The 60,948-nt window shown below is 39.9% G+C and overlaps 1 protein-coding gene across 6 annotated transcripts; it reads left to right on the top strand.

The window, feature by feature from the left end:
• The first annotated feature begins 6,882 nt into the window (after positions 1-6,882).
• Positions 6,883-57,145, top strand: b4galt7 (xylosylprotein beta 1,4-galactosyltransferase, polypeptide 7 (galactosyltransferase I)). 6 transcript variants are annotated; one of them, XM_069899275.1, is made up of 7 exons: positions 6,883-6,942; positions 8,008-8,146; positions 28,926-29,255; positions 35,853-36,078; positions 40,415-40,498; positions 52,289-52,393; positions 55,470-57,145. In XM_069899275.1, the coding sequence occupies exons 3-7, from the start codon at positions 28,945-28,947 to the stop codon at positions 55,623-55,625; spliced, it is 882 nt and encodes a 293-aa protein (XP_069755376.1). In that variant the 5' UTR covers positions 6,883-6,942; positions 8,008-8,146; positions 28,926-28,944; the 3' UTR covers positions 55,626-57,145. The 6 variants fall into 6 exon arrangements, 5 of the variants coding, with proteins under 5 accessions (XP_069755376.1, XP_069755378.1, XP_069755374.1 ...); XM_069899273.1 differs by lacking the exons at positions 6,883-6,942; positions 8,008-8,146 and adding exons at positions 8,887-9,464; positions 18,484-18,539; XM_069899277.1 differs by lacking the exon at positions 8,008-8,146 and having other exon boundaries at positions 6,907-6,942.
• Positions 57,146-60,948: the final 3,803 nt, after the last annotated feature.

Raw genomic sequence — 60,948 nt, forward strand, 5'->3', positions numbered from 1 at the left:
ATTTGTAATAAACATTTGTATAAACTGAACTACTCTCAGTGTGTGTGTCTATTTTCTTTCGGTAGCTCAAACACTGTGACCAATCTAAAACGAACAAAGTGAGAGGTACAAGTTTACCCAAGACAATCTCCCCACTCCTACACCAGAGGATCGAAAACTATCACCCACTGCTATACCAGGAGATCGAAAAAACTCGTCCACTGCTACACCAGGGTTCGAAAACTCTCACCCACTGTTACACCAGGGGATTGAACATTCTCACCCACTGCTACACCAGGGGATTGAACATTCTCACCCACTGCTACACCAGGGGATCAAACAAACTCACCCACTGCTACACCAGGGCATCGGACACCATCACCCACTGCTACACCAATGGATAGAACACTCTCACCCACTGTTACACCAGGGGATTGAACATTTTCACCCACTACTACACAAGGGGATCGAACAAACTTGCCCACTGCAACCCAAGGGCATCGGACACTCTCTCCAACTGTTACACCAGGCGATCACTGTAATACAAGGGGATCGAACTCTCTCGCCCACTTCTACATCAGAAGATCGAACACACTCGCCCATTGCTACACAAGTGTATCGAACACTCTCACCCACAGCTCCCCCAGGGGAACAAACACTCTCACCCAATGCTACATCAGGGGAACTAACACTTTCGCCCACTGTTACACCTGGGGATCGAACACTCTCACCCACTGATACAACAGGGGATCGAAAACTCTCACCCACTCATTCAACAGGAGATCGAGCACCAGGTGATCGAACAACCTCCCCCACTGCCACACGAGGGCATCGGACACCATCACCCATTCCTACATCAATGGATCAGACACTCTTACCCACTGTTACACGAGGGTATCGATCACTCGCGCCCACTGTTACACCAGGGGATCGAACAACCTCCCCCACTGCTACACCAGGGCATCGGACACCATCACCCACTCCTACACCAATGGATCGGACACTCTTACCCACTGTTACACGAGTGTATCAATCACTCTCGCCCACTGTTACACCAGTTCTTGCCCACTGCTACACCAGATGATCGAACACTCTCACCCACTGCAAAATCAGGGGATCCAACACTCTAGCCCTCTGCAACACCAGGGGATTGAACACTCTCACACACTGTTGCACAAGGGGAACGAACACTCTTGTCCACTGCTTATCCAGGGGATTGAAAACTCTCACCCACTGCTACATCAGGTGATTGAAATCTCTAGCCCACTGCTACATCAGGGGTAAAACACTCTCTCTCAGAATTAAATGATAGGAATGAATTCTCTCGCCCACTCTTACACAAGGGGATTGAACAATCTCAGCAACTGCTACACCAGCGAATCGAGCACTCTCACCTACTGCTGCACCAGGGGATCCAACATACTCGTTCACTGCAACAGCAGAACACTCTCGTCCACTGCTAATCTAGGGAATTGAACACTCTCACTCACTGCTACAGCAGAGGATTGAAAACTCTCACCCACTGATATACCAGGTGATCGAACACTCTCCCCCCTTTTATACAAGGGGTTCGAACACTCTCACACACAGCTCCTCCAGGGGAACAAACACTCTCACCCACTGCTACACCAGGACGAAAACTCTCGCCCATTGTTATACCAGGGGATTGAACACTCTTGCCCACTGCTACAACAGGGAATCAAAACCACTCGCCCACTGCTACACAATGGGATCAAACACTCTCGCCCACTGTTACATCAGGGGATTGAACAATCTCACCCACTGTTACACCAGGGGATCGAACACTCTCACCCACTGCTAGACAAGGGGATCAAACACTTTTTCCCACTGCTTCACCAGGGCATTGAACACACTCACCTACTGCTACACCAGGGGATTGTGCACTCTCACCCACTGCTACACCAGGGGATCAAACACAATTCTCACACTGCTACAGCAGGGGAAGGAACAATCTCACCCACTGCTGCACCATGCTATCGAACACTTTCACCCACTGTTACACGAGGGGCTCAAACACTCTCACACACTGGTACACCAAGGGTCAAACACTCTCACCTACTGCTATACCGCCATCAAGGATACTGATTACTCCATTGCATGACTGCAATTTGGAAAGTCGTATTCCTGGCTGTCTTCCTTCCAGCATATTGACAGACACTGAATGGATTGTACCTGTCCACTTTAAGGATTCCATTCTCTTCTTGAGTTTTTCTGTCATTTGAGATGTCCTCCTACTTCAATCAATCTACTTCTTACCATATTGTCTCAGTGTCCACTGCATTATTCCAATTGCTGCACATCTGCCCTGAACCCTTTCTTTCCCCAATCACAATAAAGACAGAATTCCTTTTGTCCTCATCTATCACCCCACCAGCCTCTGCACACCACAAATCATCTTCTTCCTTTTTCTTGGACTCCACCACCAGACACATATTCCCTTCTCGTCCCTGTTTCTGCATGGAAAGCTTTTCCATGACTCCTTTGTCCACTCTTCCCTCCCCACCAACCCATGTACACCAAGCCTTAGATGCTCTACTTGCACCTATTCCTCCTCTCTCACCACCATTCTGGGCCCCAAACAGCCCTTCCAGGTGAAGCGACATTTCACTTGTGAATGTGCAGGGGTCATTGAGTGCATCCAGTGCTCCATTTTGGTTTCCACTACATTGGAGAAACTGGGCGCAGACTGGTAGATCGCTTTGTTGAGTACCACGGCTCTGTCGTCCCAATTTAATTATCTACCTACAAAACGAGGCCCAACACCTTAGATGGCTGTGATGCTTCATTACCTGATGAGCTGAACACCTTCTGTGCCTACTTTGAGAATAATAAAACAATGCCGACTAGAATCCCTGATAAGGCTGAGGACCCTGTGATATCTGTTTCTGAGGACGATATCATAATACCATTCAAGAGGGTAAACCCTCACAAGGCATCAGGACCTGACAGTGAACCTGGCAGGGGACTGAAAATCTCCACCAACCAACTGGCCGGAGTGTTCACGGACATTTTTAACCTCTCATTGCTGCAGTCAGAAATTCCCACCTGCTTCAAAAGGGCATCAATCATCCAGGTGTCCAAGAAGAGTAGCATGAACTGCCTCAACGACTACTGCCCAGTAGCACTAACTTCTACTGTGATGAAATACTTTGAGAGGCTGGTCATGACCAGAACTAACACATAACTAAGAAAAAAAATGTGGACTCATTGCAATTCACATTCACTCCACAGCAGATGCAATATCACTGGCTCTCCACTCAGCTCTGGATCACCTCGAAAACAGCAATTCATTCATCGGCTGCTCTTCATCGTCTGCATCTCATCCTTCAATACCATTATTCCCTCAGTGCTGGTCAAGAAGGTACACACTCTAGGCCTCTGTACCCCCCTCTGCAACTGGATCCTTGACTTTCTCATCGGAAGACCACACTCAGTACGAATTGGAAACAACGTCTCCTCCTCACTGACCATCAACACAGGGTCACCCCAAGGATGCGTGCTTAGCCCACTACTGTACTCATTATACACCCATGACAGTTGCCAGGCACAATTTGAATGCTTTTTACAAATTTTCCGATGACACCACAGTTGTCGGCAGAATCACAAACGGCAATGAGGAAGCGTGCAAGAGATCAGCTCGTTGAATGGTGTCGTATCAACAACCTTGCGCTCAACATCAACAAAACCAAGGAGATGATTGTGAACTTCAGGCGGAAGTCAGGGAAACACAACCCAGTCCTCATCAAGGGCTCAGTCGTGGAGAAAATCAAGAAATTCAAATTCCTGGGTGTCAACATCTCCGAGGATCTATCCTGGAGCCTCCACTTTGATGCAATCACAAAGAAGATTTGCCAGCGACTGTACTTTGTGAGGCAGTCCAGTACGTCACTGAAGACTCTCGTAAACTTCTAAAGGTGTACGGTGGACAGCATATTGCTGGGCAATGTCCTTGTAAACCTTCTCTGCACCCTCTCCACCTTATCCTTTCTATAATTTGTAGACCAGAAGTGAGCACAGTACTCCAAAACAGGCCTCACCAATGCCTTAAACAGCCGCAGCATCACTTCTCAGCTCCTATACTCTATACTATGATTTATGAAGGCCAGCATACCATATGCCTTCTTAACCACCCTGTCTACATGGGAATCCACTTTCAGTGAATCTGTGCCATAACCCCCAGGTGCCTCTGCTCCTCTGCGTGCCTCAATGCCCTCCCCTTAACGACATATGTCCTATTCTGGTTATTTTTACCGAAATGCAACACCTCACACTTGTCTACATTGAATTCCATCTGCCATCTTTCAGCCCACTCTTCCAAACAAACCAAATCCATTTGTAATCCAAGAAAACCTTCTTCACAATCCACCATTCCCCCTATTTTTGTATCATCCGCATATTTGCTTACCCAGTTAACCACACCCTCCTCTAAATCATGAATATAAATGATAAACAACAAGGGACCCAGCACCAATCCCTGAGGCACCCCGCTTGTCACAGGCTTCCAATCTGTCAGACAGTTGTCCACCATGACTCTCTGCTGTCTATCTCCCAGCCACCTCTGAACCCATGTCACAATTTCTCTACTAGTTCCTAGTACCTGAACCTTCCTTATTAACCTTCCATGCAGAACCTTATCAAAAGCCTTACTAAAATCCAAATATATCACATCCACCGCTCTACCTTCGTCTGCCTTTTTTGTCACTTCTTCAAAAAACAACAAAGTTCATCAAACATGACTTTCCTTTTACAAACCCATGCCGGTTGCCCCTAATCAGTCCCTGCCTATCCAGGTATACGTATATACTATCTCGAAGAATACCCTCCATAACCTTCCCCACCATTGAAATCAAACTTACTGACCAATAATTACTTGGCCTACACCTAATGCCTTTTTTAAACAATGGAATTCCAATCCCGTGGTACCACCCCTTCGTCCAGTGATCTTTTAAAAATCACTGTCAGTGCCCCTGCTATTTGTTCCCTGACCTCCCTTAAAGTCTTGGGAAAAATTCCATCAGGACTAGGAGACTTATCCACCTTTATTGACCCTAGAAGCTCCAAAGCCCTCGCTTCACTAATCCCTATCCTCTCCATATCTAACACCTTTGCCTCTCTTATTTCGTATAGCCCAAAGTCCCTTTCCCTTCTGAATACGGACGAGAAAAAAATGTTCAATATTTCTCCCATCTCATACGGTTCCTCACATAGACAACTGGTCCCATCATCCTTAATCCTCCATGTACTGTTCACATATCTGTAAAAACCCTTAGGATTCACCTTTGCCTTATTAGCTATGGACATCTCATACCTTCCTTTTGCCTTTCTAATTTCCCTCTTAAGGTTCTTTGTGCAATCTAAGTAATGACCATATATCTCCTCAATCCCTTGATTTTTTTATATTTAGTATAGGCCTCCCTCTTGTCCCGAACCAACTTCTTAATTTCACCAGAAAACCACGGCTCCCTAGAACCTTTAGTCTTCCCTTTCAGCCTGACTGGAACATAAAGATCCTGTACTCTCAAAATCTCACCCCTAAATGCCCTCCAAATTTCCTCTACATCCTTTCCGGCAAAAGGATCAGCCCACACAACTGTCTGCAAATCCCTTCTCATTTCTCCAAATCTGCCCTTCCCCCATTCGAAGACCTTCAACCTTGGACCCGACCTATCCCTTTCCATCATTAAGCTAAAGCTTATGAACCCGCGATCACTGAATCCGAAGTTCTCTCCGACACTCACCTCCGTCACCTCCCCCATTTCATTCCCAAACAACAGATCTAACACTGCTCCCCCTCTAGTGGGCATCTCAACATATTGCTGCAAAAAGCAATCCTGAACACAATGCATAAATACTAAGCCATCCTGCCCTTTTACTGACTGCATTTCCCAATTTATGTTTGGAAAATTGAAATCCCCAACCAACACCACCCTGTTTCTAGTTCCCTTTCCCCATTTTGAGGCCTAGAATATACACCCATAATAATGGATTATTGTTTATCAAGGCAACAGATGAAAGTGCAGGCTGGAGCCACTGCTGTCTGAATTTGCTGTTGTAAGAGGGGTCATGTGGTTTCGTAGGCAGAGAGAGTCAAACAGGCTTTCTCTCAGTCTCAGAGAGAGAGAGAGAGAGAGAGAGAGAGAGATCACTTGACAGTGTCAGCCAGCAGAAATTGCTGGGAATGAAACAGGACAAGAAGGCAAGCTTTTGGAAGGCAGCCAGGTCGAAGCCCTTGTGGTTCATGCAAGAGGAGAGGACTGGCTGTCTAATGTTTTACTTGAAATAAGAGAAGCAAAAAGGTACTCTGTGCTGACCTGAAAGAAAGAGATTATCATATGGAGAACCCTGAAGGGGCAGGTTTCGTCAGCAAGACACTGGAGTGGCTGATGGAAGTACATCAGTTGTAGATGTCCTGAAACAACACATCTCTCTGAAAACCGACAAAAATCTTCCTGAGTGGTAACCATTTACCTTTCGAGCACCAAAGCCTGGTGAACTTTATACATGTTAAATTCTGTGCACAGTATAAGAATTGTCTGCAACCAATGAACTTGGAGCAATGAGAAACGAGTACCAAAAAACTTTTATGAACTTACACACACATTATATAGACATACACTTAGAATTAGAAGGGTTAAGTTCATTGTTACAGAGTTCTGTGTTGTGTATTGTGTGGTTTTATGTTAAAAAGTGAGTTTGCCTTAGAGAGCCAAGGTGAAGGTGGACTGCTGAGAGAGTGGGAGACGGACTCAGCATGTGCAGAAAATGATCTAAAAATTTCTGGACATGGATGATAAACCACCACTGGGTGGTGCTGTGGAGTGGAAGGAGGCCCAGAGCATGAGTCATAGTCTGGAAGACAGTTTAGAATGTTGGGATTTCAAAAAGGATGTACATTCCGAAGGCAGCCAGAAGGATCCAGACCAAGCCATTGTTCCTCTCTCTGTAAGCAACACAAGAAAACTTCAAATTTTGTGCCCTCTCTCTCAAAGATCTTTTGACTTCAGTTTACCAAACAAACTGAATTTTGTTTATGATCTTTGCTTTGGTTGAGATCAAAATTTTGCGAGTCTTGTGTGTTTTGTGTCTAAGTTTTTCTGTGGGCTGGTTGGAAGTATAACATAGACTTTAATTAAATATGTTATATTTAGATTGGGGAATTTATTAGTTTTACACTGTTATAGAAATTTGCATAGTAACCAGTGGGCATTGTTATTGTTCATCTTTACCCCTGTGTGATATGCCTTCTTTGTGGTTGCTGGTTTGATCTTGTAACAAATGATATACAAGAAAAGTTTGATTCTGTTTTCATGTTTAAAGATAATTTAAAAACAACTTTTGTTTCAGTAACCATTTGTCATGGTGAATATCTACTGCTACCAGGTTTATGGATCCTCTGGTAACACACCCATTTCAATTCCCTGTTCCATTCCTTTGCTGACATGTCTATCCATATTCTATGTTCTGCCAGACTGAGACCACTCACAAATTGGAAGAACATCTTCATCATGTTTCATCTGGGCACCTTCCAACTGGATGGCATTAACATCAACTTCTCTGGTTTCCATTCGCACACGCCTCTAGCCACATTTCCCCATGTCTTCTCTCAATTTGCTTCCCTCTCTCCTTTCCTCTTTCCTGATCTTTCAAATATCTTTCGTGTAGGTCTGTGCCCCTCCCCCTCCTATTCTTCCCTATTTTGCCCAGCCTTTGACACAGATGCTGCTTTTTTTTTGCTTATCCCTTGCTGAAGAACTCAGGCCTGAAAAATTGGTGTCATATGTGATAAGAGTATATAGAGGTGTTTGGGAGATAAATTGGGAAAGGTTTGTTAGAGCAGGTCACACACAAACACTTTAAAACACAGAATTTTTGCTGGAGCTTTTTCCAAGAGGGCTCAGACTCATGATGGACTGTTATTTGAAAAAGGCAACAAATGTAACAATAGGCCATAGCAGCTTTGACTGGAAAACAGAACTTACTGTCTGGAACGTCATGTGATCTTTGCAGGCAGCGAGGACAAAAAAAAGACTCTGCTCTCAGAGTTGGAGGGAGCGTGAGAGAGAGAGAGACACACACAGACACATCGGTGGGACAAGCTGGCAAGCTTTGGAAGACAGCCTGGTCAAAGGGAAGGACTGGTTGTCTGGTGAGTCCCTTGGAATAGGTGAAACAGAAAGGAACTCTGTCATGACCTGAAAAAACAACAAGAACCCTTCTGAGTGGTAACCATTTACCTGTTAAGCATCAAAGCCTGGTGAACTTTATTAATGTTAACTTGTGTGCACAGTACAAGAATTGCCTGCAACCAGTGAGATTGGACTGTTATCCAAAGAACTTTGCTGAACGAACACACACATTATACACACGCGTGCTTAGAATTAGAAGGGGGTTAAGTGAGTCAATAGAGATAAGTTAAAGTTTGATTCTATTTTCATGTTTAAAGATAATTAAGAACAACTTTTGTTTAAGTAACCCTTTGTCGTGGTGCATATCTGTTGTTGCTGGGTTTTGGGGTCCTCTGGACTCGTAACAGTTATCTTTACCTCCTCTGGACTCTGGGAGACCTGCTGAGTTCCTGCAGCGCGCCTGTGTCCAATCGTGTCACAGACCAGCCATGAAAACTGTGGCGAAAGGGGACTGGACAGGCCCGGGGAGCTTGGTTGCCACTTCACTCCTCGCTCTTATTAAACATGCTGGCCTGCTCCATGTCAACCATCTGGTCCCTACATAGAGAAACACATCGTCCCTCACATGCACGTTCTGCTTTGTCGGTGTTTCTCGGAGCTTTGCACCATTCTTGCCTACGAACGCAGATTCTCGTCAGTGCTGGAGGGAGACGACACCTGACACTGAACGTATTGGAGCCTGCAGCGCCCTGGCGGAACCTTCGTGTCGCCCCGGAACGTGTATCCCCCGGATGTTAAAGAAGGTGGCACCAATGGCCAGCGCGTAAGGACGTTGCCATCGTGGCCCTGCCCCGGTCTTCCCTGCTCCAGCCCGCCCCGTCCTCGGACCTCCTGCTCCCGCCGCCGACTGGCTTGGGATCGCCAGCCTCAGTCGCTGGTTGGCGGCCGCTGACGCCGGGCCTGGAGGTGCCGGCCGGCGGGCCCGGTGCCGGGGCTCCCACCGAAGGGAGGCGGAGGCTCCGGGTCTGAGCTGCCATCCAGCGCAGCTTGGAGCCGGCTCCTGGGTGGTGGTGTGTGGTTCTCCGAGTAGGTCCGCGGCCGCATCGCCGCTGACAATGCCCTATGGGCCATCGGGTCCGGAATCCTATCGGTTGAAGCTAGCGTGTCACATTTGACAAGGTGGCTGAGATGTCCCAGTGAGGGTCGTCTTCGGTCGGGCACGGCTTGGCTCCAGGTCTTTTGCCAAGGGACCATGACACAGCCGGAGTCACAGTGAAAGAAGATGATGTACTCATCCAGACGAAAACCCGTGCTCTACTTCACCAAGGAAGATAGCAGGTAAACGAATGATGCTCAATGGAAGAAGTTGCAAAAACTTACTATTTGTTTCTCAATAGTGTGGGGTATCTACCGAAATGGCGTTATCCCCTTAGGTGCGCAAGCTGCCCACTCATCCAGCTCTGCCTTGACTGTCGAAACCGCTCGCTTGACAGCTAATTTCTTGTCTCCGAGATTTGTTGTACCAGTTGACCTCTTGTCACGGTGTGTGAGAGACACTTCACCATTTTGGATGTATAAGCTCTTTACTAATAAAAAATCATCTGTTAACAAGTGAAGTAAATATAAAATTAACACTTGCTTAAATTAAATAGCATGTCAATCTGATTCAAATCCATATTTATATAAAGGAAATAAGAGATGTACTAAATCTGCACAGCACTCTTAGCTAATTTCACTAATTTTTGTTGTCTGGTAATTGTGTGTAGTTCTATAGAATGTTTTGATTGTAAACAAAACATGTTTTTGCCGTCTGCGTGCATTGGTACACTCTATATCAAATTCTTTATTAATTATCAAATTTCACTTGGCATGCATAGCTTTCCTAGTTTGGAAAGCTGCTTGTGTTATAAAATTTTGGCTTATTGGATCCTTTAGAAGAAAAACTATTTTAGGTACTCCACTTTAGGTACAATCACCATCCATTCCCCCCCCCCCCCCCCCCCAGAATTCACAAGATCACGATATAGGAGCAGAAGTAGGCCCAATGGCCTATCAAGTCTGCCCTGCCATTCCAATCATGAACTGATCCATCCTCCCACTCAACCCCACCCTCCCAGCCTTCTCCCTGTAACCCTTGATGCCCTGGCTAATCAAATACCTGTCAATCTCTACTTTGCTTCCACAGCTGCCTGTGGCAACAAGTTCCACAAACTCACATTTTTCCATGTCTATTTTAAATTGACATCCTTTTTATCTTGAATTAACAGGTACAAGTTACACTGTTCAAAATGATTTTCCCTGAACGTTCACACTTTCTGATGCATATATTTCCAAAGCATATTATCTGAAAGTTAAATGTATGGCATTTCAGTAAGAAGTGAAATTCCTCCTTCATTTTATTTTTAAATGACTTGAAAGGTCATTTTGATCCAAATGGATTCTTGTCTGTTTTTTTAAAAATAAAAATTAAAGTGAGCTCAGACTTGATTGTTAGATATTTCAGATATTAAGGGAATGGGGATATGGTGGAGTGCACGAAAGTGTAACTGGAGCAGGCACAGGTGGTGGTGGATTGCGTGACTCTTGCTTTGATTTTTGCATCCCTATTTATGGTGTTTTTTTTAAACCATTTGAAATAAAAATGAAAAACTTAGAAGATTAATTTGTTCTTTTCAATTTTGGGACCGATGAATGAAACCAGTCAATTCTCTCAGGCCATTTTTTTCTGCTGTGGTCTCCTATTCTGTATGGACCTCTCTCCCAGTCTTCTCCTTCACAGCAGGTGGGTGTTCTCTACTCTGGTGTCCTGCACCATTCTGCCTGCTGCTTCCCCAAAGTCCATGACCCTCATGGCCTGGGCTGCCAGGCATTGTTGCTGCCAATCCCATACTGAAGGCCTCAAAGCCCTTTGTTTCTTCCTCATTAATAGACCCAACCAGTCCCTATCCACCATGATCTTCTTTTAAATTTTAATTCAGACATACAGCTCTGTAACAGGCCAATTTGGTCCACAAATCCATGTTGCTCATTTTACACATCATTAACCTACAACACCAGTACATCTTTGAAGGTGGGGAGGAAACCAGAGTCCCCAGAGGAAATCCACGCAGTTATGGGGAGAACATACAGACTCTTTTCAAGCAGCACGACATTCGAACCCAGGTCCAGTCCTGATTGTTGGCACAGTAAAGGTGCTACGCTAACCATTGCCAACCATGATCCCCTTGTGACTGGCAGTACTTATCCTCAATCTCAATAATTTTTCCTTTGACTCATTCCAGTTTCTCCAAGTCAAAGGGGTAGCCATGGGTATCTGCAAAGGTCTCAGATATTTTTAATGTTTAAAAAAAAAATTCAGACATGCAACAGGCCCTTCTGGCCCATGAGCCCTTGCCCCCCAATTTACCCCCAATTTACTTATAATCCCTGGTACGTTTTGAATGGTGGGAGTAAACCAGACCCCTCGGAGAAAATCCACGCAGACGCAGGGAGAATGTACAAATTCCTTACAAACAGCACGGGATCCAAACCCCAGTCCTGATCACTAGCACTGTAAAGGGATTGTGCTAACTGTGCCACCTCTAATGCCTATCTTTTTGGTGAGGCTCATCAACTTTTCCTTTACTTCATTAACATCTACGTCGGTGCTGCCTCATGCATCCTTGTTGAGCTTGTCAACTTTATCTGCTTTACTCCCAACTTCCATCTCAACCTCAAATTCACTTGGTTCAGCTCAAGCAACACTATCCCCTTTCTCAATCTGTGTGTTCCCATCACTGGATGAAACCAAACTTTCGACAGGTGTTTTCTACAAACCCACTGACTCCCAAAGCTACTTTGTCTACACCTCTTCACACCCTGTCCCCTGTAAGGATTCCATTCTTTTCTCATAATTCCTCAGTCTCCATTCATCTAATCCTAGGACAAGGTCTTCCAAGGTGTAATCTTTTTCAAAAAACATGGCTTCCCCTCTACTATCATCAACTTGTCCCTCACCTGCATATCCACCATTACCCGCACATCTGCTTAGGTTCCCTCCACCCCTATGCGCAACGAGAAGATTCCCTTCGTCCTCAACTACCACCCCTCCACATCCAACACATTATCCTCCTTTATTTCTGCCACCTACTATGTAATCCACAACCAGACACATTTCTCCTAGGTGAAGCACAATAGGCTGCAGATGCTATGATTGTAGTAAAAACACATTGAAATGCTGGAGGAACAAGGAGGAGTCACGTGTTGGGGAACTCTAGCCCTCTCCGGAAAAGTTTTTAAAAAACACAGAAAACACAAAGGCACAAACATAAAAATTAAAATAAAGTGAAAGTAAAGGTGGGAAGAAAATGGCAGCGAAGAAAGAAAAGTCAAAAGCAACGGGAAGAAGAGAAGAAGAAAGGACGTCGGAAGAAGAAGGTGAAGGCCTTACCAGTCCGAGGAGGCCTGCCGTGGAGAGAGAAGCCCACTCCCTAAGGTCAGTTGAAGTCCCCTTGGGACTACAAAAATGGCTCGCGGAGCCAAGCAAAAGTGCGCAACCGCGCATGACAAAAAAAACACTGACGGGAGGGGGGACCAGCTGAGGAGTCGGTCTCCACAGTTGAGAATGACAGCTACAACACGACAACAGGAAGAGAACATAGAAAACAACGAGAACAAGAAAGAAGAGAGTAAAAAGAAAACAAGGAAACAACAGATGACCAACCCAGAGGAAGAAGAAGAAGAAGAACATAGAGAAATGGAAGAAGAAGGGAAAGGCAAGACAATGGATATATTTTTTTTTAAAGAATATATGAAATCAGTAAAAGAATGGCAATCACAAGAATTTAGTGAAATAAAAAGAATTAAAAGTACAGAAGAAAAAATGAATAGATTAGAGATGGTCATGTCAAATATAGGAAAAAGAGTGGACAAGGTGGAAGAACGAGAAACAGCCGTAGAAATGGAAGTAGAGGACTTAAAAAAGAAATTAGAAGAATCTAATAAAAAAGTTAAAGAGACACAAGAGTTGTTAGCTCAGAAGATAGATATAATGGAAAATTATAATAGAAGAAATAATATAAAGATAATAGGCCTTAAGGAAGATGAAGAAGGCAAGAAATTGAGAGAATTTATAAAAGATTGGATCCCCAGGGTCCTAGGAAGACCAGAATTACAGGAAGAAATGGAAATAGAAAGGGCACATAGAACATTAGCCCCGAAACCACAGCCACACAAAAAACAAGATCCATTTTAGTAAAATTCCTAAGATATACAACAAGAGAAAATATATTGGAGAAAGCAATGAAGAAAATAAGAGAAGACAAAAAGCCACTAGAATACAAAGGTCAAAAAATTTTTTTCTATCCAGACATAAGTTTTGAACTCCTGAAGAAGAGAAAGGAGTTTAATACAGCAAAAGCGATCCCATTGAAAAAAGGATATAAATTTATGCTAAAGTACCCAGCGGTACTTAAAATAGTTATTCCAGGGCAGCAAAACAGACTATTCTCAGATCCGGAGGAAGCACGAAAATTTGCAGAACAACTACAAAACAGACAGAGAGATGAAGACATGTAACGAGAGTAAAAATGACCACGAACTATATGTATGTGTGTATATGGGTGTATATATATATATATATATATATACATAATATAGGTGTATGTGTGTGTGTGTGTGTGTGTGTGTGTGTATATATATATATTATATAGGTGTATATAATATATATATTATATAGGTGTATATAATATATATATATTATATAGGTGTATATAATATATATATATTATATAGGTGTATATAATATATATATATTATATAGGTGTATATAATATATATATATGTGTGTGTGTGTGTGTGTACATGAGTGTATCCGTATTTAAAGGAAAATATATAGAGTATAGATAAGAATTAATAAGGGAAAGAAAGGGAAGAGAGGAAGTAAGGAGGGAATTAAGAGAGTGACCTTTGTTATATATGAAAATTAAAATCTTTTCTGGGGGAGGCTGGGTGGGGAGGAGTTACGGTCACTGCAAAATCAGTTGACGCTTGCGAGTGAAATCGCAAATCCAAATGGAGAGGGGAGATGTGGTTGCCCGACAAGGGACAAAGGGCAACTCAGGAAGGGGAGGGGATAGTGGGGTTAAAGAAATTTTAGATAGGAGAATAAGGGAAATGTTTGATGTTTTAGAAATGTTGTCTTATAAAGTGTTCAAAACAAGAAAGCAGAAATGGATAAGAAGGAAAGGTGATGATGAGGAAACGGAAAGGAAAGATAAACAAAGTATGAAATGGCTACGTTGAACTATATGACTTTAAATATTAACGGAATACATAACCAAATCAAAAGGAAGAAACTGCTAAATTTACTAAAAAAAGAAAAAATTGATATAGCATTCGTGCAAGAAACACATTTAACTGAAGTGGAGCACAAGTAATTAAAGAGAGATTGAGTAGGACATGTAACAGCAGCGTCATATAATTCAAAAGCTAGAGGAGTAGCTATATTAATCAGTAAAAATGTACCAATTAAAATAGAAGAGGAAATAATAGATCCAGCAGGGAGATATGTAATGATAAAATGTCAGATATATTCAGAGTTTTGGAATTTACTCGATGTATATTCACCTAACGAAGAAGATCAAAAATTTATGCAAGATATTTTTTTTAAGATAGCAGACACGCAAGGGAACATACTAATAGGAGGGGATTTCAACCTTAATTTGGATTCAAACATGGATAAAACTGGGAAAAAACTAACAGAAAGAACAAAGTAACCAAATTTATAATTAAATCGATGCAAGAAATGCAACTTTTGGATATATGGAGGAAACCACACCCAAAGGAAAAGGAATATTCATATTATTCGGGTAGACATAAAACATACTCAAGAATAGACCTATTCCTGTTATCAGCTCGTATGCAAGACAGAGTAAGAAAAACAGAATATAAAGCTAGAATATTATCGGACCACTCACCCCTGATATTGACAATAGAGTTAGAGGACATCCCTCCAAGAATGTATAGATGGAGATTAAACTCTATGCTACTTAAAAGGCAGGACTTTAGAGAATTAATTGAAAGACAAATTAAAATGTACTTTGAAATAAATACGGAATCAGTGAAAGATAAGTTTATACTATGGGATGCAATGAAAGTGTTCATCAGAGGGCAAATAATAAGTTAGGTAACCAAGATGAAGAAGGACTACAATCAGGAAACAGAGCAGTTGGAAAGGGAAATAGCAAATATAGAAAAAGAATTAGCAATGAAGGAAGACACAACTAAAAGAAGAGAATTGGCAGATAAAAAAATAAAATAAGAAACACTACAAATATACAAGGTGGAGAAGAACATAATGAAGACAAAACAGAAATATTATGAACTAGGAGAAAAAACGCACAAAATTCTAGCATGGCAGCTTAAGACAGAACAAACTAAGAGAATGGTATTGGCATTCAGGAAAAAAGACAAACAAATCACATATAATCCAACGGAGATTAATGAAAACTTCAGAGAATTCTACGAACAATTATACCAAACTCAAAACAAAGGGAAAGAAGACAAAATAGATGAATTTTTAACTAAAATTGAACTACCAAAATTACAAATAGAGGAACAAAATAAATTAACAGAACCATTTGAAATAGTAGAAATACAAGAGATAATAAAAAAACTACCGAATAATAAACCACCAGGAGAGGATGGATTCCCAATAGAATTCTATAAAACATTTAAAGATTTATTAATTCCTCCCCTCCTGGAAGTAATCAACTAGATTGATAAAACACAAAGCTTACCAGATTCATGCAAAACAGCAATAATTACAGTAATACCAAAGACAGGGAAAGATCCACTCGCACCAGCATCATATAGACCAATATCTTTACTTAACACAGATTATAAGATAATAGCTAAACTATTACCAAACAGATTAGCCGACTATGTACCAAAAATAGTAAATCTAGACCAAACTGGATTTATTAAAAAAAGACGAACAACAGACAATATTTGTAAATTTATTAACTTAATTCATGCAGTAGAAGGAAATAAAGCTCCAACAGTAGCGGTTGCTTTAGATGCAGAGAAGGCCTTTGACAGAGTAGAATGGAATTATTTATTCAAAGTACTACAAAAATTCAGTTTACCAGAGAAATATATTAATTGGATTAAAGCATTATATAAGCAGATCAACAAGGCAGGGATGCCCACTGTCGCCCTTATTGTTCGCGTTAGCTATAGAACCACTAGCAGAATTGATAAGAACAGAAAATAAAATAAAAGGGATAAAAATAAAAGACAAGGAATATAAAATTAGTTTATTTGCAGATGATGTTATAGTATACTTAACAGAACCAGAAATATCAATAAAAGAATTACATAAGAAATTGAAGGAATATGGAGAAGAGTCGGGATACAAGATTAACGCAAATAAAAGTGAAGCAATGCCAATGAATAATGCGGATTTGTCAAAATTTAAGAAAGAATCACCATTCAGATGGCAAATGCAAGCAATACGATACCTAGGTATACAAATAAATAAAAACCTCAGCCATCTATATAAACTCAATTATTATCCACTAATGAAAAAATTACAGGACGACTTAGAGCATTGGAAAGACTTACCACTAACACTAATAGGAAGGATAAACTGTATTAAAATGAACATTTTCCCAAGGATACAATGCCTATTTCAGGCATTGCCAATACACTTGATGGAGAAATTCTTCAAGGAGTTAAAGAAAATAATAAGGAAATTTTTATGGAAAGTGGGGGAAACCGAGGATAGCACTAGATAAATTAACAGAATGGTATAAACAAGGAGGCTTACAACTGCCAAACTTTAAAAATTAATGTAGAGCCGCATAATTAAGATACCAATCAGATTTTTATCAAACAAGGGAAAAGCCAGATTGGACTAGATTAGAACTAGATAAAATAGGGGAGAAGATACCTGAACATATATTATATAAATGGGATGAAAAATTGGTACAACGTAGGAATTCTCCATCTGCTCAATATTTGGAAGAAGATTCATGTAGAAAGGAATAAAACAAATTACCAACTACCAAAACTAATACTGACACAAAATCAGCTAATCCCTTTTACAATAGATAACCTTTCCTTTAGAGAATGGGAGAAAAAAGGGATCGAAAGAATAGAAAATTGCTTTTCAGGAAATAAATTATTATCCTTTGAACAAATGAATGATAAATATAATATAACTCACGATACAGTGTGGGCATACTACCAACTGAAATCCTACTTGAAGGACAAATTGGGAAGCAGTCTGAGGTTACCAGAGGGAAGTAATTTTGAATATGTGATTACAGACACAATGATAAACAAAAAATTTATAACATATATGTATATTAAACTGCAAGAAAAGGAGAATGAGGAAACAAATGGTAAAACTAAACAAAAATGGGAACAAGATTTAAATATAAAGATAAAGAAGGAAACATGGGAGAAGTTATGAGAAATACAATAAACACGAGGTTACGTATGATACAATATAACTGGATACACAGGCTATACATTATACCTCAAAAGTTAAATAAATGGGACCCAACAGTATCTGACAGATGTTTTCGCTGTAAAAAGGAAATGGGAACAACAATTCATGCAATCTGGACATGTGAGAAAGTGAAAAAATTTTGGGAAGATCTAAACCAGATATTAAATAAAATCACAAAAAGCAATATACCAAAAAACCCAGAGATCTTCCTCCTAAGTAACATAAAAAACAAAGAATTTGGACTTGATTTGGATGGTGCACAAAAAAGATTTGTTAGGATAGCCCTAGCTGTAGCAAAAAAATGTATTATGTCAGCCTGGAAATTAGAAGATAACTTGAGAATACAACAATGGTATATAGAAATGAATAAATGTATTCCATTAGAAAAAATAACATATAATTTAAGAAATAATATTACAATATTTGAACAAATATGGGAGCCATACATGAAACACAATAGAGAAAACCTACCAGGGACATCTACCACCTAAAATGACAGAAGGAGAAGGAAATGAAAAGAATTGACTCAGTGGAATTTCTTGTTTATTTTTATTGAGTGACAACATTGTTTGACGGGTTTAATGTATCTTAGATTCGAACTTTAAATGAATGGGAGGGGAGGTAGGGAGGGTGGGATGGGAAGAGGGAGGGTGGGAGAAAACGACACTGTATATATTTGAAAAGAAAAATGTATGTATCTTGATCAATGTGGTTTATAGTGTGAAAAATAAAAAAATTTTAAAAAAAAAAGAAATGCTCGAGGAACTCAGCCAGTCTTTTCAGATTCTGTAGGAGACTCCAGCGATCTTCTCTGCCACTCTTATGGTCCTGTGGATTGACCTCTGATTTATTTCTCTGCAGCAACTGTACCACACTGTGATGCAGCCGGCCAGGATGCTCTTGACCTCCTATAGAAGGTAGACACTATGGTGGCCAGTCGCCTTGCCCACAAACCCACTGACTTCTCAGGATGTACAGTCGCTGTTGCGTTTTCCTGACAAATGAGGTGATGTTGAGTGTCAGCGATTGGTCACTTGTTAAGTGCACTTCAAGGAACTTGGTGCTCTCCATTCTCTACTACAGAGTTGCTGATTTCATAATCACAAGATAAAGGAACAGAAGTAGGCCCGTGGAGTCTGTTTCATGACTCTACCCATATCCCCTGATGCCCTGACCAATTAGATACTTATGAATCTCATGCTAAAATTCTCCCAGTGATCGGGCCTTCACACTGTATGTGGCAATGAGTTCCACAAATCTATGACCCTATGTCTAAAGAAGTTTTTTCTCATCTCTGTTTTAAATGAATAACTTTAAGACTGTGCTATCTTGTCCTTGATTCACCTACCAAAGGCAACATCTTATCTACATCCACTCTGTCAAACTCTTTCAAAATTTGAAATGTTTCTATGAGATTCCCCTCTCATTTTTCTTTTCTCCAGTGAATACAATCCAAGAGCTGCCAAACGTTCCTCTTACGTTAGCCCTCGCATTCCGGGAATCATCCTAGTAAACCTCCTCCGCACCCTCTCCAATGGCATCACATCCTTTCTCAGATAGAGGGCCTAAAACTGCACACAGTTCTCCAAATGAGGTTGCACCAGTGCCCCACACAGCCTCACCAACACCTCTTTACTCTTATACACTATTCCTCTTGAAATAAATGGCAACATAGCATTCGCTTTCTTCACTTCCAGTCCCACCTGGTCATTAACTTTTATAGGTTTCCCTGCATGAGGGCGCCCAGGTCCCTTTGCACTTACGAGGTTTGAATTTTGTCCCCATCCAAATAATCCCCTGCCTCTTTATTTCCACTGCCAAAATGTAGAACTGCACATTTCTCAATGTTGGATCTTACCTGCCATTTATTTTTACCCAGTCCCCAAACTATCTATATACTTCTGCAACTTTTCAGTTTCTTCAACACTTCCTGCTCTGCCACTTACCTTGGTGTCATCTGTAAATTTGGCCACAAAACTATTCAATTCATAATCCAAATATTAATATAAATTGTAAACAGTAGTGGCCGAGCCTTGCAGGGCACTGCTTGTTACAGGCAGTGAACCTTATCAACCAGGATCCCTTTATTTCAACCCTTTGTTTCCTATCTATCAGCCAATTTTCTATCCAATCTAATATTGTCCCTGTAATTCCATGGGCTCTCATCTTATTAAACAGCCTCACATGTGGCACCTTATCAAAAGTCTTCTGAAAATCCAGTACCTCCCCTTTGTCCATCCTACTTGAGATTTCTTCAAAAAATTCTAATAGGCTGGTCAGACAGGATCTACCCTTCAAAAAACTATGCTGACTTGGACCGATCCTGTCATCCATCTTGAGGTATTTCATAACCACGTCTTTGAGGATCGATTCTAATACCTTCCCAACCACTAACATCAGACTAATAGGCCTATAGTTTCCTTTTTTCTGTCTCCCACCTTCCTTAAACAGCGGATCCATATTTGCAACCTATCAATCCTCTGGAATCATGAGTCTATTGACTTCTGGAAAATCATCACCAATGGGTCCACAATCTCCAAAGCTACCTCTTTTAGAACCCATTATGTGCAGTGGAGGGTAAGCATTCCTGGTCCTCCTGAAGCCCATAATCATCTCCTTCGTCTTGTCCACATTGAGACTGAAATCATGAAATTTTCCATCTCTTCTCAGTAGTGTGACTCATCATTGCTACTGATGAGGCCAATCTGCAATTGTATCATCTGCAAATTTTTATAACACTGTTGGAGCTGGATCTAGAGATGCAGTCATGGGTCAGTAGCATGAACAGGAGTGGGCTGAGCACACAGCCCTGAGGTGTGCCAGTGCTCAGCGTGACAATGCTTGATATTCTGCTACCAAGATGGACAGACTTTCCATTAGAAATCAAACCAGTTACAGAGAGGGGTGTTAAGTCCCAGCAAGGACAGTTACTCCACCAGCCTCTGTCCAGTAAGGGTAGCTAAACTTATTGCATGACACTTTTAACCACTCAGCACATCTAAATGTTATACCCACGTGTTGCTGATGAGAAGTTTTGAATGGAAAAAAACATTGTGTGATCACGTAAGTGATCATTGCTTTTGATGAGAGCAAAGTCATTGAAGCAAGATGGAGATTATCAGGATGTGGAGGGTTGAAGTGAGGAAGGGAAGGGTTGGGGAAGTCAGAGGGAAAGGGTGATGGGAGCCAGGGTGAGAATTCGCTAGAGGTTCAACGTCAGCCACCAGGGCCAGGGTGAGAGTTCACATCGGAAACTCGCTCCTGTAGGCATTGGGGACAGGGTGAGAGTTCACATTGGAGACTCTGTCCGGTAGGCCATTAGGGCCGGGGTGAATGTTCACATCAGAGACTCTGTCCTGTAGGCACTGGGGCCAGATGAGAGTTCACATCGGAGGACTTGGTCCTGTTGGCACTGGGGCCAGGGTGAATGTTCACGTCAGAGACTGTCCTGTAGGCACTGGGGCCAGATGAGAGTTTACATCGGAGGACTTGGTCCTGTAGGCACTGGGGCCAGGGTGAATGTTCACATCAGAGACTCTGTCCTGTAGGAACTGGTCCAGGTAAGAGTTCATGTTAGAGGTTCGTTCCCGTAGGTGCTGGGGCCAGGGTGAGAATTCACATTGGAGGTTTGTTCCTGTGCCGCTGGGGCCAGGGTGAGGGTTCATGTCAGAGGCCTGGTCCTCTAGGCTGCTGGGGCCAGGGTGGTTAGTTCATGTCAGAGGCTTGGTCCTGTAGGTTGCCAGAGCCAGGGTGAGAGTTTACATTGGAAGATTTAGACAAACTAGCTGCAAGACCATGTTAGATGCTGAGTATATTGCAATGAGTAACTCATCTCCTTATTCACCAAACCTTTCCACTAACTGCAAGGCAGAAGTCAGAGATGTAACAGAATATCCTCTGCTCGTTGAGATAACGACACCGTCCAGAAAAAAAAGCAGCCCACATGACTGGTACCTCGTGCCCTGTCCTAAACATTCATTCCATTCACTTTATTAAAAATCTTCATTCCTTTGTGGCAATGGTGTTTTATAAAATCTACATCATCTTGACATGTCTTCAAAATTCTGTGTTTTGTTCGAATTGGTACAGACAAGGTTATTTTGTTTCATTACCAATCTTTAGTTGTATCTATTGCTCCCTCCTTGAAGCTGCATCTAAATAAAGGGATCTCAAAAAGCAATGTATTTAACACAGTTATGAAATTATACCATCAGTTTTAATGATTAATGTTTAGTTGTAAAAGTAGGATTTACACCAGAGGTGTGGTTTTTGGCCAACACGTTCAGGAGGTGATCGGAATAAACAAGTAATGATGTAATGTAGTGATTAAACTTTATAAAATCTCTCAATCCTGCTAGAACGTCACTACCCCAACGTAAGTCTCAAGTGCAGGCAATCCTGCTGAGTTATATAATTTAGTACTACTTTTGATCTCTTTTTTTTTAAATTTTTTATTTTTCACACCATAAATCACAATAGCCATGATATACACTTTTTCTTTTCCACACATTTACAGTGACTTTTTCTCCCTCCCCCCTCCCTCCTCCCAAGCCACCCCCCCACCCCCCCCCCTCTCATCCATTTTAGGTATACAATCTAGGTTGCATTAATTCAGTTAGACAATGTTGTCATTCCACAAAAATACACCAGAAATTCAACTGAGTCCATTCTTTTCTTCTCCTTCCATCAACTTAGGTAATGTTTGTTCCCGGTAGGTTTTCGCTATTGTATTTAATGTAAGGCTCCCATACTTGTTCGAATATTTCAATATTATTTCTTAAACTATATGTTATTTTTTCTAATGGAATACATTTATTCATTTCTATATACCATTGTTGTATTTTCAAATTATCTTCCAATTTCCAGGTTGACATAATACATTTTTTTGCTACGGCTAGGGCTATCTTGACAAATCTTTTTTGTGCATCTTCCAAGTCAATTCCAAATTCTTTATTTTTTATGTTACTTAGGAGAAAGATCTCTGGATTCTTTGGTATATTGTTTTCTGTTATTTTATTTAATATCTGATTGAGATCATCCCAAAATTTTTCTACTCTCTCACATGTCCAGATTGCATGAATTGTTGTTCCCCTTTCTTTTTTACATCGAAAACATCTATCAGATACTGTTGGGTCCCATTTATTTAACTTTTGCGGTGTAATGTATAGTCTGTGTAACCAATTATATTGTATCATACGCAGCCTCGTATTTATTGTATTTCTCATCGTTCCAGAGCATAACTTCTCCCATGTTTCCTTTTTTATCTTTATATTTAAATCTTGTTCCCATTTTTGTTTAGTTTTACCATTTGTTTCCTCATTCTCCTTTTCTTGCAGTTTAATATACATATTTGTTATAAATCTTTTGATTAACATTGTATCTGTAATCACATATTCAAGGTTACTTCCCTCTGGTAAACTCAAATTGCTTCCTAATTTATCTTTCAAGTAGGATCTCAGTTGGTAATATGCCAGCGCTGTATCTCCAGTTATATTGTACTTATCTCTCATTTGTTCAAAGGATAAGAATCTACTTCCTGAAAAACAATTTTCTATTCTTTTAATCCCTTTTTTTTCCCATTTTCTAAAGGCAAGGTTGTCTATTGTAAAAGGGAGTAGCTTATTTTGCGTCAATATTAGTTTTGGTATTTGGTAATTTATTTTATTTCTTTCTACATGAATCTTCTTTCAAATATTGAGCAGATGATGTAATACTGGAGAATTCCTACGTTCTACCAATTTTTCATCCCATTTATATAATATATGTTCGGGTATCTTTTCCCCTATTTTATCTAATTCTAGTCTCGTCCAGTCTGGTTTTTCCCTTGTTTGATAAAAATCTGATAGGTACCTTAATTGTGCGGCTCTATAATAATTTTTGAAGTTTGGCAATTGTAAGCCTCCTTGTTTATACCATTCTGTTAATTTATCTAGTGCTATCCTCGGTTTCCCCCCTCTCCATAAAAATCTCCTTATTATTTTCTTTAACTCTTTGAAGAATTTTTCTGTCAGTTGTATTGGCAATGCCTGAAATAAGTATAGTATCCTTGGAAAAATGTTCATTTTAATACAGTTTATCCTTCCTATCAGTGTTAGTGGTAGCTCTTTCCAATGCTCTAAATTGTCCTGTAATTTTTTCATTAGTGGATTGTAATTGAGTTTATATAATTGGCCTAGATTTTTGTTTATTTGCACACCTAGGTATCTTATTGCCTGCGTTTGCCATCTGAATGGGGATTCCTCCTTAAATTTTGAGAAATCCGCGTTATTCATAGGCATTGCTTCACTTTTATTTACGTTTATCTTGTATCCCGACACTTCTCCATATTCCTTCAATTTCTTATATAGTTCTTTTATTGATAGTTCTGGTTCTGTTAAGTACACTATAACATCATCCGCAAATAGACTGATTTTATATTCCCTGTCTTTTATTTTTATTCCTTTTATATTATTATCTATTCTTATCAATTCTGCTAGTGTTTCTATAGCTAGCGCAAACAATAAAGGTGATAGTGGGCATCCCTGCCACGTTGACCTGCTTAAGTTAAATTGCTTTGATACATGTCCATTTACTGTCACTTTCGCTAACGGTCCCTCATATAATGCTTTAATCCAATTAATAAACTTCTCCGGTAAACTGAATTTTTGCAATACTTTGAACAAGTAATTCCATTCTACTCTGTCGAAGGCCTTCTCTGCGTCTAAAGCAACTGCTACTGCCGGTGCTTTATTTCCTTCTACTGCATGAATTAAGTTAATAAATTTACAAATATTGTCTGTTGTGCGTCTTTTTTTGATAAATCCAGTTTGGTCTAAATTTACCATTTTCGGTACCTGTTCTGCTAATCTGTTTGCTAATAGTTTAGCTATTATCTTATAATCTGTGTTTAGCAGAGATATTGGTCTATATGACGCTGGTGAGAGTGGATCTTTCCCTTGTTTTAGTATCACTGTAATTATTGCTGTTTTACATGAATCTGGTAAGTTTTGTGTCTCATCAATCTGGTTGATTACATCCAGGAGGGGCGGTATTATTAGGTCTTTAAATGTTTTGTAGAATTCTATTGGGAGTCCATCCTCTCCTGGTGTCTTATTATTTGGTAAATTTTTTATTATCTCTTGTATTTCTACTGTTCCAAATGGTTCTGTTAATTTATTTTGTTCCTCTATTTGTAGTTTTGGTAGTTCAATTTTAGTCAAAAATTCATCTATTTTCCCTTCTTTCCCTTCGTTTTCGGTTCGGTATAATTGTTCATAGAATTCTCTGAAGTTTTCCTTAATTTCTTTTGGATTATATGTAATTTGTTTGTCTTTTTTCCTTGTTGCCAATACCATTTTCTTAGTTTGCTCTGTCTTAAGCTGCCATGCTAAGATTTTGTGTGTTTTTTCACCTAGTTCATAATATTTCTGTTTTGTCTTCATTATATTCTTCTCCACCTTATATGTTTGTAATGTTTCATATTTTATTTTTTTATCCGCCAATTCTCTTCTTTTGGTTGTATCTTCCTTTATTGCTAATTTTTTTTCTATGTTTATTATTTCCCTTTCCAACTGCTCTGTTTCCTGATTATAGTCCTTCTTCATCTTGGTTGCATAACTTATTATTTGCCCTCTAATGAATGCTTTCATTGCGTCCCATAGTATAAACTTATCTTCCACTGATTCCGTATTTACTTCAAAGTACATTTTTAATTGTTTTTCAATAAATTCTCTAAAATCCTGTCTTTTAAGTAGCATGGGGTTTAATCTCCATCTATACATTCTTGGAGGGATGTCTTCTAGCTCTATTGCCAATAACAGGGGTGAGTGGTCCGATAATAGTCTAGCTTTATATTCCGTTTTCCTAACTCTCCCTTGAATGTGGGCTGATAACAGGAATAGGTCTATCCTTGAGTATGTTTTATGTCTAGTCGAGTACTATGAGTATTCCTTTTCTTTTGGGTTTTGTTTCCTCCATATGTCCACAAGTTTCATTTCTTGCATTGATTTAATTATAAATTTGGTTACTTTGTTCTTCCTGTTAATTTTTTTCCCCGTTTTATCCATATTTGGATCCAAATTCAGATTGAAATCCCCTCCTATTAGTATGTTCCCTTGCGTATTAGCTACCTTCAAAAAGATATCTTGCATAAACTTTTGATCTTCTTCGTTAGGTGAATATATATTAAGTAGATTCCAAAGCTCTGAATATATCTGACATTTTATCATAACATATCTCCCTGCTGGATCTATTATTTCCTCTTCTATTTTAAATGGCACATTTTTGCTAATTAATATAGCCACTCCTCTTGCTTTTGAATTATACGATGCTGCTGTTACATGTCCTACCCAATCTCTCTTTAATTTCTTGTGCTCCAATTCAGTTAAGTGTGTTTCTTGGACAAATGCTATATCTATTTTTTCCTTTTTCAGTAAATTTAGTAGTTTCTTCCTTTTAATTTGGTTATGTATTCCATTAATATTTAGAGTCATATAGTTCAGCGTAGCCATTTTATATTTTGTTTATCTTCTCTTTCCGTTTTTCCATCATTACCTTTCCTCCTTTTCCATTTCTGTTTTCTTATTTTCAACTCTTTACCAGACAACATTCCTACAACATCCAACATTTTCCTTATTCTCCTATTTCTATCTTCTTTATCCCCAATCTCCCCTTCCCCTCCTGAGTTGTCCTTTATCCCTTGTCGGACAACCACATCTCCCCTCTCCACTCGCAAGCGTCAACTGAATCTGCAGTGACCGCTCTTTTCCCCCACCCAGCCCCCCCCAGAAAAGATTTCGCTTTTTATATGTCACAAAGGTCACTCTTTTAATTCCCTCCTTATTCTCTCTATTCCATTACCTTCCCTTATTAATTCTTGTCTATACTCTCTATGTTTTCCTCTAATTACAGATACTTTCACATATGCCCATTGTCTCTATTCACTCTTATACCTCTTTACCCGCATACATATCAATCGTGGTCATTTTTACCCTCATTACCCGTCTTCATCCCTCAGTCTATTTTTGTCTTTACCCACATACATATCAATCGTGATCATTTTTGCTCTCATTACCCGTCTTCATCCCTCAGTCTATTTTTGTAATTGTTCTGCAAATTTTCGTGCTTCTTCTGGATCCGAGAATAGTCTGTTTTGTTGTCCTGGAATAAATATTTTCAATACCGCATGATGCTTCAGTGTAAATTTATATCCTTTCTTCCATAAAATCGCTTTTGCTGTATTGAACTCTTTTCTCTTCTTTAGGAGTTCAAAGCTTATATCTGGATAAATGAAGATTTTTTGCCCTTTATACTCCAGTGGTTTGTTGCCCTCTCTTACTTTTTCCATTGTCTTCTCCAGTACCTTTTCTCTTGTAGTATATCTTAGGAATTTTACTACAATAGATCTTGGTTTTTGTTGTGGTTGTGGTTTAGGGGCCAATGCTCTATGTGCCCTTTCTATTTCCATTTCTTGCTGTAGTTCTGGACATCCTAGGGCCTTAGGGATCCATTCTTTTATAAACTCCCTCATATTCTTGCCTTCTTCATCTTCCTTAAGGCCCACTATCTTTATGTTATTTCTTCTGTTATAATTTTCCATTATATCTATTTTTTGGGCTAGTAATTCTTGTGTCTCTTTAGTTTTATTATTAGATTCCTCCAATTTCTTTTTTAAGTCTTCTACCTCCATTTCTGCTGCTATTGCCCGTTCTTCCATCTTGTCCATTTTTTTCCCCATTTCTGTTAAGGTCATATCCATTTTATTTATTTTCTTTTCTGTGTTGTTTATTCTTCTTCTTAAATCATTGAATTCCTGTGTTTGCCATTCTTTAAATGACTCCATGTATCCTCTAACAAGAGAAAGTATATCCTTTACCTTGCCTTTCCCTTTATCTATTTCACTGTATTCTTCCTCTTCTTCTTCCTCTGGGTTGGCCATCTGTTGTTTCTTTGATGCCCTTTCCTCCTCTTCTTTCTTGTTTCCATTGTCTTCTGTGGTCTCTTCTTGCTGCAGGTGTTCTGCAGCTGTCGTTGCCGGCTGTGGAGATCGACTCCCCAGCTGGTCCCCCCTCCCGTCGGTGTGTTTTTTTTCATGCGCGGTTGCGCACTTTTACTCGGCTCTGTGAGCCATTGTTGTAGTTCTTTTTCTACCGACCTGAGGTAGTGGGGTCTTCTCTCCACAGCGGGCCTCTTCGGACAGGTAAGGCCTTCACCTTTTTCCTCCGTTGTCTTCTCTTCCTCTCTTCTTTCCGTTGATTTTGATTTTTCTCCTTTTGTCTCCATCTTCTTTCCACCTTTATACTCACTTTTCTTTAACTTGTATTTCTGTGTCTTTGTATTTTCTCTTGTTTTTCCCGACTTTTCTGGAGAGGGCTGGAGTTCACCGTCCGGCCACTACTCCATCACGTGACTCCCTACTTTTGATCTCTTAAGATGGTTTTGAACATGATCCTCTGAGAGTATAATCATGGCAATTTGCATTATCAACTTGCTCCTTTGCAAGTGATCTATTCTCCCCAATATTTTTTTTTGTTTGGTTGGCTCCTGCTCTATTTGCTCCTTCCACAGAGCAGTCTGACTTGTGAATGTCACATTTTTTTGGCAGTGTGTGTTTTATAATGTTTGTAAACTGCAGATGATCCAAATGTGCTCAATGTGCTCATAATGGGCATGTCCGTTTGTAACATTTCTCAAATGCTGGTTTATGAAGTGCGGATATCTAGGGTACGGAACATTAACTGTATTCACCATGTATAATTTCCACATAGTGTAATGTTGTCATGATCATAAATGCAAGCAGCATTGTGTAATAATCTTTGTTTAGCACATTGTAATGCTACTGAGACCAGTATTACAACAGTTGGGAGCATACAAGGGTTTATTTCATATTACACTTTCTTTGGACATGTGAGACTTCTTGTGAATTAATCGTTACTTATCCTCCCAAATGTGGTAATGTTATCAAAACGAGTGCACTTGATTTTGAAAAGTCAAAGCACAGATTGTAAAAGATTTTTTGAAAGCAATTATTTTAAGATTTGATCACTCAAATAAGAATATTGAAATAATCATGGGATCCAAATTTAGAAATTGTTGTTTGATTTTTTAAAATTATGCATAAAAGACAACTTTAAATTGTTTACTGTTTAGGAGGGCAGTGACCAAAGTTACTCTGTAAATTGTTAATTCAGGGATGCATACTTCTGAAAGACAGGAATTTGTTTGATGCTTGATCACTACGTCTAACATTTTGGTTATTTATTTAGGATTGATGTTGTTAATCATATAAACTCATTAGAAAATAAAATATCTATGGTCTTTTTCAGGTCGGGCCTGCTACTGAGGATGTTAACGAGAAGATGTTCCCTCTTTAAACTGTTTTGTACATTTATAACCCTTGGATTTCTCTCTGTTATGTGGCTTCAATATAACTGCAGAGTGACCAGCAGCCAGAGCAGCAGGGACGATGGTTCAGTCCAGAAGTCTTGCTGGGAGACCGATAATCCAAGTTGGGGCCCACATAAAATTGCGATCATTGTTCCTTTCAGGGAGCGTTTTGAAGAACTTTTGAGTTTTGTCCCATACATGCATACATTTTTAAAGAAGAAGAAAATCCGACACAAGATCCTTGTAATCAACCAAGTTGATCACTTCAGGTACTGGGCTTTAAAAGGTATAATACATATAATCTTACTGTAGGTGTTCTTATGCATGGTGCAAATTAAATTTGTACAGCACGTTACAATATGAAACATTTAAGGAGTGTCAAAACAGCTGATGGTTTTAAACTCAGAATTCCTATGTAATGTGACTGGAAATGTCTTATAAACTGTTTCTCCACTTTCCACTGTCAGCAGCCTGTTAGTGACTCTTTTCCTCAAATCTTAAAATAAGATGTTTTCAAAGTTTTCCTCTCTCTATAGAAAACCCATATTTCTTCACAAGGCTCCGTTGACATCCTGAGGATTGCAACTTTTGTTTAAGCTTTTATAGTTACAGATATTGTTTTAAGTGAAGCAGTAGGTCCTGGGCAGTGGTATAAATTTACAATTAAGTTTGAGCTTATTGTCAACTGGCTGTACATATATACAACCAAATGAAACAATGATTCTCCAGACTACAATATATATATCACATAAAACAATATTATTATAATAAGGTCATAAAATATCATAATAGAAAATATAATGAGCAGGAAGACAAAAGAGCAGCAGGAATAGAAATCTATCAGGGATTTACAGGATCCCACTTGTTCGTACCCAATTTTAATGACTGTTTCAAAATAATGTACCTGTAAATGTAAAGTCCAAGGATGAATGCATGCTTTATACATGTTGGTTGTTCGATATTAGCTGTACATAGAACCTTATAGTACAGACCCTTTGGCCCACAATGTTGTGCCAAGCCATATAAACCTACCAAAAAAAATGAAACCCTCCCTACCTCAATAATTTTTCTTTCGTCCATGTGTCTGAGTCTCTTAAGTGCCCTATTATTCCAGCCTCCACCAGCACCCCTGCCAATGCAATCCATGCACCCACAACTCTGTGGTTTTAAAGAAAACTTAGCCCTGATGTCTTCCCTAAACTTTCTTCCCTTCACTTTATCCTGCTATCTTCTGGTGTTTCCTACCTGCCCTGGGAAAAAGGTGCTGGCTGACTATTCTATTTAAGCCTTTCATAATCTTGTAAACATCTATTAAATCATCTATCATCCTTTGCTCCAAAGAGAAATGTCCAAGCTCTGCTGACTTTGCCTCACAAGACGTATTCTCCAATCCAGACAATATCCTGGTAAATCTCTGCACCCTCTCCATAACTTCCTCATTTTTTCTGTAATGAGGTGACCAGATCTGAACACAATATTCTACTTCTGGTCTCACCAGAGATCTATAGAGCTGCAACATGACCTTGTGACTCCTGAACTCAAAACCCAGCAACTCCCACACCTACCATCTACTATATGATCCCACCACTCTTCCCCTCTTCTCCCCTCTCTGCCTTCCACAGGAACCACTCTCTCTGTGACTCCTTTGTCCACTCCTCCTTCCCCACCAATCATCCACTTGAGACCTACCTCTGTGACTGCAGGAGATGCTCGACTTGCTCCAACACCTCCTCCCTTAGCTCTAAACAGTCCTCCCAAGAGAAGCAACATTTCATTTGTGAATCTGCAGGGGTCATCTACTGTATCCAGTGCTTCTGCTGTGGTCTCCTCTACATCAGAGTGGGAGATCGTTTTGTGGAGCACCTCAGCTCTGTTCATCACAATAGTGTGGATCTCCCAGAGGCCACCCATTTCAATTCTCCATCCTATTCCCTTGCCAACATGTCTGTCCCTGATCTCTTGTACTGCCAGACTGAGACCACCCACAAATTGGAAGAACATCTTCATCATGTTTCATCTGGGCACCTTCCAACTGGATGGCATTAATATCGACTTTTCTGGCTTTCATTAAAATTCATCCCCCAAATCCCCTTGCTTCCCCTGTTGTATCTCCATTCCCTGTCTCCTTTTGCACAGTCATCATAAATTCTACCTAGTCCCTTATCACATCCAATTAACACTTTTTGTTGGTCTGGATTTCCTCCCCATTGTTTGAATTCTGATACTTTCTGATGTATTCTGCTTCTGCATTTTCTGATTTTTTTTCCCCATGCCCGAAATTTCGGCAATATATCTTTGTTTCCAAGAGATGCTGGTTTACTACAACCACAGTGTCTGCCTATCATGTTTCTCTACCACTGACTTATGAAGCTCAGCTCAGCCTGCAGGGCAACCTTGAGAGATCTATGAATTTGGATTTGGACACAGTTGAGTATCGTACCCTGTACACTGCCTTCAAGTTTGACCTAAATGCATCACCTCACACTTATCCAGATTGAACTCCATCTGCCACTTTCCCGCTCAACTCTGCAACCTGTCTATAAACTATGACAGCCTTCAACACTAGCCACAATACCTCCAACCTTTCTATCATCTGCAAATTTACTGACTCCTCTACTTCTTCATTCAGGTAATTTATAAAAATCATAAAGAGCAGGGGTCCTAGAACAGACCCCTGCAGAACATGACTAGTCACTGACCACCAGGCAGAATACACTCTGTCCACTACTACTCTCTGCTCTCTACAAGCAAGTCAGTTCTGAATCCACACAGCCAATGTTCCATGGATCTCATGCCTCTTGATTTTCTGAACGAGTTTCCCATGGGGTGACCTTGTCAGATGCACTAATATAATCCATATACTTCACATGTACTGCCTACCTTGATCAGTTTCTTTTATTACCTCCTCAAAGAACAATTAGGCTCATGAGACACAATCTTCCCCTAACAAAGCCATGCTGACTATCCCTAAGAAGACTGCACTTCTCTAAATGCACATAAAGGCTCTCCTTAAGAATCCCCTCCAACAGTTTGCCCACCACTGATGTAAGACTCACTGGTCTATAATTTCCAGAATTCCCTTTTTTAAAGAAGGGGACCATATTTCCCATTCTCCAATCCTCCAGCACATCCCTGTACCATGGAGGATGCAAAGAACATTCCCATCACCCCTGCAATCTCTTCCTTCCCTACAGTAATCTGGAGTCTATCTCGTACAGTCCGGGAACTGAGCAATCCTAATGTTTTTAAGAAATGACTACTTCTTATCTCAACATGGTCCTGCACATAAAGCTTGTTCTATTCTGACCTCACCTTGACCAAGGTCCATTTCTTTGGTCAATACTGAAGCAAATTATTAATTTTGGTCCTCCCCAACCACGTCTGCCTCCAGGCATATGTTGCGTTCTAATCATGAAGCAGTTCTACCTTCACTCTCGTCAACCTTCTGTTCTTCACATAAGCATAGGTCGTCTTGGAGTTTTCCTTAATCCTACTGGCCAAGGTCTTCTCGTGCCCCACTTCTAGCCCTCCCAAGTCCTTTTTTAAGTTCCTTCCTGGCTACCTTAATTTTCGTGAGTCCTTCCTATTCTTCCTAAATCTAATGTATGCTTCCTTCTTCCTCTTCACCAGTTGCCTCACATCCCTCACAATTATGTCAACTACGGTTCCCTTTTCCTACCATCTTTTTACTGTCTCAGTGGGACAAACTTGTCCAGAATCCCACGCCAAGTGGTTCTAAAAACATCCTCCACATTTCTTCTGTGCTTTCTACCGATTCTGTTTCCAATTTACTCTCCCTTGTTCCTGTCTCATCACATTGTAATTAGCCCTTCCCAATTGAACACTGTACCATTTGGTCTACTCCTACCCTTCTCCACAGCTATGCTAAACTTCAGGCAGTTGTGGTCACTTTCTCCAAATTCTCCCCTCCGAGAGGTCTGTCATCTAACAAGTTCATTCCCCAGTATTAGATCCAGTTTGACTTCTTTCATTGGCTGGCCCACATACTGTGTCAGGCATCCTTCTTGGACACATCTTACAAATCTGCCACATCTATCCCACTTGCAGCCAGTCAATATTTGGGAAGTTGAACTCTCCCATAACAGCAACCCTGTTATTTTTGCACCATTCCAAAATCTGCCTTCTTGTCTGTTCTTTGGTGTCTCGAGGGCTATTGGGGAGCCTGTAGACTAGTCCCAGCACAGTGATTGCTGCTTTCCTATTTCTGACATATCCACATTAAGTTAGTCGACACTCCCTCTACAGCATCCTTCCTTTCTGCAGCTGTCCCTGACCAGTAATGCGAGTCTTTCCCCCACCCCACCCACCCACCCCACAAATCCTATCCCTTTTAAAACATCTAAACCCCGGTACCTGCATCAACCAATAATGTCCTTGTGTCAGCTATGTCTCTGCAACAGCTACAATGTCATAGTTCCATGTACTGATCTATGCTTCATCCCCTTTATTCCTACTTATCCTTGCATTGAAATTGTACATTTCAACCCCTCCACTGACTACATTTCTGCTTCCTCCCCTGCCTGTCCTTCCCTACAAACCCACAACACTTTGCATCATCCTTTGCACCATCCTTTGTACCATCATTCTCTACATTCTCATTCTGGTTCCCATCCCCCACAAAACTAGTTTAAATCCTCTCCAATAGCTCTAGCTAACTTACCCACCAGGATATTGGTCCCTCTCCAGTTCGGGTGCAACCCGTACTTTTTGTACAGGTCAGACCTTCCCCAGAAGAGATCCCAATGATCCACAAATCCGAATGCCTGCACCAACTCTTCAGCCACGCATTCATCTGCCACAACTTTATTCCTACTCTCACTGGTGCAGCAATCCTGAGATTATCACCCTTGAGGTACTGTTTTTCAGCTTCCTCCTTCACTCCCTATATACCCTCTTCAGGAGATCACCCCTACTCCTATCTATGTCATTGGTACCAATGTACCATGACAAATATAAAATCCCCCTATCACTATCACTCTCCTCCCCCTTCCCTTAACCAAAGGGCCAGACTCTCTGCCAGAGACCTGACCACTATGACCTGTCCCTGGTAAATCCAAAACTGTATACTTACTTTTGAGTGGAACAGCCATAGGAATGCTCTGCACTAACTGCCTATTCCCTTTTCCTAACTGTCAGTCAGTTACCTGCCTCTTGCTTTTTGGGCATGACCCTATTCCTATAGATCCTGTCTGTCTCCCTCTCTGCCTCCCAGATAATTTGGAGATCATCCAGCTGCAGCTCTAGTTTGCTAAATCGGTCTGTAAGGAGCTGTAGCTGGATGCACCTCTTGCAGGTGTGCTCATCAGGAACACTTGTGCTGTAGCTGATTTACCTTGATGCCATCCCACTATCTACTACTTTTTGTGTCTTTGTTTTAATCATTCAGTTTTGGCCAATTTTAGAATATTTTCATTTGTAACTTAATAAGTTCCATATCTATCTAATATTCAAATAAAAATTTCTTCGACAAAATTTTATGCTAACTCCAATGGACAGGCAGGGCAAGATCAGGCCAGTATTAGGTAGAAAAAGGCAATGAACCAGTAACTATGGCAAAGAGATGCCTACTTAATGTGTCAAAATCTGTATTCCACAAATATTTTATTTCATTGTCAGCTTACCAGCTTCAAAGCCAATCAGATTGATAGTGCTGGTCAGAATTTTATGGGGATGCCATTCTGCCTGCATTGGGAGAAAATTCTATGTATGCAATAGGCAACAACAGTTAGTAAACCATACCAGAGTGCTTTTCTGGAACATCATCTAGTAAAATTTGACAACAATCCTCAGAAGTTCAGGTAAGATTTTGCAGATTATTAAAGAAGGAAAGAGACAAAACAAGAGATTCTATCATTTAAGAGAAGATTGGATGTGTACATGGGGGTTGGAGGAATATTGGTGGAGGGCGGGAGGATTGAGCTAGTGGAGTTGTTCTAGTGAACCGGTGTGGACTCGAAAGGCCGACATGGCCTGCTTCCGCACTGTAAATGGTAAATGGTTATGGTTATTTGAAGAGGGAACTCCAGGATTCAAATTATGTCTACTGCTGATAAAGATATTAAAAGTTCAAGATTCTTTGAAAGACAATAAGGGGAAGAAGTACCTCAAGTGTACAGAGCAAGATTGAAGAGTGAATGGGATAGAGTGGTGGGTGGTGCGAATGAAGTGGAAAATGAGTTTGAGGCGGTTAAAGTGCCTGTACATGCCTACAATAAGAAAATTGTTATAGTACATTGATATGTGGCCTTCTCATAATATATCAAATTTGGTTCGCTCTATGTGATATTATGTGGTGGTAGCATAGAACAAAATCTTTGGTCCCTGACAGGATTCCACCTTGGTGCTGAAAACTGAATTCCACAATGATGCAAACTGTCATCTTTAAAACAATTTGGGATATTGCCCAGCTGTGTTCATGCACAAAACAATGGGCAAATTAAATGGGCCTTCCAGTTATCAGCAAGTTGGAAAAAGTCAAGGCTTGCCACAACATTCAACTTGGCATGTGAAGTGTCTTTGAAGCTCTTAAACCTACAGTCTAAAGATTTTGTCCTCCTGGGGGAAAGTTTTCAAAATTTGGATTTTGTTCTGTTGTTAATCATTTACACCAATCCCAGAGTCTTAGAATGGATCATTCTGTTCTTGTATGTTAGCTATTACATTGAATGCAATAGTATCTGGTCTTTGGGGAATCGTACCTCACAGGGTCCACTTAATTGATTTTTAGCAATCAACAATGATCAGTTTTTAAAATGATTTAAAAACTCAGAATTGAAAGAAATCAAAGGATCCTATTTTTTCATGCTGAGATCCTCATGTGTCCATGTTGATAATTTTGTGCCCAGATTTAATCGCGCCTCTTTGATAAACATTGGTTTCTTGGAGAGTGGGAATGATACAGACTACCTTGCTATGCATGACGTGGACTTGCTACCCCAGAATGAAGAGCTGGACTACGGGTATCCTGAGAAAGGACCCTTTCACGTGGCTTCCCCAGAACTTCATCCCCTCTATCATTACAAGAACTACGTGGGAGGGATACTCCTCCTCACCAAGCAGCACTTTGAATTGGTGAGTAACATGAAAGTGACCAGGTGAAGAATTGTGGTTAAATTAGTAATCACTGTCATGGTATTTAATGTTACAACTACTTGGCTGTGATGGAGTTAGAAATGAAAGGAATTGGAAGTGAAAGAACATTGTACAGTTTGTATTAACAGCAGGAAAGATCATAAGCAAAAGGGGATAATAAAAAATAAAATTCACAAATTCCAGATCCTCAGAGAACTTTGCACCTCCTCTTCAAAAGTACTCCATTGATACAATGAAAATTCTGCAAACTGAGCAGATCACATCATCTGTAGAAATAAAAATTGAGTTAATATTTCAGGTGGAAGCACCTTAATCAAATTTCCAGCATTTGGAATTTTTAGTGCTATTATAATGAAGGGAATCTCCAACCCCACCACCTCCATGACTATTGGTGCACAGCAAGAGCCCACAGCAGCAATTAGATGATGATCAGATAAACTGATTTCATCTTGTTGATTGCAAGTTGAATATTAGCCAGAATCGTCATGCAATTAAATTGTCTGCAAAGGGCACCAAATCAAGTCTGATAACATGAGTACAGCCTGACAAAAGAGCGTTCTCTAGTCCTCAGTGCAAAATATGCAAACACACAACCAGACATAACACACATACAGATAGGGCAAGTATTCATTTATATAAATAAGTAAACATTGCTTCGTGACTATCAGTCTCGGATGGTTGGTGGGCACAGTTTCTTTGGTCATTCAGCATTCTCAGTGCCCATGGGAAGAAGCTGTTCCTCAACCTGGTGCTGCTGGCTCTGATCCTCCTGTATCTCTTTCCCGATAAAGATGCTGTTAAAGATGCTGTGTGCAAGGTGCAAGGGAAGGACCAGATACTCAATCATTTCAGACAACGATCCTAGTAAATCATGTTGATGGTGGGGAAGGGAGACTCCAGTGATCCTTTCTGCCACTCGTATGATCCTGTGAATTGACCTCTGATCCATTTCTCTGCAGCCTACGTATCACACTGATGCAGCCAGTCAGGACGTTTTGCTACTGACCCAGACAGACTAGTCTTTCCGTTAGTGTGTCCAGTGTCCAGCTGAAGAGAGGTGTTGAGTCCCAATGAGGACAGCTTCACCAGCCTCTGGGAAATTATCATATTAAATGCCAAACTGAGGTCTATGAAAATCAGCGTGGCATATGAGGCGTTGTTCTCCAGATGGGTCAGGATGGACTGGAGGGATAGGGCTATAGATAAGGTTAGTGTTTCACGTTTCTTCATTCCCATTGTGACAAGAACATTTATCTACATCAGTCTCAGATGTAGTCTGAAGACTTCGAGTGTCACTGGGCTACAGGATTCCAACCTCGTAAGTGGGGAAATAAAATATGCTCATAAGTCACAATTAGCTAACACTGACCTAACAAAACAATTCCTAGTTTTCAATTTCAAGTTCAAACTTCATGTTATACTGTACATGAAATCACATACTATCCTGAGATTCTTTTTCATACGGGCCAGACAGAATTTCTACTTAACTGTCATAACTGAAGATGACATACAGCAGACTGTGAACTGTAAAAGAAGCGTATACAAAAGAGAGAACTGGAAACCAATGTAAGCAAGCTGACTGCAAATACAGAAAAAAAATTCAGTAATAAATAATGTGCAAAGTAAGAGTTCTTAAATTAGTTACTGATTGAGTTTGTTGGAGAGATAGCAACTGTTCCAGAACCTGGTGGTGCGAGTCTTGTGGCGCCTCTACTTTCCTGATGACAGCAACGAGAACAGAGAATGCCCTGGGTGCTGCGGATCCTTGATGATTGCTGCTGCTCTCTGTAGTGGGCTCCCTGTAGATAGTGGGGAGAGTTTTTCCTGTGTTGTCTTGAACTGTACTGGTGTCCCCATATCATTAGTGTGATGCAGCCAGTCAGCATACTTTTTATGTAAAAGTTTGCCAAAGTTTCTGATGTCATACCAAACCTCTGCAAACACTTGAGGAAGTGGAGCCACTGATATGTTTTCTTCACAATGACATTAGTACATTGGGTCCAGAAAAAGTCCTCCAAGATACTGACTTTCAGGGTCTTAAATTTGCTCACCCTCTCCACCTCTGATTTTCCCCCAATGATCATTTCTGTTTTTTTACCTCCTAAAGGCTACAATCAGCTTCTTGGTTATAGTGACATTGAGTGAGAGGTTGTTAGAAGACTATTCAGCCAAGTTTACAATCTCTCCTGTATCATCACCTCTTTTTATAGAGCCCACAACATCAGCAAATTTGTAAATAGTGATATTGAACTGACGCTCTCAATCATAGGTTTAAAGTTAGTACATCAGGGAGTTTAATACGCAGCCCTGTGGTGCTCCAGTACTGATGGGAGATTATGGAGAAGATATTCTTACCAATCCTCACCAATTGTGGTCTAAAGGTGAGCGTATCCATGATCCATGTCCAGTGGGGTATTGAGGCCCAGGTCTTGAAGTTTGCTGATCAGTTTTGAGGCAATGATGGTGTTGAATGCAGAACTGCACTCAATAAAGAGCATCCTGATATGTGCATCTTTGCTGTCCAGATGTTACAGGGTATTGTGTAGAGTCAGTGAGATGGTATCTGCTGAAGACCTGTTGCTGCGGTAGGCAAATTGAAATGGATCCATGTGGCTTCTCAGCCTCTCAAAACTTTTCATCGTTGTGGAAATGAGTCCTCCTGGTCAGTCATTATTTGGGCAGGTTCTCACACTCTTCTTGGGCAATGGTACGATTGAGGCCTGTTTGAAACAGGTGCGTACCACGCTCTGTCAGAACAAGATGTTGACAATATCCATGGAAACATTGGCTAGTTGCTCAGCACAGGTTTTCATTACTCCGCCGGATACTCTGTCCAGACTGTATGCTTTCCTTGGATTCAGTTTCTTGTACATCACCTTTGGATACTGACAGATGATTAGCATAAGGGGACATCAGGGTGCGCGGTGGTTCTTCCTTGTTCTTCTGTTCAAATTTGGCATAGAAAGCATTGAGCTCATCTGGGAATGAAGCTTTGCTGTCTCTGACTGCAGCATATTTGGTTTTGTAGCAGGTTATGCCATTTAGGATCTTCCATTGTTTCATTTTTGGCCAGGAGATGGGTTTTCTTGGGTCATACCTGCTCCTTGGATTGTGTACTGAATCTCCAGGCTTAAATGCCTGTGATCTGGCTCTCAGCAGGTTCATTGTTCATCCAGGGCTTTTGTTTGGTTGGGATACACTTGTCCACAGTTGTTTTGATAAAGTCTGTGACAGCCCTGGTGTAATCATTCAGATCTTCTGCTGAGTTCTTGAACACCACCAAATCCACCTACTCAAGGCAGTCTTGTAACTGTTTTTCAGCCTCCCGTGGCCACCTTCTGGTTGTTCTGATCTCTGGAGCTGTTCTTTTTAGGGCATGTCTGTATGCAGGCTGAAGTTTTGGGATTCCATCCAGTGGATCAAACCTCCTGGATCTCCCTCATTGTGCCTTCTGAGAATTTCAGATGTTTTATTAACATCACCTCTTGTGTAAACTCCCTTTTTAAACTTGTGTCACCAAACATAGAACTTAGCGATCAATAGGCACAATTACAGCTTCACTGATCCTGGTTCAAATCTGGTTTTCAGAGCTATCTGTGAGGAGTGTTATCTGTTCTCCTTGGTACCACATGGCTTTCCCCTGGATGCTCTGGTTTGTACACATATCCTGAGCCCATGCTGAAAGGTTAATTGGCTGCTGTAAATTACCCTTAGTGTTGGTCCATAGCAGGCAAATCAGTGGAGTTTATTGGCCTATGAGACAATAATTTCCAGGGAGATAATTAATGGAATTGAATTGCAAGAAATCGGTAAGGGAATAGAAATAAATGAGGCACCATGGACTCAAGGCCAAGTAGTTTTTTTCCTGTGACTTAAGGAAAAAATAAGTTTGACATTCATGAACTAGTGCTATGAGAATATTTTAGAATGTAATTCCCACCAAAACCTTGATATAATTTCAGAGTTGACACTTGCTCCAATCTTATTAACAGCTGAAAGTAAATTAATGTTGAAAGGCAATATCTAGTTTTGAATAGGTAATTCAAATTTGGTCACATGGTATATTTGGGCAGTGCAGGCCTATTATCATGTGGGCTGGAAGGGCCTGTTACCATGTGGGCTGGAAGGGCCTGTATCATGTTGCATCTCAAAATAAACTCATTCAGAAACTGTATAGAATTGGTTATCAAATCCAGTTAAAAAGAATGAGGTAAAGAATTTCATCGTACTGTGTGGAGGATATGCTCCAGCTGAGGAGTTTGCGCTAACTGTCCTGTTTCTCCAAATGCAATGTAATTTCCATTTTATTTTGCAGTGTAATGGGATGTCAAACCGGTTTTGGGGATGGGGCCGTGAGGATGACGAATTTTATCGGAGAATAACAGCAGCAGGACTGCAGGTAATAATATCACATCACCGTGAACAAGGACTCGAAACTCCCAGAACAAATATCAGTAACTCAATCAGTAACTCATTTAAGAACTCTTACTTTGCACATTAAACACTGTTGTGAAATATTCATTTCCCATAAATTCTCAGCTGAGGCAGTGATCTCTTTTCAACCCATGACCTCATTTTGTGATCAAGGATGAAGTAGAAATAACTGAGAATGGGTGATGGGAAGTACTTTGTGAACAATGTGGCACCAAGTAATAAGTATATGTTTTGTTTTCAGTAACTTGGTATTTGTACTACTTTCAAGACTGCTTTTCTCCCCTCTAACATTGTTTTGATAATGATTTCTGAAAGGAACAGAGAAACAGGAGTAGGATTAGGCCTTCAGTTCTCTTGAGCCTGCTTTTGACATTAAATAAGATGGTATCTAATATTCTCCCTTAACTCCACTTTCTCACCTTTTTTGAACATATCCATTTTTGATCATTCTTGTGAAAAATCATATTCTCAGGCTTTTTTTTTTGAAACTTGATTTAAAGATTTTATTACATGAATAAAACAAAGAAATTACATTTAAAGAAAAAATAAAAATGAAGTAATTATTGCAACACAACATTAATAACCTAACTTAAATCAATCTACCCCCCCATTTATACGACCACTAAAAAAAAACTATATGTAAAAAACCCCACCCTTCCCCCAAAATAAAGAGTGAAGAATTAATAAAGTTAGTAATATTATATATTAAAAAAACATTCACAAACAAAAGAAAATAACAAGTAAAAATATTAATTAAAAAAAGTTATCAAATCTAAAATATCACACATAAAACATATTTAAATCAGACTTAATTGCAAGTACTTAACAAATGGAGTCCACTTCAACTTATAAAAAGACATCTTATCTTGAATTGAAAAAGATATCTTTTCCATAATTAAACAAGACTTCATCTCTAAATACCACCTATCTAAGGTTAGTATATTTCTAACTTTCCAAGTAAGCGCTATACATTCCTTAGCCACTGCTAAGGCTAAATAGATAAAAGAAATCTGATAATTATTTAAGCCTAAATCGATTAATGATTGCATATTCCCTAATAAAAATATATCAGGATCTAATACAATATAGATATTATATAAACTATTAAATATAGATTGAATACCCTTCCAAAACTGTTGCAATCGATCACAAAACCAAATTGTATGTAAAAAAGTATTAGCCGTCTGATCACAATGAAAACAACAATCTACCTTACTAAGACCAAACTTTTTTAATTTCTCTGGTGTTAAATATAATTGATGTATAAAATTATAATTAATCATCGCTAATCTAGCATGAATCAATTTCCGAATACTATTCTGACAAATTTCCATCCAAGCTTCTTCAGCTATTATAGAACCTAAATCTTTTTCCCATTTCAACTTATCTTTCTCCCAATCTGTCTTATTTTCATTTTCTTGTAAAATACAATACAAATCAGATATATACCCTTTTTTTGGTATAGAAAGTACATATTTCTCAAAACTAGTTTCAGACAATAAAATCATATGTCGGCCACATACCTGTTTTACAAATGATAATATACAAATACAAAATTTCCACTAATACCAAATTTCCTTTGTAATTCCTCAAAAGAACAAAAACATCCTTCAAAAAAACAATCTGATACATTTTTTATTCCTTTCCTTTCCCATTGTTTCAAAGTAATATTGGAGACTGTAAAAGGAACAAGTTGATTATTATATAATGGCAATCGCCCAGACCATTTATTTTTAAGCCCCAATTTATTAAGTTTACTTGTCCATAAATTCAATAAATGTTTCAATATTGGTACATCATAAGTTCGTAATAAATTTTTATTCCATCGAAACAAAAACTCATGTGGAAATTTTTCTGAAATAACTTCCATTTCTATCTTTGCCCAACTAGGTGGGTCCTCCGTATTTATTAATGCACTAAGAAATTTAAATTGAGCTGCCTCATAATAATATTGAAAATTCGGTAACCTCAAACCTCCAAATGGAAAATCCCACATCAACTTTCTCATTGCTACCCTCGGAAATTTTCCCTTCCATAAAAAATCTCTAACTGCTTTATATAAATCCTTAAAAAAACTTTTTTTTTAAATAAGGAATTGATTGAAACAAATACTGTATCCGAGGAAATCTGATACAGTATTTAATCCTCCCCAATAAACCTAAAGGTAAATCCTTCCACCTAATCAAATCTAACCTAATCTTTTTTATTAAAGGAAGATAATTAATTGAATATAAATCTTGATATTCTGTATTAACATTAATTCCTAAATATTTAATTTGTTTAGTCCACTTCAAATTTATAATATTTTTATATATTGAATAATCATCTTTACAAATTGACAAAATTTCACTTTTAGCCCAGTTTACCTTATAACCAGATAATTGACCATAATTTTCTAAAGATTATTGAATTGCTGGTAAAGAAATATCAGGATCCACCAAATATAATAAAACATCATCAGCAAATAAATTAATCTTATATTCCTCATTCAAAACTCTCATACCCTTAACATTTTCATTTTGACATATTAATTGTGCCAAAGGTTCAATACCTATAGCGAATAAAGCAGGTGACAATGGACATCCTTGCCTAGTAGACCTTGTTAAATCAAAGGATTCTGAAATCTGCCCATTGGTAGCCTTCGGACTATTATATAAAGCCTTTATCAATCCAATAAACGAGGAACCAAAACAAATTTTTTCAAGTACTTTAAATAAAAACCCACTCCACTCTATCAAAAGCCTTTTCTGCATCCAACGAAACCACTATTGGATAATTCATTTGAGATTTAGATTTGTTTATCAAAGTTATTAAACGCAAAATATTATCAGACACATATCTATTTTTTATAAATCCTGTTTGGTCTTTATGTATTATTTTAGGTAAATATTGAGCTAATCTATTAGCCATAACTTTAGCTACAATTTTATAATCCACATTTATATTCTCAGGCTTAAGTGGTTGACCCTTGTCCTGAAGTTATGGTTCCTGCAGTTAGAGTTTTTCAACATGTATTCTATTAAGCCCTTTTATAATTTTATGCATTACTTTGAGACTCCTTCTTGTTATAATCTTTGGTGCACACAGACCTATTCTGCTCAGACTCTTGTCACTGCATCATGTTTCACCAAACATATAATCTTTCATAAGACAATCCAGTAAAGCAGCATCTTAGAAATCTTAGAGAGCAGCATCTATCAATCTAGCTGTAAATTGAGATTATGCAAGAAAACTGTGAATAACCCAAAAATAATTCAAATTACTTAAAAAATAATACAACCAATTACTAATAACATTGACATTTTTCAGTTTCTGAGTAAATAATATTTTTTCATTATTTAAGAGCTTTTAAAATGTGCTCATCAAGGCCCAGAAATCATTAATTTTAAAAGCCGCCTTGCAGTGCTGCAAATGGAAATGATTATTGAAAGTTGCCAAAGTGATAAATTGGAAGCAGCCTCCAATCCAGAGTTGTTTAAACTGGCACAAAATATACATAGAACGTAACGTTTGCTTTAAATCTTTTAAACTTGGATTAATTTCTGGTAAACTGAGCTGAATCAAGCAGCATGACCAAGCAAAGGGACCATACTACTCCACTGAAAGTGGTAAATAAAATTGTTTCATGTCTTCAACTGATGAAAGTTCAGAGCCTCTGTTTATTTCTGACATTTGCCATCAGGATTGAAACTTTTATGCTTTTTACACAGAAATCCTCCAATATTGCTGTAAAGAAGACTCATCATTTTTACACTGAACCGAGCAAAGCCCACATAATGCTGAGTCAGTTGTATTTTTACACAACAAGCTGGCATTTTGGGAGCAAACAAGGCGGGACGTATTACACAACAGCATTGGTGTCTAGTGTCAAGTAAACATGCTGTATTTGATGGCATGTTAGACCCACATTTTTCCACCACCCCTCCAGAAAGTAGCTCAAAAATATACCCTGGTCTTGTACGTGAAGTTGAAGTTAGGATGGTAATGGTGAGTAAAACAGACAGTGATCATTGTCGCTGCTTGGCTCACTAGCATCACTGCCTTCTATCGTTGGTATTGGTGGTGGGCGGTCAGAAGGGAAGCGTAGCAGTGGGATCAGTGTGTGAGCTGGTGGCAGGCTGTCGGAAAACTCTGGTCATTGTGTTGAGAAAGTCAGGTTCGAGAGAGCTGAGTCGATACAAGGGTTTGCAATCAAACATTACTTTTATTAACACAATTATTATAAGAGTGTGGGAAAATCATAGCAGGAATACAACGTGTGGGAAAATAAGTGCACAATTTAATAAAACGTGCACAATGTATAAAAGGGCGTGGGAAAATCTAATGATCTATAGCAGTGATTTTCAAGCTTTTTCTTTCCACTTATCATAAGTAATCCTTATGCTCAGTGATTAGGAAGGGATTACTTAAGGTGGATGTGAGTGGGAAGGGAAGGTTGAGAATCACTGCTCTAGAACCAATTGTTACTAAAATATTTTGCTTAAGAAAAATTGTCATTGGCCCATTTCCTTTGGAGTTCTGAAACCGTCCACATAACGAGTCAATGAGGTACAATTAAAACAGTGGTTGTAAAACTTTTTCTTTCCACCCACATACCACGTTAAGCAATCCCTTACTAATCACCGCTATCTATTGTTGGGGGCTGGTGGTGGGCTGTCAGGCATTGGTGGGGGTTGGTGGAAAGCAGGACGATGGGCTTCAGACTATTCAAACTGAGAACAAACCCACAGACCAGCACAAGGGGGCTAGAGACACCTGGGGAAAGCTGAGAGCAGGTTGGTGGGATCAGAGTGGGGATTAGTTTTTTTATCATAATGCCACTCCCTAACACAAATCTTCTCTTCCTTAATATCTGAAGGTCTGTCAGTGACTGTCTTGAATACATTCAGTCACTGAGCATTCACACCCTCCTTCTGTTGTTCCAGATTCAGTACCCTTTGATACATACTTTATATCTTATTCATGAATGATCAGGCCCTATTTAGAAAGACCTGTCCTGTCAAAAAAATGATGTACTTATGAAATCCTCTCTCAATCTCCTCCCAGCAACACACCTAACGAAACAGTGAGTCTGGTTGAGGATGCATCACTATTTCATCACCAGCTCATTTCATCTTCATCTCGAGGTATTTTATCTACAGCTCATTTCAGACTATGGGAACATACATAGACATGCATAGAACATTACAGCACAGAAAACAGACCACTTAGCCCTTCTAGTCTGTACCAAAAAACAACATACCACTAGTCACACCGATTGGCACCCATTCTATAACACTCCAGACCTCTCCCATCTATGTATCTATCTAATTTATTCTGAAAAATGTGAGCCCACATTTACCACATCAGGTGGCAATACATGCCATATTCCCACCACTCTGAGTGAAGAAGTTTCCCCCCCCCACCGATGTTTCCCCCTAAATCTTTCCTCTTTCCCCCTAAAGCCATCTCCTCTCGTATTTATCACTCCTAATCTAAATGGAAAGAGTCTACTTGCATTTACTCTGTCTATATCCCTCATCATTTTGTAAGCCTTTATCAAATATCCCCTCATTTTATATGCTCCAAGAAATAAAGTCCTAACCTGTTTAATCTTTCCCTGGAACTCAACTGAAGAACATCCTAGTAATTCTCTGCCCTCTTTCAGTCTTACTGATATCTTACTTGTAATTTGGCGACCAGAACTGCACACTTTATTTCAAATTTGGCTTCACCAATGTCTTATACAATCTCACCATGATGTCCCAACTCCTGTACTCATTATTTTGATTTATGAAGGCAAAGATGCCAAAAGCTTTCTTTACAACCCAGTCTAAAAGTGATGCCACTTTCAGGGAATTGTGTATTGAATTATTGAGGTCCTGTTTTAGTAAAATGAGATTATCACCATAAGGGATAGCATAGACAGGAGGGACTGACTGGTAACAGTTAACATTTTACACAGCATAACATGAGTCACAGCCCAGCAATAATTTGATACATCAGAAGAACTGAGGGAAGGTTTGTTACAGTCTGTTCCAAATTCGATACTGTTACAAGCCCAAAGGACCCCAAAACCCAGCAGCAACAGACATTCACTGAGACAAGTGGCTTTCAAAAGAAAAGTTAATTTTAATCAACTTCAAACATGAAAATAGAATCAAACGTTAACTTAACTCTATACTTAACAAACCCAACTTAACCCCCTTTTAATTCTAAGCACAAGTGTATGTAATGTGTGTGTAAATTTAAGAAAAGTTCTTAGTTTCACAGTTCAATCTCACTTCTCATTCCTCCAAGTTCACTGGTTGTAGGCAATTCTTATACTGTGCACAGAATTTAACATGTATAAAGTTCATCAGGTTTTGGTTCTCCAAAGGTAAATGGTTACTGCTCAGGAAGGTTCTTTGGAGGTTTGCAGAGAGATATTTGTTGTTCCAGGATTTCCACAACTGAGGTATCACCATTAGTCACCTCACTGTCTTGCTGATGAAACTTGCCCATCAGGGTTCTCTAGATGATAACATCTTTCTTTCAGGCTACCACAAAGATCCTTTCTGTTCCACTTATTCCAAGAGAAACATCAGACAGATAGCACACCCAGCCATCCGCCACTCTGGAACTTTCTGTTTCCAACCAGCTTCTCCTGGCTTGCACTGTTCAGCTGATTTCACTGTCACACTCACTGGCTGAGAGAGCTTGTCTTCTCTCTCACTCTCACTCTCTCTCTCTCTCTCTCTCTCTCTCTCTCTCTCTCTCTCTATATATATATATATATATATATAACTGAGACTGCTAGAAGGCCCATGTGACTCTCACTTGCAAAAAAGTCCCACCTTCTTCAGCAAACAACAAGTTATCCTTGTTTAAGCTATGTCTTAGGTAAACAAAACCTAGGAGTGACCCTTCTGTGAGCACTTTGCGGAAAGGTTAGAAGCCTTATAGTTATCCATCCAGCCAGCCTGTCTCCAATTCCAAACAATGGTCTATTCATTTCATGATGTCATTTCAATTAGCACCTACTTGAGAAATGTGGATATCATTCTCCAAAGTTTCTGCAATGTTACTGCATATGAATTTATAGTATTTTCAAATAAGATGTGTTTTAAAATGCATGTATGAATGTAACCTACTCTCATCTTACCAAATTATTTATCCATTACAATACATTTGCAAAGACACTGATTTTGCAAGGGAGAGCCATGCTGACTGCTGAAGAGAAAGCAGCTTTTTGAAGCAGCTCGTGGCCAGCCATTTTTATGGAATTCAGAGCAACACATGCTCTGTAAATGACTGGGCCTTTTCAGTAGATTGACCTGTACCAGGAGAGTCTTTTTGGGAAGCAAAGTGCTTCATTTTGTTTGTGACTAACACTGGACATAACTTGGAGAGACTGCTTCATTTTAAGTGTGACAAGCAGTGAAGTTACTTGGAGAGACTGGTGAAGCTTCATGGAGGCTCCTCAGTTCAAGTATTGCCTATAAAAGGATCAGGAGCTCAAAGGCAATACAAGAAAAATTTGTGAGTCTGTAGCAGCTACAACTCCAGTCTCCCCATCAGTTCAACATTAAATCTGGACATCGAATTTCAAAAGACAATGCTTGAATACTGAATTTAAAAGGCTGAACTTTGTAGATTCTGGCTAGGACCATAATGGTGCGTGTATTACACAGACATCACATGCCTATTACTGCTTGTTGCGCGCAGTTCGTTACAGAATTCCTAGATCCCTTTTATCCTCTGCACCTCACTGCACAGTACCCTATAATTTACTGTGTATATCCTTCCAAAATGCAACTCCTCACACTTTTCTTCATTAAACCCCATCTGTCACTTTCTGGCCCTTTTTTCCAGATGGTCCAGATCCCTCTGCAAACTTTGAAAACCTTCCTTGCTGTCCACATAACCTCCAATTTTAGTGTCATTAGCAAACTTGGTGATCCAATTTCCAATGTTATTATCCAGATCATTGATATAGACAACAAACACAGCATTGATCCCTGAGGCACATTACTAATCATGGGCTTCCAGTCTGAGAAGCAATTATCCACTACCACTCTCTATCTTCTACCATTCAGCCAATTTTGAATTTAGTTTACAATTTTTACATGGATACCTAGTGTCTGAACCTTCTGAACTAACCTCCCATGTGGGACCTTGTCAAAGTCCATGTCGACAATATCCACAGCATTTCCTTCATTTACCTTGGTAACCTCCTCAAAAAACTCTAAGATTCATTAAGTACAACCTACCACACACAAACCCATGCGACCTTAATCAGCTCTTGGCTGTCCAAATATACATCTGATCTCTCAGAACATCCTCCAATAATTTACCTAATATTGACGTCAGGCTCACCGGTCTGTAATATTGGGTTTATTTTTGGAGCCTTTTTTTGAACAATGTGAGCTATTCCAGGGTGGGCTTAACCCCCAAGTGCTTGCCGGTCAGGTATTTCCTATTCAGCCAAATCGACTCTGCCTTTTACCTTTGCTGTATAATTGAGGACTGACGGGTGAGAGCAGGCAGTGGGCTATCAGGAGAGAGCAGGCAATGGACTACTGGGAGAGAGTGGGACAGCGGTATTGTTATTAGAAAGAATGTTCCTGTTGTCCTACTTGCATGTTTTGTGTATGTTTTTCCAAGCTTTAAATGCTTACCTGTAAATACACTAAAATAAGGCACATCCTTTGCCGTCATGGTCCCAGAATGCCAGATCGTCCCTTTTACACAGATGGTGATCAGATGCTGTTGCTACCTCTGCTGCTGAATAAAAGCTGGGAGTGGAATGGCTGCCCCCCCCCCCACCCCCCACACCCAATTCCATGTTCGTGCCTTTTACACAGAAAGCGTAGTGCTATTGAGATGTGCAGAGCAACAGAGGGATTTAGGAGTTGTGGTAAATAGTACCCTCAAGGCTGATACTCAGGTAGATGGTGTGGTGAAGAAGGCATTTGGAATGTTGGCCTTCATAAATCGGAGTATTGAATTCAAGAGTAGGGAGGTTATGATGAAATTGTACAAGGCATTGGTGAGGCCAAATTTGGAGTACTGTGTACAGTTTTGGTCACCAAATTATAGGAAAGATATAAACAAAATAGAGAGAGTACAGAAAAGGTTCACAAGAATGTTGACAGGATTTCAAGGTTTGAGTTACAGGGAAAGGTTGTGCAGACTAGGGCTTTTTTCTCTGGAGCGTAGAAGATTGAGGGGGGACTTGATAGAGGTGTTTAAGATTTTAAAAGGGACAGACAGAGTAAATGTGGATAGGCTTTTTCAATTAAGAGTGGGGGAGATTCAAACTAGAGGGCATGGTTTAAGATTGAAGGGGGAAAATTATAAGGGGAACATGAGGGGAAATTTCTTTCCGCAAAGGATGTGGAATGAGCTTCCGGCAGACGTAGTTGAGGCGGGATCATTGGTTACATTTAAGGATAGACTGGATCGTTACATGGAGAGGAGAGGACTGGAGGGGTATGGACCGGGCACTGGTCAGTGGGACTAGGAGGGTGGGGATTTGTTACGGCATGGACTAGTAGGGCCGAACTGGCCTGTTCTGTGCTGTAAGTGGTTATATGGTTATAAAGCTGAAAATATCCCGGAACGAAGTAGCTGTGTGAACAGCCATTTGATGCCTTTTGGAATCAAAATTTAATACAATAATGGTGCAAATATGAAATTTCATGCCAGAATTTAAATTAAATTTTAGACATTCAGCATTCTAGCCATGAGCCTGTGTTGCCCAATTACACCCAAATAACCTGCACATTTTTAAGGATGGGAGGAAACTGAAGTGCTCGGAGGAAGCCCATACAGACATGGCGAGAACATACAAACTTTACAAACAGTGCCGGGCTCGAACCTCGGTTGCTGACACTGTATCACTGTTGCACTAACCTTGCCAGCCACTTGTATCTTGTACAATTATGTTAAAGTTGGATTTTGAGGTCATTTGACAAAAGAGAATATATTTAACACCCATACTGCATTTATTATTAATAGTGAAGAAAATTCTGTTTCAGGGTGATGGGCATCAATGGTTGCCTGTCATTTCAATTCTCTAACATCCTTCGACTTTGACATGATAGCATGGAGGAAAGGGCTCTTGCACAAGTTCCATCAAAGCATCCAGAGGAACAGCATCTTTCCTTTTAACTAAGCACTTGCTGGGCTTAATGTTAACTCAGCAATATCAGATAACCTGCAATTCCAGCCTGAGTACCTCACATTTCTGTAATTAGTTCATCTTTTCAGACTTGTAATCTTGTTTATTTGTCTTTTTTTTTTAACCTCCTGCAAACATGCTTTTTGTTATTTAATATTGCCTTCATCCGTTTTTCCCAGGTGTGTCATAATTGTTTAAATGTCCTTGGCTCCATCCCTTTCACAGATCTTTATGTTCTTCTTGTCCTTTTTCCCTTTCTTTGCATTCTAAAATCTTGTTCTACCTCAACTACCCCCCCCCCCAACCCCCCCAGCCTTCTGTTGAAAAGTTATACAACTGTGAACACTGTCTGCATGATTTGATGAATGTTTCTGAGATTTTTCCCCACTATTTGCAGCATTTTAATTCTGTATTATAAATGTTCAGCAGAAGTTCCAGTCTTGTACAAATTGTACTTCTTGTTTCCTACAGCCGAAGACAATAATTTTGCAGAAACTGTTAATTCCTAAAAACTGCAGAGCTGCACAAGGGAAGGAATGTCTAATGTAATTTACGTTACCATGGAATGCAATTTTAAAAATTGCAAGAAAAGTACAATTAGGAACAATTTGGAGGATTTCTTGGTTCTCTGGCTTGCTTCGAGTATGTTACAAAAAGGAGCCTATTCTACCCTTATTTAATGTTGCTCAGTGTAAATTGATTTTGTTCTTTGTTGTTAAACATCCAAGCTCAGGCTGGAGAATTATTGTAAAACTGAGAGCTTCATCTTTAGATTTTAAATGTAGACATACAGTACAGGAAAGGGCCTTTCTTGCCCATTAGCCCGTACTGGCCAAATACCCCAATTAACCTATAACTCCTTTATATTTTGAAGAGTGGGAGGAAACCCATGCAGACCCATGCAAACTCCTTACAACACTGGATTCAAATCCAGGTTGCTGGCGCTGTAATAACCAAGTCATCTAAACCCACTCTTTAAGATCAAACAGGATGATTCTGATCTGAGCAACTTTTATTACCTGTCTTGAACATTGAATGGAACAGCAAAGATTTTCTGTTCTACAGCAGACTAAAAGCAAAATATAAAATGCTGTTAACTCACAGCAGGTGGGGCAGGATCTGTGGATAGAGAAACAGCTAACATTTCCCCAGACCTCACATTGTTTTGCCCTGAAACATTAACTGTTCTCTTTTCATCTGTTGGGGTTGGGGGGTGGGGGGGGATGGAAGGGAGATGCTGCTGGCCTGCTGGGTCTTTTCACCATTTTCTGTTTTTATTTTTGAATAGCAGGATACTTGGCATGTAACACTCAGTTGTTGACTACATGGTTAAAACAAAATACCCAAAAAAACTGTCCCTGGTGCAAGTTCAATTTTTAAAAAAACTTTTGAACTTCATATGGCCTTAACGGTTAAATTCAATGTGGTCATGACATCCAGCATCAAATGTTACCCCTACTGAACCTCCTTGGACATTTCTGGAGTACTCCATATTAATTTTCATGGAGAACAGACATACATGAACAAATATATATTAGATTTCCAGCAAGTGCTTAATTTTTGAATGTTTATCTTTTTTATAAATCAAAATATTTTATTTTGAAATTGTAGCTTCACCGACCAACTGGGATTCAAACAGGGTATAACACCTTCAAACATTTCCATGATCCAGCATGGAGACGACGAGACCAAAAGAGAGTATCAGGACAGAAGCAGGTATTGAATAAAATTTTGTGGCCAGTGGTACAAAACTGAAATCATTGTGTAATGTTGAATATTCTAGACCCTGGCAGTAACCAGAGATCCTATTGAGAAATCTCCCTCCTGATCTGCTGGGCATCTCCAGCATTTTCTGTTTTTTTCATTTAAGAAATATATTGAAGAACCCCAGAGGAAGTAACATTTAGGCATCAGTACTGTTGACTTGACTGGGAAAGAAAATGTTGGAAGTACTCAGTGAAAGGAAAAGAAGCAAGATGAGGAGTACCGGAGAGACTGGTTGCAGACCCTGACCCATACTGACGTGTTGGTCCATGTTTTCATGTACTGCCAAAGTGAGATCACCCACATATTGGAGAAACAATACCTTGTATTCCATCTGGTCACCTCTAACTAGATGGCATTAACATCTACCTCTCCGGTTCTCGTTAGCTTCCCCCCCCCCCACCATGTGTCTCTCTTCTTCTCTCTCCTGATATTTCCTTTCCTCAACTCTGCATTCACAGAGCTACCCACCTCCCCTCCCCTCCCATGATCAATTCTCAGCTTTTCTCTCCTGCCTTCCAGTCCACATCCACCTACGTCTTTGGCCTGTTCCCCTTCATCCCTCCCTCCCACATTTTAAAAAACATCTTAATTAAAATTTTAAAACCACAATATGTTCAATTAATAATGAATTAAATAAAACAATTCCTCCCACCCCACCACCTACCTCCCTCCAAAATGCCCCTAAGAAAGAAAGATTATCAATGAACATTTAAATTCTGATAAACTGCCGTGAAATTTTCAAACCAACATATATATATGGGCTCCATATTTTCAAAAAGAAATAATATTTATCACATAAATTGTTATTTTTTCAAGAGGAATACAAGATCTAATTTCAATATACCATCTCTGCATCCCCAAATCCATTATCAGACTTCTGTGTAATAGCTACTGTTATGAGTCCAGAGGACCCCAAAACCCAGCAGCAATAGATATGCACCACAACAAAGGGTTACTTAAACAAAAGTTGCTTTTAATTTACTTTGAACATGTAAACAGAATTAAAGCTTAACTTATCTCTATTGACTCACTTAACCTACTTAACCCCTTTCTAATTCTAAGTGCATGTGTGTGGTTAACAATCCAATCTCACTGGTTGCAGGCAATTCTTGTACTGTGCACAGAAGTTAACATTAATAAAGTTCATCAGGCTTTGGTGCTTAACAGGTAAATGGTTACCACTCAGAAGGGTTCTTGTTGGTTTTCAGAGAGAGAGTTTTTCTTGTTTCAGGTCACCACAGAGTTCCTTTCTGTTTCTCCTATTCAAAGGGAAACAGCAGACAGCCACTCCTCTCCTTTGACCAGGCCATCTTCCAAAGCTTGCCAGCTTGTCCTTCTGGAACCAATGTCTGTCTGTCTGTCTGTCTGTCTGTCTGTCTGTCTGTCTGTCTGTCTGTCTGTCTCTCTCTCTCTCTCTCTGTCTCTCTCTCTCTCTCTCTGTCTCTCTCTCTCTCTCTGTCTCTCTCTCTCTCTGTCTCTCTCTCTCTCTGTCTCTCTCTCTCTCTGTCTCTCTCTCTCTCTGTCTCTCTCTCTCTCCGTCTCTCTCTCTCTCCGTCTCTCTCTCTCTCTGTCTCTCTCTCTCTGTCTCTCTCTCTCTCTGTCTCTCTCTCTCTCCGTCTCTCTCTCTCTCTGTCTCTCTCTCTCTCTGTCTCTCTCTCTCTCCGTCTCTCTCTCTCTCTGTCTCTCTCTCTCTCTGTCTCTCTCTCTCTCTGTCTCTCTCTCTGTCTCTGTCTCTCTCTCTCTCTCTCACATTCCCTCAAACTCTGAGATCAAAGCCTCATTTTTTTCTGCTCTCTGCCTGCAAAGATCACATGACCTTCCAGACAGTAAGTTCTGTTTTCCAGTCAAAGCTGCTACTGCCTGTTGTTGCATTTGTTGCCTTTTTCAAATGACCGTCCATCATGAGTCTGAGCCCTCTTGCAAAAGCTCCAGCAAAAATTCTGTGTTTTAAAGTGTTTGTGTGTGACCTGCTCTAACAAACCTTTCCCAATTTATCTCCCAAACACCTCTATATACTCTGTCACACTTCACATTTCTTTAAAACAGCTAAAGCCAGTCATAAAAATTCAATTTGATACATGATTAACTTTAATTTTAAACTAAACGTTTTACTATTTCCTCCTCCACCACATTGGATAGTTTTTTGCTTGTACCTTGACAAAAGGATCAGGCCCAAAATATCTTTGCCTCCTATGGATGCAGGAAGACCTGCAGGTATTTTCCAGCACTTTATTAACATTTCACAATAATCCGTTTTGGGCTCCTTAGTTAAGGAAGGATGTGCTTAAGCTAGAGAGAGGAGGTGAGGGTGAGGAATAATGAGAGTTTTCTTCTACATTGCAAGGATGTAAAAGTTGATAGGAGGAATCTTTGACAGCTCTTACCTGTACTCATTAGAATTTAGGAGAATGAGGGGGGTTTCATTGAAACATTTTGAATGTTGAACAGAGTAGATGTAGAAAGTTGTTTCCCACGGTGGGAGAGTCAAGGACAAGAGGGCACAACTTCAGGATTGAAGGGCATCACTTTGAATGGAGATTTGAAGAAATGTCTTTACCTATTTCTGCTCTCCTATTTTGTCTAATAAGTAAATTGGATTTATTATTATATGCTACTGTAAAATAACAGGAATTAGTTAAAGGCTCAATGGTCCAGTTGATAGAACTGGATTCAATCCCAGTCTCTTGGCACTCTGTGTGGAATTTGCAGTTATCCCATTGACTGTGAGGATTTCCTCCATGTGCTCTAGTTTTCTCCCACATTGCAAGGACTCTAGTTTTCTCCCACATTGCAAGGACTCTAGTTTTCTCCCACATTGCAAGGACTCTAGTTTTCTCCCACATTGCAAGCAGTAGAATTTGTGAATTGGGGGGTACAAAATTGATGGTAATGTGGAGAAACTAGGCCACAGAGAAAATGGAGCAGGGAATAGGATTGTTTCCTCCAAAGACTTGAAGGGCAAAAATTTGCTAAAATTAATGAATTAATGTATGTTTCCATCCCCCTTCTCTTTCTATATTAACAGGAACAGTTTAAGGTTGACAAAGAAGGTGGATTAAAGAACTTGAAATATAGCATTGGGTCCAGAATAGAGTTGATGATTGCTGGGGTGCCCTGCACCATCATCAATATCTTGCTGGAATGTGACCTGAATGAAACACCGTGGTGTATAATAAATTGATTGGACACAAGCAGGAAATAATTGGATCTCTTCTGATATGGAACTGCTGACAAAGTGGATCAGCCCATCACTCCGATTTTGGATTTTATTTCTACTGGTGATGCTCTCGCCATGCAACACAATTGTAGGTTCTGGAGTCGTACAGAATTAGACTGAGGCAGAGCTGGGTCATGTTGGGTCATGATTTGATCAATGGTACACATTTTTACAATGTTTGATAAGTTGATTGCTAACCATTGAGACTGAAATCAACTTTTTGCAACGTAAAAGGCCAGTCACAGGAAGTTTATTTTATTTTCAAATCCTTGTTTTACTGTTAAGATCGCAGCCTGTAGTCTCCTGATGGATTGCATTTTATCATTCAAAGAGGAAGCAGAGGCTTTCTACCATCATTGCAAAACAATATAATGTAAAGGGACCCTTTGGAGCACAGTGTACTCTTCAGTGAAGATGCCAACCCTAACATTTCAATGCAGACACCAACAGTGTCACGGAACAATGGAACAGAAGTTTACAATGAATATTGAACATGGATATGAACCTCATAATAGGCTGCATGAATGCAGAGCTCCAGTTTCTGGGGCCTTCTCAACTTTTGTTCTTGTCCAATGAGCAGGGGGGGTTAATGCAGGAAACATTTGCCTTGATTGTTTTGCCACCTGCTGGAAGATTTGCAGGACCGCATCAGTGAAACATTACACCGGTAGATGGACACCAGCAGTCACCTGGACCAGAAAGGAGGGCTAGTCATATTCAACTCTCAATGATTTTTGATTTGTTCTGCTTTGAAGATGCATTGTGAATCAGGGTTCATGATTTTAATTTTAAATTTAGATGTGCAGCACAGTAACAGGTCCTTCTGGCCCATGCTTCCCAATTACCCTGTATGTTTTTTGAAAGATGGGAGGTACCCGGTCAAAACCCATGGAAATATAGGGTACCCTGGTCACTGGTGCTGTACTAGCATTGTGCGAACCGCTATGCAAACTGTTTTTATCTTGTATACATCGTCTTTAAAAAACAAAGTATTCTGAGGTCATAAAGATTTTACAAATTGCAAGCAGTAGCCCAGCTGCTTTGTAGGGAGATGGCAATAGGAATTGTTACAGATTCACAGGAACAAAATGAGTCAAACTATTGACTTGTGTTCTATATTCATTGAAGCATTTGGTTTCATTGAAGTATCCAAAATTTTAGTGGGTCGAAGTGTTTTTTTAGTACATTATGAGAGGTTAATTTACCTGGTACTGCATTAATGCCTGCTGCAGGTTCACAGGAGTGGCAATGGATTTAGTATTTGTGAATGGGATACAAAAAAAGATCTGCAAGTGAAACAAAATTCAGAACTTTTCACAAAAGAAATTGCAGTTTGTTTTAATGTTTACTAGGCTTTGCAATATAGTTCCATCAGCAATGAATAGTGATGCATCAGTATTTGTGAGTGGGAACTGCCATTTCATTTGTATTTATTTCATAACTTTTCTGATTATAAATGTAGAAATAAATTAACTTTACCAATTTGTGCTGTGCCTTCCTTGCAACACAAATCATTTGTGTGGAGAACATAAATTTTTCCTGGAGGGAAATTATGATAAATAAATCTGTGTAGACTGATCTTAATTCAGCTCAGTGGGGAATATTTTTCCTTTATTTAGGTCCTGTCTGAACAGTGACGTGGATCTGTTCAAATTCACCTATTGTAAAAACAGGTCTACGGCGCATAATATCTCACTGGCTCCAGTCAAAATCCTGGAACACCTGGACAGCAAAGGTGCTTACAACTAAGGTTCCACAATACGTGTGGCACGGTTGGTGTAGCGGTTAGCGCAATGCTTTTATAGTGTCCGATAGGGATCGGACCGGGTTTCAAATCAGATGACTACGTTTCCACCTCAAATTTATTTCCTGGATCACAATGGCCATCTCCACCTACTCACACCTACATGTGTCAGAGTACTATCTTTAATTTATAGATGTAGTATTGTCACGTCCTACTCTCACCCCCACGCTGCCCAAATCCATCAATTGGACCACTTTATTCCCATTTATTGTTTGAAAGCCTCTGACTCAACACAATTGCAGCACAATCAAGCCATTGCCTCATAGAACCAGAGGCCCAGATTCAATCCTGTCTGGAAGTGCTGTCTGCAATGTTTGAGAATCGGAATTTATTGTCATGAACATGTGATGGATTTTGTTTTGTGGCACCATGACAGTGTAAAATTGTTACAAAAGACACTTTTTAAATTAGTGCTAAAGAAGCAAAGATGGAGGAAGCAAAGAGGAAATCTCAAGAACATGGATCCAATACATAACATATAACATAACATAACAATTACAGCACGGAAACAGGCCATTAGGCCCTTCTAGTCCGCACCGAACCAAACACCCCTTTCTAATCCCACCTCCCTGCACAATGCCCATAACCCTCCATCTTCCTCTCATCCATATACCTGTTCAACCTTTTCTTAAATAATACAATTGACTCCGCCGCCACTATTTCTCCCGGAAGATCATTCCACACAGCTACCACTCTGAGTAAAGAAGTTCCCCCTCATGTTACCTCTAAACCTCTGCCCCTTAATTCTTAACTCATGTCCTCTTGTTTTAAACCTTCCTCCTCTTAACGGAAATAGTCTATCCACATCCATTCTGTCTATCCCTTTCATAATCTTAAATACTTCTATCAAATCCCCTCTCAACCTTCTACGCTCCAAAGAATAAAGACCCAATCTGTCCAATCTCTCCCCATACTCCAGATGCTTAAACCCAGGCAACATTCTGGTAAACCTTCTCTGCACTCTCTCCACTCTGTTTATATCCTTCCTATAATTAGGCGACCAGAACTGCACACAGAACTCCAAATTAGGCTGCACCAACGTCTTATACAATCTCAACATCACCTCCCAACTCCTATATTCCATGCAATGATTGATAAAGGCCAGCATACTAAAAGCCTTCGTCCCCACCCTATTCACGTGAGTTTCTACCTTCAGGGAACGATGTACCGTTACTCCTAAATCTTTCTGCTCTTCTGTATTCCTCAATGCTCTCCCATTTACCACATATGTCCTATTCTGATTCTTCTTACCAAAATGAAGCACCTCATACTTATCAGCATTAAATTCCATCTGCCATTTTTCAGCCCACTTTTCTAAGCAGCCCAAATCCCTCTGCAATCCTTGAAAACCTTCTTCATTATCCACTATTCCACCTATCTTAGTATCGTCTGCATATTTACTAATCCAATTTACCACCCCATCATCTAGATCATTAATGTATATAACGAACAACAATGGGCCAATACAGATCCTTGAAGCACACCACTGGTCACCGGCCTCCAACCTGACAGACAATTATCCACTACCACTCTCTGGCCTCTCCCTTTCAGCCAATGTTCAATCCATTTGACTATCTCAAAATTTATACCTAAAGACTGCACCTTCCTAACTAACCTTCCATGTGGTACCTTATCGAAGGCCTTACTGAAGTCCATATAGACAACATCCACTGCGCTACCCTCATCCACATTCCTAGTCACCTCTTCAAAAAATTCAATCAGATTGGTCAAACATGACCTTCCTCCCACAAATCCATGTTGAGTGCTCCTGATCAGACCCTGTCTATCCAGATGTTTATAAGTACTATCTCTAAGAATTTTCTCCATTAATTTACCTACCACAGACGTCAAACTTACAGGCCGATAGTTGCCAGGCTTCCTCCTTGAACCCTTTTTAAATAACGGAACCACATGCGCAATGCGCCAATCCTCCGGCACTATCCCCATATCTAATGACATTTGAAAAATTACCGCCAGAGCCTCTGCTATTTCCTCCTTCACTTCTCTCAATGTCCTGGGGAAGATCCTGTCTGGTCCCGGAGACTTATCCACCTTTATATTCTTCAAAAGCCTTAAAACTACACCTTTTGTAATCTATATTCCCCATATTTACCCAATTTGCTTTTTTTATCCCACATCTCCCAATATCCTTCTCCTTAGTGAATACCGAAGAAAAGAAACTGTTCAATATCTCCCCCATTTCTCTAGGTTCCACACACAGTTTTCCACTCTGATTTTCTAAGGGACCAATTTTGTCTCTAGCTTTCCTCTTACCATTAACATATTTGTAGAACTCTTTTGGATTAGTTTTCACCCTGCTTGCCATAGTTTTCTCGTACCTTCTTTTAGCTTTCCTAATTCCTCTCTTAATACGGCAGTTTTTTAAAATGTAAATTCTGTTAATAGTAAGTGTTTCCATCTTCTTGTTAATAAGCTAATAAAATTTTAACACGAATAAAAGCTCACATGACTGGAGGGAGAACAAATGCTTTTATTAACTTATATCAAAGGGTAGGGTCTCACAGTGGTCTTCAGTAGGGATTAGGGTTTAGGTGGGAAACCAGAGTTCTATGTGGGTAGATGGGGAGGAGCCAACCATCTGCACATCCCATTACCAGTGAATCTCAGTTCACTGCACCCTGACATCTTACTCCTTTTTCCCAACCAGAGTCTTAACATCCCTCATTCACCAGGGTCATGGGGCAAGATTTTCAATGTTATCCAGTCTGGAATCTGGAAGCCTAGTTTGCAGATCCAAAGGAACCTTGAAGCCAATGGCAATGCTGGAGTGGCTGCAAGTATCTTGAGATTAGCCCCACTGTGACTACTTCAGCAGCTGGCAAAGTTCTGCCCCCAACGTTGAGCTGCCATCATAGTGTAGAGCGAGGTTTTTGATGACTTCACAGCCAGCAGGAACATGCACACAGCAAACCCCTCCCCATTGCTGCAGAGCCTCGACCTCAGCATTCAGCAAACAATTACCCTTTGGTGAAGTCTCATCTGAGCACAATGACTTCTTTACCGAGATTTAAGTGATTATTCACACATTTATTACTAAAGGTTTTTCTTCTACATTGCTGCAAAATTGCTTGGTCCTAAACATTTTGACTTGTACTCTCTTCATCCACTACCTTTTGACACCACAGACCTTGGTAAACACTGTTAGCTCCTTGTACTCCAGATACCGGAAATGTTGTTCCAATACCAGTGACCTTGTCAGTCTTATTGCAAGCACACTCAATCTGCTGATCCTGAACTCTTGCTCCTCTAATTACAGTTGTTCCTTTAGAAAGTGGGCCCACACAGTCATAGCCCATATTTGAGTTAAAAAAAAACTCCAGAATCTTCTTCAGGAAGCAAGTGCTATTACATCACATTAAGATTTTTTTTAAACTAGATTGGTGCATGAAATTAAATGCTTAATGCCTGGAATGCAGATAAAAACAGGCGGTGGACGTTAACGTGTATTAATATCTAATGGAA

This window comes from Narcine bancroftii, chromosome 9 (genome assembly GCF_036971445.1).
Source record: "Narcine bancroftii isolate sNarBan1 chromosome 9, sNarBan1.hap1, whole genome shotgun sequence".
In the NCBI taxonomy this organism is placed as follows: Eukaryota; Metazoa; Chordata; class Chondrichthyes; order Torpediniformes; family Narcinidae; genus Narcine; species Narcine bancroftii.

What these genes read in the sequence shown, in the direction of transcription:
- b4galt7 (XM_069899272.1), top strand. Translation starts at nt 9,409, where the DNA reads ATGATGTACTCATCCAGACGAAAACCCGTGCTCTACTTCACCAAGGAA. An exon ending in AACCAAGTTGATCACTTCAG is followed by an intron (nt 29,256 to 35,852) that starts GTACTGGGCTTT and finishes TTTTGTGCCCAG; the next exon opens with ATTTAATCGCGCCTCTTTGA. An exon ending in TAACAGCAGCAGGACTGCAG is followed by an intron (nt 40,499 to 52,288) that starts GTAATAATATCA and finishes TTGAAATTGTAG; the next exon opens with CTTCACCGACCAACTGGGAT.